At 49.4% G+C, this 71839-nt stretch overlaps 1 protein-coding gene and 1 long non-coding RNA gene across 2 annotated transcripts; one reads left to right on the top strand and one right to left on the bottom strand.

Annotated features, from left to right (window-relative positions):
* Positions 1-15918: 15918 nt before the first annotated feature.
* Positions 15919-59280, bottom strand: PPID (peptidylprolyl isomerase D). Its single transcript, XM_075347514.1, has 10 exons — positions 59098-59280; positions 54482-54622; positions 42768-42874; positions 40934-41122; positions 33684-33806; positions 33448-33554; positions 20431-20572; positions 20242-20328; positions 20121-20163; positions 15919-16739 (listed from the first exon to the last, which is right to left on the bottom strand). Exons 1-10 carry the CDS (start codon positions 59180-59182, stop codon positions 16651-16653), a joined length of 1113 nt encoding a protein of 370 aa, XP_075203629.1. The 5' UTR covers positions 59183-59280; the 3' UTR covers positions 15919-16650.
* On the top strand, positions 59256-69927 carry LOC142310044 (uncharacterized). Its single transcript, XR_012754071.1, has 2 exons — positions 59256-59374; positions 69093-69927. It is a non-coding gene; the product is annotated as an uncharacterized LOC142310044 (long non-coding RNA).
* The last annotated feature ends 1912 nt before the right edge of the window (positions 69928-71839 follow it).

Genomic DNA, 71839 nt, shown 5'->3' with positions numbered 1-71839 from the left:
CCCGGGAATTCCCTTTCGCTCCGACCCTGGAAGGTATTTCCTGTGTGTATGTTCTACTGTGTTTTTGTTCTGTTTATGTACATATTGCTGGTTGCATATTATAAACATCTTGCACCAAGAACTCGTCTCTGGTTGTCATTGCCCTAACGCAATCGAAATCCTCAGTACATACAATAGTATTACAACATGGACCCGCTCTTCTTCAAACGCTTTCCAAAAGTCAAACAAATCAGATGAGAATGCATGTGTGGATGTATGCCTCCTGAACACAAAGCGATAAACTGGCTAGGACTGCCTACCAGGGGGTGTATAAGCTCAGAGGGAGGAGCTACACTTTTAAGTGTAGTACTTTTGTGTGTCCTCCGGAGGCAGAAGCTAAACACCCATGGTCTGGGTCTCCCAAAGGAACGATAAAGAAAAAAATAGTACTAGAACAAGCAGCATAAGGCTATACCCAACCCAAGGGATTTATTAGTTGCCTATTGCCTGTCAATCATCATTGTGTGTTGCAGTAGGATGACCAGGAAGGTAAAAACTACATGAAATGTTAATTCCCAGGAGTCCATAGGCAGCACAGACTTTACACCCTATGTTAATTAAATGTACTATTACTGCAAGAACGTGTAGAGTCTCCTTACTCCCTTTTATTGTAGAGGATGTGGGAGTGTAATTAATTGTGTTTATTGCTAATTAACCTAATCTTCTGTTCCAGCTAGTTTTTAACCCATTCTGTGCTGCCTGTGGACTTTAGGAAATTAAAATTTCAAGTAAATACATTTTAGGCTGCAGATACATTAGCATATGGCATCTGATGCGACAGCATTGGATGTCATATGCTAATGACCCCCGGGCTCAGGCTCTGCTGCAAGCGTGAGCCAAGTGTCATGCGGCTGTGATCGGATCTTGCGATCGGGTCACAGCTGCGAAACTGAGGGTGGGTGCTGCAGACAGGGAGGGGTTATTCCCCCATCTCCTCCATTGTGAACCTGTGTGTATATCGCACTGCACTAGCATAACATCCGAGTGCAGTCCGATGTTTCTCTCGCACCCATATACTTGAATGGGTGCAAGTGATATGGCTCTTGCAGAAAATCACAGCATGCTGCGATTTTTTTTTTCCTCAGTCTGTTTAGGGCTCAGGAAAAACATGCTGATGTGAGCTGCAGCATTGTCTAACATGGGGCCGAGTGCAATGCAAGATATTCTTACATTGCACTCGTCCGATTTATACGCTCCTGTTAGCGTACCCTTAAGGGTGTGACTTACCCTCCACTCCCTGCAGATTGCCATATAAGCGCTTCTCCCTTGTGGTTAATACACCTTGTACTATATGAGGTGCCCTCCCTGGACATGTGTGCACCAGTGGAGAAAGGGTTAAAGTCCACGCTGTCATATAGACTAATTCGGATGAAGTTAAAGTGCTTTATTTTGCAACGTGTTTCGGAGAATATTTTCTCTTTCTGGAATTTTTTTTTTTCTCGTGAAGGAGAAAGTGTTCTCCAAATTGCATTGAAAATAAATCACTTGAACTTCATCCGAATCAGTCCATATGACAGCGCAGCGTTTATCCCATTCTCCACTGATCCATTCGTCTTTCCATGTGGGGCGGCTGCAGTAGTATGTTACATGTGTTTGAGACTCTTCACGACCCTATAAAGGTTTCTTTATCGCTTCATTGGGGGACACAGGAAACCATGGGTGTATGCTGCTGGGACTAGGAGGTGACACTATGCAAATAAAAAAGTTAACTCCTCCCACGTAGTATCCACCCACTGACTGGAGCTGAGATCAGTTTTTGCTTAGTGTCCGAGGAGGTTGGACACGCAGGGGCTACTCTCAGCCCTTCAGGTTTGTATTGTTGTGTTTTATTAATGTTTTTCCCTTTGTTTTTCAGACACAGCTCGTCGGGCGACAGGGTGTAATCGCTCACCCTGCTCTCCCACATAGAGACCGGTCGCACAGAAGTGGGGTCCGTCCGCCACTTCCGTTGTCTTCCGTGTCTGTCTGGCAGGACGCTACCCCCCTAACACTCTTAAGACTGTTTGGGGGGCATCCGCACAGAGGGACAGGCGGACGGTCCTTGCCCCCCTCCCCATACTCTCTCGCTCCCGAGCCTGATTGTGGGGTAGGAGGACGAAGACCGTACCCAGGATGGAGAGGTTCCCTTCCGGTCTCCCCTAGACTATGCCCGGGACGACCGTCGAGATGTCTTCGCTCGCCTTCAAGGATGGATCCAGGATCACCTCAAGACAAGCCAGGAACTCAGATAAGTAATCCAATCCCCCTCCTTCTTCCCCGTCCCGGGTTATGGGGAGGGATCCCGGGTATAGAAGCCCACAGTCTTCCACCTGGGTCAGGGGTTCCCTTATCCCCCCTAGATCCCCTCACCTTAGTCTCCGGCGGCCTGCCCTCAGAAATTTAGCCCCGGTTCCTTTGCGGCCCGGCGTTCCCTCCGGCGGCCTGGCCTTAGAAATTTAGCCCCCGGCTCCACTGCGGCCCGGCGCCCCCTCCGGCGGTCTGCCCTTAGAAATTTAACCCCCGGTTCCTCTGCGGCCCGGCGTCCCCTCCGGTGGCCTACTCTTAAAATTTAGGCCCCGGCTCCATTGCGGCCCAGCCTCTCCCCCCGCGGCCTACCCTTAAAACCTAGGCCCCTGCTCCTTGCGGCCCGGCGTCCCCTGCGGCCCGGCGTCTCCTCCGGCGGCATACCGTAAAAATTTTGTCCCCGGCTTCATTACGGCCCTCTGCATTCGCGCGCTCGCCTGACCACGCCCCCAGCCGGGAATTCAGCCCGCGCGGGCTTTTCAAATTCTTCTGGCTCCCCTGTGGAATCGCCGCCGCCCCCCTCTCTCCTGGCGCCTGACGTCACTTCCGGCGCCGAATCTCCCGGGGAACGCTGCTCCGGCCCGCACTTCCAGCCTCCCGGCTCGGTAAGTAACCCCACCGCCGCAGCTTCAGCGTCCCCCGCAGACAGCCAGTGCGTCCCAGGGCCCCTTCAGTCAGCGCTCCAGGCTGCCCAGCACCACTCGCCTCAGACTCCCGGTCCCGGCAAGATTGATAAAAAAAAAAAAAACCCTCAGCAGACCGCAAAACCGGCTCTCCTGTCATTACTCCAGGAGCACCTACACCGGATTCCTGGTGCAGTTCACTTGCAGTGAGCTGTCCCCCCTCTAACATACAGCGCATGGTTATAGAGCGACTTCAGTCCGGGAATATTAACAGCGCCCCCTTCCTCTACAGGTGGGTGCAAGATTTCACTCTCCTACACGCACTCCATTTCCAGGGGTATTCCAGCGTACTGGGGCCCTATCCACTTCCACCGTCTGTGTTTTTTCTTGTGCTCCTGCCTATTTTCCTGTCCCACTACCTAGTGTGTCAGCGTTCCTCACGTAGGGTCCCTATTCGTGGGTTAATGTTCCTCATGTCCTATCTGCGGTCATATACCCGCCTATCACAGGGTCATTGACCCGTCCACTGTTTTCAACCTCAGCCTGTTCACTATTTAGTGTGCCAGTGTCTCCATTTACCTGTCTACTATACAGTGTGCCAGTAGTACCATGTGTCTGTCCGCTACCCAGTGTGCCAGTGTTTCGCTTACAATGGTGTACACCTGTGTGCCCGTGGCCTTCACCTGTGCGCCAGTGTCTTCTGTGTGCCAGTGTCTTTCTCCCGCTTGTCCACTATCCAGTGTGTCAGCGTCTCTGTGCACTGGCCTACATCTCCGCACCAGCGTTTTCCTGTCCCTGTCCACTATCCAGTGTGCCAGTGTCTGTGTACCCCAATAACCAGGTTGACAGTCTCTGTGCCATGCCTGTCTGCCCCAATACACAGATGCCTTCGGGACCCTGCCAGCTATTCAGTTGGCCGGCGTTATTATGCGCATTTGTTTACTCTGGTGTACCAGTGTCCTCTCGAACCGGCTCTCTATCTAGTGCGCCAGTGTTTCTTTACGCACCTGTTTACACCACCGTACCAGTGTTGTGTGAACCCACCCACGGTTTGGGAGGTCAGGTCTCTAATCGCACCTGTCTGTTTCTGCAGAAAAAAAGGAATTTTGTGTATATAGACCATTTCATGCAGCATCCAGATTGACAGTTCCACAAGTCTGTTCACTTGCTTGTGTGCCAAGGTCTCTATATGTCGGTACACCTTCCAGGGTGCCAGTACCCTCTATCCAGAGTGTCTCTATGTACTTACCCACCATCCGGTGTGCTAGTGTTTCTTGAATGAACCCCCTATCTCGTGTACCTGTTGGCTATATGCACCTGTATACTACAGCGTGACAAGGATTTGATGAGCCGCATCAGCATTCACTCTCCAGTGTATCTCTACGCACCTACCCACCATGCGGTGTGCCACAGTTTTCTTGCATGTGACCTCTATCTTGTGTGTCAGCATTTCTATATGCACCTGTATACTACAGCGTGACAGTGTTTTGATGAGCCTGTCCATTAGCGTTTGGACCAGCACTTCTCCGAACCAGAGGCCAGATACAGCAACTGGCTTAAGTGCTTTGTTCAGCTTTCCGCTCATCTCTGACCGAGGCGAGAACTCCATCCATCTCTGTCCCATGAGGCGGCACGGGAACAGCTGTCACATTCAGTGCCAGTACTCCTGATCGATGATCCTGCCCGCTACCCAAGGGGCTAGCGTTTCTTCACACCAGAGGCTGGTTACCGTAACAGGTATGTGTTTTCTCTACTCTCGACCCAGGGAGTCGAACAGACTGAGTCACCTAGTGGGTCAGCTTTCTCCCTTATCTCCGACTGAAGCGAGGACTGGGCCTGCAGGGACCCCATGATGCGCCACGGTTGCAACTGTCAATAGGTTGCTCCCCAGTGACCCAGGACTCTCTCCTACTTCAAACCATCCAGTCAGGTGACCAGGAGGTAAGCCAGGGTCCTTTGGACCAGTTCTTTCTTCCTGCACCAGCTATTTACTCACTTCCCAGTGATCTGCATCCATACGTATGGAGTAACCTTGAGGTAAGGCTACACGCGACCATTTATCCGGAGGGTCGTGTGCTTCACTCCCGGCAGCAAGCACGGACCCCATGACGTGGCTCAGCAGCAGCTCTCTTCTGGTCACTTCCCAGTGACTCGAGACTTTCTCCTACCTCGCACATGCATATAAGGTAGCCACAAGGTAAGATTTCTTCTCCCTTGACCATACGTTGGCTCCGTCGTTTCTTGAAACAGCAGTCATTTTGGTTTCCAAAAGAGGTAAGCAGGGTACAACTCTGTCGGCTAACCAGTATGTTGTCCGTTTTTACTTCCTGCCACCCTCCTCGGGTGGTTCATAGTATTTTTTGGTATCCGCCTATTTTCTGGCTTAGACCAGCCTTGGCTGCGCCCTCCACTAGGGTTCCGGCCAGGTACTGTACATATCCAAATCCATAGGTCGTTACTTACGTTCTCTCTCTTTCAGATAGAGATCAGATTCCGCAGTCCCTTCTCAGTCAACAGATTAAGTTAAGAACCAGACACAGGAGCGTCCAATCATAGATTCCATGGAGGACCAGTCTCCCCAAGGGACTTCTAGTATCCTGATGGCCCAGTCATTGGGCTCACTCTTCTGGACAGGTTGTAGGTTCCAATGTTTGTCTTCTGTCCTTTTTCCGTAACAGAATCCTCCAGGGAGCCCTGATTACTCAGACCACTGGGTGTCTCCACCCAAACACTCGGCACTACAGCGAGTCGTCTTCACCAACACCTAGACATGACCTGATTCAGTTTCAGGCCAAGAGGGGTCTTCTTTTCCTCTGGCCCCGGGTCTGCCTCACTTCCCTCGTAGCCTTCTAGATGGCTCTTGGAGATATGCTAGATCTCTCTGTAGTCTCCGCCATACCAGATTCCACGTCCGCTTTCCACCGCTTGGTCGTAGCCGCTTGAGCACCCCTGCACTTTTCAAGCAGAGCTCCTACCAGACCATTTAGACTCCCAACTTCCAGGAATAGGCGTCCCTCCCCTGGCCGGCTAGCGTTTAAGCCAACGACTTAGTCCGAGCCTTTCTTGAGGTCCCCCTCAAAAGGGGCCTTCCTTCTCCCACTCCAGGTCATACATCCCAGGTCTTGTGCCTCTTTGTCTTCCTCAGGAGCCGTCCCCCATGGGGGTTCTCCTACCCATGATTCACTGCAATGATAACCCGGTACCCGACTACAGAGTTCGGGTCTCTCCCAGTCACGTTACTGTAGATGCTCGGATTCCCTTCTCCTGTCGGCCACGTCACAGCGGAAGTCGGTCCTGGGAATTCCTTTGACTCCTTAACCTTGTCATTTTTATCTGGACCTCACAGGTTCTCTGAGCCCCTTCCATACACAGGAAAATTATCTCCCGTATTATTTTCCCGCCCGCAGGCTGTTTATTCCACTAGGGTCACATCACTTCCTCGGGTGCTGTGAAACAAACGGGTCAAGTGCCCCTATGGCGGAATTCCCTTACACGCTTCTCGAGTATCCAGACTCCCTTGCAACCTTTTAGGTAGTCGGTTTCCCTTTTTAGTCATTCTGCGGCTATAAGGGCCCAAGGCTCCTTTGGCCTCCACCTTCTGGCTCCTACCTCTACCAGGTGCACTAGTTTTTTGCTCTCTTACAGTCTCAAACGTAGTACCAGGGTCTGTCGAGCCCGACCTATTGCTATCGGTCGCCTTAGATCCTTACCCTTCTTAGGTACAGACCTCAGAGGATGCAGTGTCTCCCTAATCGTCCTATCCCTAGCTCACGTATTTTACACTAGTTCTTAGTACTCGCTAGTACTCTTAACGCTTCTCCTATACTTCGGCCTCTGGCCGGGTAGCGTTTTCCTTACGGGAATCTTGTCTCTGCTAACCCTGTTTTCGGGTTTTTCTCTTCCCACCCTTGGGGACTGCTTTAGGACGTCCCATGGTTTCCTGTGTCCCCCAATGAAGCGATAAAGAAAAGTAGATTTTGGGTACTCACCGTAAAATCTCTTTCTTGGAGCCTTCATTGGGGGACACAGCACCCGCCCTTTTTCTAAGACTTCAATAGATCCGGAATTTTCTGGTATTCAAGTTTCTCCTCGTACTGCTTTTACACAAACTGATCTCCTCAGCTCCAGTCAGTGGGTGTATACTACGTGGGAGGAGTTACCTTTTTTATTTGCATAGTGTCACCTCCTAGTCCCAGCAGCATACACCCATGGTTTCCTGTGTCCCCCAATGAAGGCTTTAAGAAAGAGATTTTACGGTGAGTACCCAAAAAAGAGAATTTTGTTACTTACCGTAAATTCTTTTTCTTATAGTTCTGACATGGGAGACCCAGACCATGGGTGTATAGCTTCTGCCTCCGGAGGACACACAAAGTACTACACTAAAAGTGTAGCTCCTCCCTCCGAGCATATACACCCCCTGGATGACAAATCTAACCAGTTTAGTGCAAAAGCTGAAGGAGGACATCCACCCATAAGTAGAGATAGAGTAAAACCCGGAATAACCGGAACCTCTGTCTACAACAACAGCCGGCGAAAACACACTGAACAAGAAACTGCCAACCGGCAACAGGGAGGGTGCTGGGTCTCCCATGTCGGAACTATAAGAAAAAGAATTTACGGTAAGTAACAAAATTCTCTTTTTCTTCATCGTTCCTTATGGGAGACCCAGACCATGGGACGTCTCAAAGCAGTCCATGGGTGGGAAATAAACAGAACTAAGAAGTAGGAAAAACCTAACATCACAAATGGGCGACAGCCGCCTGAAGGATGCGTCTGCCCAAGCTTGCATCTGCCGAAGCATGAGCATGCACTTGGTAGTGCTTCGAAAAGGTGTGCAGACTAGACCAAGTGGCAGCCTGACAAACCTGCTGAGCCGTAGCCTGGTGCCTGAAAGCCCAGGAGGCACCGACAGCTCTGGTCGAGTGCGCCTTAATTCCTGGCGGTGGAGGCACCTGAGAACATTGGTAGGCATCGTATATGGCCGACCTAATCTAACGAGCTAGGGTCGGTTTAGAAGCCGAGAGACCCTTGCGCTGACCCGTGGTTAGCACAAAAAGAGAGGTGCACCGCCTAAGAGCGGCGGTGCGTGACATAGATCCGGGGCGCCCGCACCAAATCCAAAGTATGCAACGCTTTCTCAAAGCGATGCACAGGGGCCGGACAAAGGGAAGACAATGAAGTGTCCTGGTTAAGGTGGAAAGGAGACACCACCTTAGGGAGAAAGCCCGGAGTCGGACGGAGAACCACCCTGTCTTGGTGAAAAAAACCAAAAAGGGTGACTCCGAAGAGAGCACAGTCAAATCAGAGACTCTCCTGAGAGAAGTTATGGCCACCAGAAGACCACCTTCTGTGAAAGACGAAACAACGAAACCTCCCTAAGAGGCTCAAAGGGGGGTTTCTGTAAGGCCGTTAGGACCAGATTAAGGTCCCAGGGATCCAGAGGCCGCCGGTAAGGCGGAATGATGTGAGATGCGCTCTGCATGAAGGTGCGCACCTGGGCCAGTCGGGCGATACGCCGCTGGAACAACACTGACAGAGCCGAGACCTGTCCCTTGAGGGACAGTCCTAGCTGCAGACCGGACTGTAGAAAGGACAGGATGGTCGGCAAGGAAAACGGCCAAGGAGCATGGCCGGAAGAGCGACACCAGGACAGGAAAATTCTCCAAGTCCTGTGGTAAATCCTGGCCGAGGAAGACTTCCTAGCCTGAGTCATAGTGGAGATGACCTCGGAAGGAATGCCTGAAGCCGTAAGGATCCAAGGCTCAAGAGCCACGCCGTCAATCTGAGAGCCGCAGAATTCTGGCGGAAAACGGACCCTGTGTGAGAAGGTCTGGGCGGTCCGGGAGATGCCACGGCACCTCTACGGACAGACGGAGCAGGTCTGGGAACCAAGCTCGCCTGGGCCAGTCTGGGGCGATGAGTACGTCCCGACGGCCCTCCATTCTGATCTTGCGCAGGACTCTGGGCAAGAGAGCTAGAGAGGGAAACACGTAGGCCAGACGGAACTGGGACCAATCCTGAACCAGCACGTCCGCCGCCAAGGCCTGAGGATCGTGGGAGCGAGCCACGTAAACCGGAACCTTGTTGTTGTGCCGGGATGCCATTAGATCCACCTCCGGCGTGCCCCACCTGCGGCAGATTGACCGGAACACTGCCGGATGCAGGGCCCACTCGCCGCTGTCCACGGTTTGACGGCTGAGATAATCTGCCTCCCAGTCTTCTACGCCTGGGATGTGGACTGCGGATATGGTGGACTTGGAGTCTTCCGTCCACTGAAGGATGCGTTGAATTTCCAACAGGGTCAGGCGGCTGCGAGTCCCGCCCTGGTGATTGATGTAGGCAACTGCTGTCGCGTTGTCTGACTGGACTCGAATGTACTTGCCCGCCGACAGGTGGTGAAAAGCTACGAGAGCTGGGAGCACAGCTCTGATTTCCAGCACATTGATCGAGAGGGCTGATTCGGACGGAGTCCAAGTGCCCTGTACTCGATGGTGGAGAAAAACTGCTCCCCAGCCGGATAGACTGGCATCCGTGGTGAGAATCACCCATGACGGGGCCAGAAAAAAGCGTCCCTGGGAAAGAGAGAGGGGCCGAAGCCACCACTAAAGAGAGCTCCTGGTCTGTGGCGACAGAGCCACCAGCCTGTGCAAGGAAAAGGTCCGCTTGTCCCAACAGCGGAGAATGTCCAACTGCAGGGGACGCAGATGGAACTGGCAAAGGGAACCGCTTCCATTGACGCCACCATCTGACCCAGCACCTGCATGAGGTGCCTGATGGAATGACGGCGGAGCCTCAGCAGAGAGCGAACCGCCAGATGAAGGGACTGCTGTTTGACTAAGGGCAGCTTCACAAGTGCCAGCAGAGTCTTGAATTGCATCCCTAGGTACGTAAGTTCCTGGGTCGGGGTCAGAGTGGACGTGCAAGCGTGGCGAGGGTGAGCGAGACACTCCGCTGACAGTCTGCACTGGATGAAGCCTTGAATAGAAGGTCGTCCAGGTAAGGAATCACTGCCAACCCCTGGAGGTGCAGAACCGCAACCACTGCTGCCATGACCTTGGTGAATACACAAAGGGCCGAGGCTAACCCAAAGGGGCGAGCCACGAATTGGAAATGCTCCGCTCCGATTACAAAACGTAGCCAACGCTGGTGTGAAACTGCGATTGGCACATGCAGATAGACATCTCCAATATCAATGGATGCTAAGAAATCTCCTTGGGTCATTGACTGATCGCAGAGATTCCATGCAAAAATGCCGCACCTGAACATGCTTGTTGAGAAGCTTGAGATCCAGGTCGGAAGGCACCGTCCTCTTCGGGACTAGGAAGAGGTTTGAGTAGAAATCTCAGGACCGTTCCCAGTCGGGAACTGGTACAATTACTCCACTGGCCTGCAAGAATGCCACGGCCTCTGTTTGGCGGGCTGGAAAGAATTCCATTCTGCAGCCGTGGGAGATGGTAACCCACACCCACTGATCGAAGACGTGTTGAAACCACACGTCGCCCAAGTGGGAGAGCCTGCCACCGACCAAGGACGTTGGTGGCGCGGCCAGATAATCAAGAGGAGGCTGCCTTGGTGGCAGCAGCTCCTGCGGACTTCTGAGGACGCGGCTTCATGCGCCAGTTGGTTTACGAACCTCGGCTGAGTTATTGGACGAGGCCGAGGGCTTAGAGGACGACCAGTTAGAGGAACGAAAGGAGCGAAACCTCGACTGGTTCCTGCCCTGGACAGGTTTCCTGGGTTTGTGGCATGGAAGTACTCTTCCTGCCAAAAGCTTCCTTAATAATTTCATCCAGTTGTTCACCGAATAGACTGGTCCCAGCAAAAGGGAGCCCAGCAAGGAACTTCTTAAGAAGCATCTGCCTTCCACTCTCGAAGCCAGAGGAGCCTGCGGATAGCGAGGGAAGTAGCAGAGGCCACTGCAGTGCGGTGGCAGTCTCCAGCATGGCAGACATGGCATAGGATGAAAAGACTGAAGCCTGGTAGTTAAGGCAACCATTTCGGGCATAAAGTCCCTGGTGAGGGAATGCATTTCCTCCAGAGAAGCAGAGATGGCTTTGAGAGCCCGCACTGCTGCAAAAGATGGGGAGAACGAGGTCCCTGCCGCCTCACATATAGATTTGGCCAGAAGGTCAACCTGGCGGACAGTGGGATCCTTAGAGAGGTGCCGTCAGCCACTGATACAACTATCCGGGCTGAAAATCTAGACACCGGAGGGTCCACCCTTGGTGAATGAGCCTACTCCTTGACCACCTCTGGTGGAAGGGGGAAACAGTCATCAGAACCACGCTTTGGGAGCGTCTGTCAGGACAGGCTCTGGGCTTGGTCACAGTGGGCTGAAAAACTGGAGTGGTTAAGGAACACACTCCTTGTTCTCTTAAGGTATACTGATGCCTTTCTGCCAGAGGGGGATGCTCCCCTGATACAGGCGGATTGAGGTCCAGTACAAATATAATGGACGCAATCAAATCATTAGCATCTGCGTCACCTTCGGACAGATCAATGGGTACATGAAGTACTGTCCGAGCCCCTAGTAAAGACATCCTCCTCGTCCTGCGAGTCAGCTCGTGAATCAGAGCTGCGGGACGTGGAAGGACAGGGGACCCTGCGTCTCCTTTTTAGGAAGACTGGGTCTGAGGCCAGATGACGAGTCCTCTGTGAGCTTTGCTGAGCGAGCCGTAGCAGCAGAAGCGCCCTGAGAAGGGGGCTGATGCATGCTCAGCAAAGTCCGGGACAGCTGTCCCCTGGAGAGAGGGATTCTACCCAAACCGGGGGTTCAGCCACCAGCAGCTGGAGGGACCACTGATGAGCTTCCAGGCTGAGGGACCACTGATGAGCTTCCAGGCTGAGGGACCACTGTGTTAGAGCAAGCCTCACAATGTGGTTATGTGCTCGGTACAGGCAGTACGAGTCTACATGCAGTGCATATTAAGAACAGCCTTGCAGCCTTGCTCTGATGTGAGACATGCTGCAGAAGTGGGGGCTCTGTCCAGAATGAACCCCAGCAGAGTATATAAGCAGCTGCACAACCGGAGGTTGTGGCTTGCCAGACCGTTTAACATAGAGACATCTCTGTGCCCTCCAGATCCCCCAGCCCAGGCCCCCATTTGTCACAATGTGGTTTATGCAGACATTGAGAACGCTGATAAAATGGCGCCGGAGCGAGGAGAGGGGGCGGGGCCTACTCTGAGAGCAGGATCCGGAGGGCAAATGAGGTATACAGGGGAGGGAATCTTTCCTCAGTGAGGAGTGTCCGTTCCCTGTGCTGAACAGCCGCTGGGTGGAGCCGCACTGTCCCTCTGCATGACTGACATGCAGGGGCAGTGAAATCGAAACTAGGCCTCAGGCGAAGCCGGGGCCTAGATTTAAACATGCGGCCAGCGTGCAGGCACCGTCGGCGCGGTTCTCCAGTGAAAACTGGAGAACCGGCCGGAAATGTTAACACAGTCATATAACACACTCTCCCCAATATATAAAGTACAAGGGACCCCTGGAAAGACCACTTTCTGTGGTAATAATGTCTCAGTACTTAGCTTGTGAGACGCAGGTGCCAGGTCCCTGGGGGGTGAGCGCTCCGTCCGGCAGGATCCTGAAAGGGCTGCGGATGGAGACCGGTCTCCTGCAAAGCAGTGAGAACCGTGATGGCTCCCACTTCAAGCCAGAGCCTCAGGGGATGGTGAAGGAGCGCGGCATGTGAAGGCTCCAGCCTTGTAAAATCAACCTTAACAGCACCGCCGACACCGTGGGGTGAGAAGGGACATGCCGGGAGTCCAGACTGGACCCGCTTTTCTTCCAAATCTTTGAAATCAAAAATCAGAGAATGCATGTGTGTGTGTGTGATCCTCCTGAACACAAAGCATTGAACTGGTTAGATTTGTCATCCAGGGGGTGTATATGCTCGGAGGGAGGAGCTACACTTTTAGTGTAGTACTTTGTGTGTCCTCCGGAGGCAGAAGCTATACACCCATGGTCTGGGTCTCCCATAAGGAACGATGAAGAAATCTACTTATCGTCACACATAACGAGATCGCTGCTGAGTCATGGTTTCTGTGACGCAGTAGCGATCCCGTTATGTGTGACATCTACCAGCGATCAGGCCCCTGCTGTGAGATCACTAGTCGTTGCAGAATGGTCCAGGCTATTTTCTTCAAAGGCGATGTCCTGCTGGGCAGGACGCATTGCTGTGTTTGACACAGTGTGACAGGGTCACAGTGATTGCTGAGATAGTTATACAGGTCGCTACTGCGACCTGTATCATTACTGTGTCGTTGGTAAGATCTGACTGTGTGACATCTCACCTGCGACCTCCCAGCGACTTACCAGCGATCCCTATCGGGTCGCATCATTTTCGGGATCGCTGGTAAGTCGTCGTGTGTGACTGGGCCTTAAAAGGTGAGCCTTTCCTCTAATTATACCATTCTTTGATCTCAAGCTAAGACCCTATTGTTCCCTCTTGTTGTTCTTCTCTCCTAGTTTTTATCTCCCTGAAAATATGGAGGTTGATACACCTTGTACTAGATGATCTGCTGTCCTTGGATCTGTGGAGGTTTTCTTCCCTCTCCACCATCACATCTGCTCTGCCTTGAGATGTGAAGATTTTCTACCCTATCCACATCTGCCTTGTACAACATCAACAGCTCTATTGCTCTCACTAACACCAGAACAGGAGAGCTTTGAAAAAAATAGGTTACATAGTTACTTAGGTTGAAAAAAGACCTAGGTCCATCTAGTTCAACCTTCAAGGTTGACCATGCTAAACAGGCCAAATCATGGAATATGACAGCAGATCTGAGTAAAGAGTAGTTATTCAGTAATTTCTCTCTGTTTCAGAGATATTAACTTATAAAGTTTAGATTATGATAAAAACAATTTGGCATTACCAGAGATCTTTCATTGGAGGGGTGTACACACCCCTATAAAATTGTATCCTAAATAGTGTTGAGCGGACCCGAACTGTAAAAGTCTGGATCCACACGGTTTTAGGGTCCGACCTGGACCCAGGAATCCGGCTGCACGATCTGTGTTCGGGTTGTTGTTGGTTTTTGTTTTTTTTTTTCTTTCTCTCTCTCACATCCGGACTTCTTTCACAACCCGCGACGGAGCCGACGGACCCGGATTATGAGCAATCCGCTCAGCTCTAATCCTAAACTTTACAAGCCATTGTCTTTGCAACAGAGACTAGACATTACAAAATATAAACTACCTTCTACTCAGCTCTGCAGCTATTATTCCCTGATGTGGCCCATTTACGATGCTCAAACTAATGATAGGTCCCCTTTAATAGCAACCAACCGCTGTATACTATCAGACCTGTCAGAAGCAGCCGGACAGCTAGCCATATGAAGACTATCTAGCAGCAGCAATATATTAAACCAATTTACAAAGTTGCTCAATTTTATATTTTAGAGTACAAATGAAACCAAAAACTCAGTGCAAAGCTAGCCAAAGCCTTTAGGCTATGTCCACATGCAGTGTTTTTGCTGTGTTGGCAGTAAAAAAAAAACAAAAAAAAAAACTACATTCAAAACACGTTTTTCAGGAGATTAGGCCCGTTTCACACATCCGTCACACTCCAGTACAGTGTAATACAGTAGAATAGCATGGCGGCACGCTCCGGTCACATGCTGTCATGTGACCGGAAGTTGCCGTGATACCATTGTACTGTATTACACTGTACTGGAGTGTGCCGGATCCGGCAAAATACCGGCTGTGTGAAACAGCCCTTACATATGTGCTTTGTCTACATTACGTGCTTAAGAGTTAGTTTAACTAACCAATAATTCTACTGCATGGATTTGTATTTTTTTTTTCTCCACTTTCCCCATTGGTTTTTATGGGTGAAAAAAAAATTGCAAAAATGTTTAAAGAATTTACAAAACACAACAATACTCAAATTTAGTCGGGGGGAATAATGTGCATGACATTTCTGAAATATCATTCCTTTTGCTAGTACTGTAAAAAGCAGCTTTTAATTTGCAGAAAAAATGCTGAGGGGGAAAAAAAAAAAAAAAAAATAAACCAGTGTGTGAATGTGGCTGAAGGATCAACAATCCTAAGCCATCTACATGAGCATGCAGGGTATAGAAAGTGGAATATTTTGAAACCTTTATCTCTGACCCATTGACATCTTCCAGAAAAATCTACTTTTTTTCCCCTATTTTTAAATACTTAAAAGGGGTTTTCCTTCACCCCCCCCCTTGCCATACACCATAGGTCTTCTAAACAATACCTTTTGTACTGGGTTGGTTTGCAGATTCATCTTCATCCTTTATGTCTGATACTTCCTTTTCCAGTACAAAAGTCAGACAAAACTAAAGGAAATTATCACTGGATTCCTGATGATGGGTGTTGACAGTTTAGAGTAAATCACAATTAATCTCACACAAGCTGAGCTGATCGTTTCATTCTGCAGTAACAGAAGGGGCTGACACCTAGTGAAGTGCTGAGATCTGCATTTTAAAAGCACAGTATGTAATCCAATCACTGACATGGACAGCTGAAAAGTGCTGAAATTTGTATAGCACACACAGTGGCAGGGCTGTTCTGGCAATTGCCAGTTGAGCTGGTGCCTATCCTGGGCAACTCTGACACCTGGTATGTCCCAAGATCTTCAGCATTGTAAACTGGAGAAGGGAGAGGGCGTGCTATCTGCTGACAAACAGGTTGCTGCAATGCATGATGGACTTTGCTGTATTAGCCCTCAGCCAGGGGAGGCGGAGACATGGATGTAAACATCAGGGCTGCTGGGAGACACCAAGTGATACTATCTGCATAACAGAAGGTTTGTATTGCTGTAATGAGAGTACGGATACATTCATTGGCACATAATTGATGACTAAAAAAATAAAATGAGTTACCGTAGTGGATAAATACTTTAAGATGATAAGATCTCTACGCCCATATAGATGGTTTGGAAAGATTGATCCTTCTGACATCACTGACTGATGTGAAACACTTATAAAAGACATTAAACCAATTTAGTCTATCGAGTTTATGAAAGACATAACAATCAGCCTTTATTACATGGGATTGCTGCTCCTCTTGCAACACACAGAAAATAAGTTGTCCAACTGGTAGAAAAGGGGTACACAGCTTGTTTCAGTGCCAAAGAAGACTGATACGGCTTCCTGCAGACCCGACAATGGCAGGCTCCTGGGGCATCGGCTAGAGCTCATGACAATGAATTCCATAGAAAGACACTTGCCTGGGTTATGCTCAGCTGTAGCCCTAGTGCAAAGCTAACCATACACAAATTGTCTGGCCATCTAACTTGTCTCCGGGGCCTCCCAATCCTTTTGTGACAGAAGGATTTCAACTCACGGATCTTACTCTCAAGGTTATAAGCAGCCATCAGTTTAGCAGCAGATTATAAACCCCATTGTGGAGAATATTTGTGTATTTGATGATTGGAAGAGATAGTCATCTGCCTAGAGCCGGTGTGTATGGGCAGCTTTACAGAGAAATACAGTTAACACCGCTTTTACTGCTAGAGCCCAAAAGACGCCTACCTACAAAAAGGAAAGATACACTGCACATCCCACTAGTTGCATAGTTCATGCAGTGTAACAGGAGACAAAATAAAAAACCTGTAAACATTCAAAATACTTAGGTGAAATGCCGCACCCGGGTTCAAAAACTACTTTTTTTTTTGGTTTATTATCAGACAGCAGTTTGACGGTACACTACATGCCCGCTCCATTGTAAACAATTACGCAAACATCTTTGCATACACGGCTTTCTCCTTTTCCTTCTGTTCTTTAATCCTCTGCTTGACCCGAAGAATCTCACTGCTGATAGCTGGGTACAAAATGTAAATGAAAAGACGTGAGCACAGGACATACACTGGTTAGGAGACATTGCTGTAATCGGCAGTATGAGGATAGACCGCACATTATGTGAAAGCTATGCCCACCTGCTGGGTAGTGGGGGGTGGTCTCCCATACAGGCTTGTGCCAGTAAGCAGAAATACAAGTCCCTAAACAGAGTATCAAGTTCTTAATGTAACAAATGGGAACATTATGTTACTTCAAGCCACAAATTCCATTTATCACCTAGCCACAAGATCGGCAATAATGTATCAGGGATCCAAGTTGTCCATTCCTCCTCGCAGAGCTCAGCTGTTCTCTCAGTGGAAATCCTACACTCCTGTTTTTTTTTTTTACAATTCCCAAGGTGAGCAGGAATCCGTTCTAATGCTTGGGATGTTCTGGCATTTATAAATGTATTAGATAGAATCAACCACCAGGATTTTGCTATATGAAGTGAAGGCAGTACCCTACTGGCTCTAAGGTGCTGAATCCAGGCATACCTGTTGTAGAAGGATCTGATGCCTGGTTGATTTAAATATCTTTAAACAAAGTTGCAGAAAAGCATGGTACTTTGATGTGTGCAACATGGCCAGGTCTTTGTGGGTCAGGCCCTCTTGTTTGTTCGCTGCGCCACCATTGCTGTTGTTGGCAGTGCGTGCGCATTGCCACAATACTCAGGTCTTCATTAAAATGGGGCCAGAGTCTGCGCATGCACGTACCACTATCTCCGGGGCCTTTTTATTGAACACACTGCGGTGAAGACTGAGAAGCATCGGCATGTGTGCAGATGTAAAAAAATTATATAAATAAATTATGCACACGCTGATGCTTCTTATAGTCTTCACCACAGTGATCAATAAAATGGCGCCGAAAAGGGGGCATACCGTGAAGACCAGACCCATGTTGCACACAAAGTGTTTTTCTGCAACTTTGATTAAAGGTATTTAATCAGCCAAGCATCAGATCTTTCTATAACAAGTATGCCTGCATACTGCATCTTTGTATATAGCAAAATCCTGGTGGCTGGTTTTCCCAACTATACTGTAAGTAGGTGATGTCTTTTGTAGTAAAATTCCTTTAGAGCGTAACCCTAATTTTAACTTTTAGTCCATACATCAATAGTTCATGTGAAAATAAGCCACTATGTAATATATCTTATCAGAGGAATCTGCTTTTATACCAAATATCCTTGTTTTCTGTGTCTGGGACAGTCGAGACTGACAAAATCACTGGACGAAGAAGAGAGCCAAGGGTGCTCACAGATGGTGAAGAAAAAAAATGTCTTCTGAGAAACTTTGGTATCTCCCAATAAAGTTCTACCACCTCTCCACATAAAATTGTTATTGTTATAAAATCACTTCGAAAAGATGTAAAATACTTGGTCACCAAGTTTCCAGGCCTCTCAGAGGCAAAATTGAAGGAAGGTGTGCTAATTGGTCCAGACATTAGAAGGCTTATCACAAGTTTATCAATACCATGACACATCCTTAAAAAGAAGGGTGGATTGCATTTAAAGAGGTCATAGAGAAATTTTTAGGCAATAACAAAAATCCTCACTACAAGAAGATTGTCAGACAAATGCAGAAAGCATTTCAAGCTTTAGGTTGCCTGAAGAGTTTGAAAGTGCATTTACTCCATTCCCACCTTGACAACTTTCCTGAAAATTTGGGAGCTGTGAGTGAAGAGCAAGGTGAACGATTCCACCAGGACATTAAAGAGATGGAAAGAAGATACCAGGGAAGATGGAGCATTACAATGATGGCAGACTACTGTTGGACGTGTCAGAGAGACATTACAGATGCTACTCACAAGCGTAAATGTACCAAGAGGAGCCTCACAGAGAAGAATCAATTTTAGTGTGTTTGCGAGCTCATTCCAGTTAAAAAAAAAAATTCATGAAAAATTTGTAATAAAATTTTTTATAAGTCTATTTTCATTTATTTTGAGGTATTACCTTATTTAACAGTTACCTAAATTATCAGAAAATGTGATGTCCTATGATAAAATGGAGGTCATTTTCTGATTCAGCGCACCCAAAAAACTAAGATCACATGGAATAACCAAAACAGCTTTTGGGGGAAAAAAAAAAATAATGTTTTGCAGACTTGTGTAATCTGTCGTCACTTACCGGAAACTGAGCAACAAACCCAATTATTTTTCCCTTAGGTGTCAATCTAATAGCATTAGTTTTGTTTTGTTTTTTTTAACATTCGACTCTTAGCAGTAGATTAGTTAAAAGTGAATGGAACCAAGTACAAAGTCTGTCTTCCGTGTTACATCTATTTTATACAAATCTCTATAAACTTTAAATCGGCAGAGTCTGGTCTACAGAGCTGATGGAATAACATGCTCGGAAGCTCACGGCCCAGAGATACAGATTAATTTTTAGTGGGCAAGTTCCCCCTTGCATAATTACTCCCACAACCCGTTTCTATTATAAAGAACTCTATGAACATGTGAACTTAAAAATTAATATTTATTCTACTGCACCGCAAAAGGAAGTGTCGGGCGACCTAAGCTGGTGTACACTTCCGCCCACTAACACCGGCCGATTCCGCCAACTCTCTCCACTCTGCCCACTATCTCCAGGCAGTCACGCCCAGTCACTTCCCAGTCCCCGCTGATGCAAGGATGCCACTATAGATTACTTTTGATGCATTTCCACAGTGGAAAAGCACTAAAAAGAAGGTGTGAGAATTTTCTGCATCTAATGCAAGTCTATGAGGCAAATCTGTACCTACAAGAGTTGTAGGAAAGTAGCCTAAGGGTCCATCTGCTGTCTGAGAAATAAGTCGACCAGCACTAAGACATGTCACGTGAATGTAACTTAATGCTTGTAATCATGTACAGTCTTACAGCTACTATAAATGTGAATATCAAAAAAAAAAAAAAAAAAAGAGAACCTGTCAGCTACTCACCTGCGCAGCGGTCTTGACCCAATGCCTCCTTTAATATCACTGTCCTTGTTGCTTCGTGTGGATGATCAGTCCTAAGTCATCCACAGTGTCCTCCTGCGCACGCACACTTCTCTCTGCCGTGCTGTGGGCAGAGCAAGCTACTGTAATGCGCAGGCACGTGGAAAGCTTAACGCCCATGCACTACAAGACTTTGATCTGACCTCAGCCGGACAGAGAAGTGCACTTGTGCAGGAGTACAATGAAGGATACTGTGTGGATGACTTAGGACGCGTCATCCACATGAAACAAGGAAAGAGGACGGCAATCGTAAGAAGAGAGGAGGTGCCGAGTCAAAGATGCCCACAGGACTAGACCACCCTGCAGGTCAGTAGGCGACATGTTCTCTTTAGGAATATGACAGTACGCCACACTAAACTAGAGGAACCCCAACAGTCCTATACAAATCCATTTACCTTTGTCCTCAGGCGCCAATTCATGAGCCTTTTTAAGATCCTCCTATTAAAAAAAACAAACATAATTCAAACAAAGTTATTATTTTAGTTATTAATTTATAAGTTCACGTAAACTCTTTACCAGTGCCTGCTCATAGTCCTTCAACCCCTGCCAGCCTTGAGCCCGCCTGTAAAGTGCTTTTGTATTAGATGCATCAATTTCAAGAGCCTATAACAAAAAAATAAATAAATTAATGAAAGAAAAAAAAAAAATACTTGGAAACCGTTATGTAATTCTGAAGCTTTGTAGAACATCTGAACTGCCACTTACCTCATGGCAACTCTCGATTGCAGCTCTGAAGTCAGACACTTTCAGCTTACAAGCGGCGATATTCAGATTGCAGCTTACAGCAATAGGATTTAACTTTGCAATGTTGTCATCTCCGGTGACATCTTTACAGCTTTCTACATATCTGGAAATTTTCAAAAAGCAAATCACAGTTACATAGTTTGAAAAAGAGACCTAGGTCCATCTACAGTCAGGGCCAGAAATATTTGGACAGTGACACAAGTTTTGTTATTTTAGCTGTTTACAAAAACATGTTCAGAAATATATATATATATATATATATATATATATATATATATATATATATATATATATATATATATATATATATATATATATATATATATATATATATATATATATATATATATATATATATATATAATATGGGCTGAAAGTGCACACTCCCAGCTGCAATATGAGAGTTTTCACATCCAAATCGGAGAAAGGGTTTAGGAATCATAGCTCTGTAATGCATAGCCTCCTCTTTTTCAAGGGACCAAAAGTAATTGGGCAAGGGACTCTAAGGGCTGCAATTAACTCTGAAGGCGTCTCCCTCGTTAACCTGTAATCAATGAAGTAGTTAAAAGGTCTGGGGTTGATTACAGGTGTGTGGTTTTGCATTTGGAAGCTGTTGCTGTGACCAGACAACATGCAGTCTAAGGAACTCTCAATTGAGGTGAAGCAGAACATCCTGAGGCTGAAAAAAAAAGAAAAAATCCATCAGAGAGATAGACATGCTTGGAGTAGCAAAGAAGGGAATTTTGTTTACTTACCGTAAATTCCTTTTCTTCTAGCTCCTATTGGGAGACCCAGACAATTGGGTGTATAGCTTCTGCCTCCGGAGGCCACACAAAGTATTACACTTTAAAAAGTGTAACCCCTCCCCTCTGCCTATACACCCTCCCGTGCATCACGGGCTCCTCAGTTTTGGTGCAAAAGCAGGAAGGAGGAAACTTATAAATTGGTCTAAGGTAAATTCAATCCGAAGGATGTTCGGAGAACTGAAAACCATGAACCCAGAACAATTCAACATGAACAACATGTGTACACAAAAGAACAACAGCCCGAAGGGAACAGGGGCGGGTGCTGGGTCTCCCAATAGGAGCTAGAAGAAAAGGAATTTACGGTAAGTAAACAAAATTCCCTTCTTCTTTGTCGCTCCATTGGGAGACCCAGACAATTGGGACGTCCAAAAGCAGTCCCTGGGTGGGTAAAAGAATACCTCGGTAATAGAGCCGTAACACGGCCCCTTCCTACAGGTGGGCAACCGCCGCCTGAAGGACTCGCCTACCTAGGCTGGCATCTGCCGAAGCGTAGGTATGCACCTGATAGTGTTTCGTCAAAGTGTGCAGACTCGACCAGGTAGCCGCCTGACACACCTGCTGAGCCGTAGCCTGGTGCCGCAATGCCCAGGACGCACCCACGGCTCTGGTAGAATGGGCTTTCAGCCCTGAAGGAACCGGAAGCCCAGAAGAACGGTAGGCTTCAAGAATTGGTTCCTTGATCCACCGAGCCAAGGTTGACTTGGAAGCCTGCGACCCTTTACGCTGGCCAGCGACAATGACAAAGAGCGCATCCGAGCGGCGCAGGGGCGCCGTACGAGAAATGTAGAGTCTGAGTGCTCTCACAAGATCTAACAAGTGCAAATCCTTTTCACATTGGTGAACTGGATGAGGGCAAAAAGAAGGTAAGGCGATATCCTGATTGAGATGAAAAGGGGATACCACCTTAGGGAGAAATTCCGGAACCGGACGCAGAACCACCTTGTCCTGGTGAAACACCAAGAAAGGGGCTTTGCATGACAGTGCAGCTAGCTCAGACACTCTCCGAAGTGATGTGACTGCCACTAGGATGACCACCTTCTGCGAGAGGCGTGAAAGAGAAATATCTCTCATTGGCTCGAAAGGTGGTTTCTGAAGAGCCGTTAGCACCCTGTTCAGATCCCAGGGTTCTAGCGGACGCTTGTAAGGAGGGACTATGTGGCAAACCCCCTGCAGGAACGTGCGTACCTGCGGGAGCCTGGCTAGACGCTTTTGAAAAAACACAGAGAGCGCCGAGACTTGTCCCTTAAGAGAGCCGAGAGACAAACCCTTTTCCATTCCAGATTGAAGGAAGGACAGAAAAGTGGGCAAGGCAAATGGCCAGGGAGTAAAACCCTGATCAGAGCACCAGGATAAGAAGATCCTCCACGTCCTGTGGTAGATCTTGGCGGACGTTGGTTTCCTGGCCTGTCTCATAGTGGCAATGACCTCTTGAGATAACCCTGAAGACGCTAGGATCCAGGACTCAATGGCCACACAGTCAGGTTGAGGGCCGCAGAATTCAGATGAAAAAATGGCCCTTGAGACAGCAAGTCTGGTCGGTCTGGTAGTGCCCACGGTTGACCCACCGTGAGATGCCACAGATCCGGGTACCACGACCTCCTCGGCCAGTCTGGGGCGATGAGGATGGCGCGGCGGCAGTCGGACCTGATCTTGCGTAACACTCTGGGCAGCAGTGCCAGAGGAGGAAATACATAAGGCAGTCGAAACTGCGACCAATCCTGAACTAATGCGTCTGCCGCCAGAGCTCTGTGATCTTGAGACCGTGCCATGAATGCCGGTACCTTGTTGTTGTGCCGGGACGCCATTAGGTCGACGTCCGGCTTCCCCCAGCGGCAACAGATCTCTTGAAACACGTCCGGGTGAAGAGACCATTCCCCTGCGTCCATGCCCTGGCGACTGAGAAAGTCTGCTTCCCAGTTTTCTACGCCCGGGATGTGAACTGCGGAGATGGTGGAGGCTGTGCCTTCCACCCACAGCAGAATCCGCCGAACTTCCTGGAAGGCCTGCCGACTGCGAGTGCCGCCTTGGTGGTTGATGTATGCCACCGCCGTGGCGTTGTCCGACTGAATTCGGATCTGCCTGCCTTCCAGCCACGGCTGGAACGCCTTTAGGGCTAGATACACTGCCCTTATCTCCAGAACATTGATCTGAAGGGAGGACTCTGGCTGAGTCCAGGTACCCTGAGCCCTGTGGTGGAGGAAGACCGCTCCCCACCCTGACAGACTCGCGTCCGTCGTGACCACAGCCCAGGATGGGGGCAGGAATGATTTCCCCTTCGACAAAGAAGTGGGAAGAAGCCACCACTGAAGGGAGGCCTTGGCTGCCCGAGAAAGGGAGACGTTCCTGTCGAGGGACGTCGACTTCCTGTCCCATTTGCGGAGAATGTCCCATTGAAGTGGACGCAGATGAAACTGCGCAAATGGAACTGCCTCCATTGCTGCCACCATCTTCCCTAGGAAGTGCATGAGGCGCCTCAAGGGGTGCGACTGGGCTCAAAGGAGAGATTGCACCCCTGTCCGTAGTGAACGCTGTTTGTCCAGCGGAAGTTTCACTATCGCTGAGAGAGTATGAAACTCCATCCCGAGATATGTCAGCGATTGGGTCGGTGTCAATTTTGACTTTGGGAAATTGATGATCCACCCGAATCTCTGGAGAGTCTCCAGAGCAATGTTCAGGCTGTGTTGGCATGCCACCAGAGAGGGGGCCTTGACAAGAAGATCGTCTAAGTAAGGGATCACCGAGTGTCCCTGAGAGTGTAGGACTGCTACCACTGTTGCCATGACCTTGGTGAAGACCCGTGGGGCTGTCGCCAGGCCGAAAGGCAGTGCCACGAACTGAAGGTGTTCGTCCCCGATAGCGAAACGCAGGAAGCGCTGATGATCTGGTGCAAATCGGCACGTGGAGATAAGCATCCCTGATGTCGATTGATGCTAGGAAGTGTCCTTGGGACATCGAGGCGATGACGGAGCGGAGAGATTCCATCCGGAACAGCCTGGTTTTCACGTGTCTGTTGAGCAGTTTGAGGTCCAGAACGGGACGGAAAGATCCGTCCTTTTTTGGCACCACAAACAAGTTGGAGTAAAAACCGTGACCCCATTGCTGAAGGGGAACAGGGATAACCACTCCTTCTGCCTTCAGAGTGCTCACCGCCTGAAGAAGAGCATCGGCTCGCTCGGGGGGCGGAGATGTTCTGAAGAAACGAGTCGGAGGACGAGAGCTGAACTCTATCCTGTAACCGTGAGACAGAATGTCCTTCACCCATCGGTCTTGGACATGTGGCAACCAGGCGTCGCAAAAGCGGGAGAGCCTGCCACCAACCGAGGATGCGGTTTGGGGAGGCCGAAAGTCATGAGGAGGCCGCTTTGGGAGCGGTTCCTCCGGCGGTCTTTTTAGGACGTGACTTAGACCGCCATGAATCAGAGTTCCTCTGACCCTTCTGTGGCCTGTTGGACGAGGAGAATTGAGACCTGGCTGAGGGCCGAAAGGACCGAAACCTCGATTGTACCTTCCGTTGTTGAGGTCTGTTTGGTTTGGACTGGGGTAAGGACGAGTCCTTTCCCTTGGATTGTTTAATGATTTCATGCAATTGCTCGCCAAACAGGCGGTCGCCAGAAAATGGCAAACCGGTTAAGAACTTTTTGGAAGCAGAGTCTGCCTTCCATTCACGTAGCCACATGGCCCTGCGGACTGCCACTGAATTGGCGGATGCTACCGCCGTACGGCTCGCAGAGTCCAGGACAGCATTCATGGCGTAGGACGCAAACGCCGACGCCTGAGAGGTTAAGGACACAACCTGCGGAGTGACGCACTCCGTGTACGTTTGGGAAACCTAAAATGGAATTTCTCCTGCTGAGAAGCTGACTCCTCAATCGGAGGGGCTGGAGGAGAAAGATCTAACACCTGATTGATGGACGCTATAAGGTCGTTTACTATGGCGTCCCCTTCAGGAGTATCAAGATTGAGAGCGGCGTCAGGATCAGAGCCCTGATCTGCCACCTCCGCTTCATCCTCCAGAGAGTCCTCATGCTGAGACCCTGAACAGTGTGATGAAGTCGAGGGAAGCTCCCAGCGAGCCCGCTTAGCCGGTCTGGGACTGCGGTCTGTGTCGGAGTCCTCACCGTGGGACCTATGATTCGCCCCAGGAGCACTTTGCTGCGCCGACCGAGGGGGGGCTGAGAGCAATGATTCAACAGTGCCCGGGACCTGTGTTACCGGTCTGGACTGCAAAGCTTCTAGTATCTTAGCAGACCATCTATCCATAGACTCAGAAAGTTTGTCAGCGAATACTGCAAACTCCGTCCCTGTCACCTGGACAGTGGCAGCAGGTGGTTCCACCTGGGCCGAGGGTCCCACCAGTGGCTGAGGGTCCGGCTGAGCGAGTGTCACAGGGGCCGAGCATTGCACACAATGAGGGTAGGTGGAACCTGCAGGTAGCATAGCCGCACATGAGGTACAGGTTGCAAAGTAAGCCTGTGCCTTGGCACCCTTGCTTTTTGCGGACGACATGCTGTTGTCTCCTCTTAGAGCAATCAGTGAGGGTATATAGCCAAAAGCAAATAGTGCGGCCGTACAGAGTAAATGTATACAATATAAGCATATAAATATACACTTCGGCACCCAGGGGGGCCAGCACCTAGTAACAGGTGCAGCTTACCGACCGCCCTCAGCGGTTGTGTGACCACCAGATTCCCTGCCTGGGCCTCCCAGAGCTGTGGAGCTCGGTGTTGTCTCCCCTCTGAAGTTCTCCAGCGTCAGAAGTGCTGATAGGAATGGCTGCCAGCGTTCTGAGAGGAGGAGGGAGCCGTGGGCGTGCCTCAGAAAGTGCGGGAATCTGGTGCCCCACGGTGCTCAGTGAGGGGGGAGGAGGATACTAAGTATGCTCCAGCCCTCAGCGCTGACGTCCAGTGCAGCGTCCCGCCCTTACCCCTGACTGGCAGGCCCGGGGGCGGGAGTATGCGGTACTAGGCCGCAAAAGCCGGGGACTAAAGTTATAAGCGCGGCCGGCAAACAAGCGCGGTCAGCGCGGGTAGTCCCGGCGCACAAATACACCCAGCAGCTGCTGCAGCGTCCATTACACAGGCGCTCTATGCGCCGTCCCCAAGGGGACACAGAGTACCTCAGGGGAGCAGGGCCTGTCCCTGACGATACCCGGTCTCCTGTCCAGCAGATTCCCCCAGGGGCTGCGGAGGGAGCACGGTCCCAGTGCATGGTGACCGGTTAGGATCCCACTTCACCCAGAGCCCTTAAGGGATGGGGAAAGAAAACAGCATGTGGCTCCTGCCTATGTACCCGCAATGGGTACCTCAACCTTAACAGCACCGCCGACCAGAGAGGGGTGAGAAGGGAGCATGCCGGGGGCCCTGTTATGGGCCCTCTTTTCTTCCATCCGATATAGTCAGCAGCTGCTGCTGACTAAATTGTGGAGCTTGCGTGCATGTGTGCCTCCTTCAACACAAAGCATAAAAACTGAGGAGCCCGTGATGCACGGGGGGGGTGTATAGGCAGAGGGGAGGGGTTTACACTTAAGTGTAATACTTTGTGTGGCCTCCGGAGGCAGAAGCTATACACCCAATTGTCTGGGTCTCCCAATGGAGCGACAAAGAAAATGGCTGCCGGAGCTCTCAGGGGAGGAGGGAGCCGTGGGCGGCGACTAGTAAAGTGTGGGAATCTGGTGCCCCACAGTGATCAGTGAGGAGGGGGGAGGAAACCTAAAGTATGCTCCAGCCCTCACTGCCGACGTCAGGTCGACCGTCCCGCCCTTACCCCTGACTGGCAGGCCCGGGGGCGGGAGTTATGGTACTAGGCCGCATGAAGCCGGGGACTAAATTTAATACCGCGGCCGACAAACAGGCGCGGTCGGCGCGGAAGTCCCGGTCGTCACAAAACCAGCAGCAGCTGCAGCGTCTGTGAAACAAGCGCTCCATGCACCGTCCCCATGGGGACACAGAGTACCTTTAGATGCAGGGCCCTGTCCCTGATGATACAAAGTCTCCTGTCCGGCAGATTCCCACAGGGGCTGCGGAGGGAGCCCGGTCCCAGTGAATGGATGACCGGTTAGGATCCCACTTCTCCCAGAGCCTCTAAGGGATGGTGAAGGAAAACGGCATGTGGCTCCAGCCTCTGTACCCGCAATGGGTACCTCAACCTTAACAGCACCGCCGACTTAGTGGGGTGAGAAGGGAGCATGCCGGGGGCCCTGTGGGGGCCCTCTTTTCTTCCAACCGATAAAATCAGCAGCTGCTGCTGACTAAAATGGGAGCATGAGTGGATGTGTGCCTCCTTCCACACAAAGCATAAAACTGAGGAGCCCGTGATGCACGGGAGGGTGTATAGGCAGAGGGGAGGGGTTACACTTTTTAAAGTGTAATACTTTGTGTGGCCTCCGGAGGCAGAAGCTATACACCCAATTGTCTGGGTCTCCTAATGGAGCGACAAAGAAGAAGGGAATTTTGTTACTTACCGTAAATTCCTTTTCTTCTAGCTCTTATTGGGAGACCCAGACGATTGGGGTATAGCTACTGCCCTCTGGAGGCCACACAAAGCACTACATTAAAAGTGCAAGGCCCCTCCCCCTCTGGCTATACCCCCCCCGTGGTATCACGGGTTCTCCAGTTTTAGTGCCAAAGCAAGAAGGAGGAAGCCAATAACTGGTTTAAACAAATTAACTCCGAATAACATCGGAGAACTGAAAAACCGTTCAACATGAACAACATGTGTACCCGCAAACAACAAAAAAACATCCCGAAGGACAACAGGGCGGGTGCTGGGTCTCCCAATAAGAGCTAGAAGAAAAGGAATTTACGGTAAGTAACAAAATTCCCTTCTTCTTCAGCGCTCTATTGGGAGACCCAGACGATTGGGACGTCCAAAAGCTGTCCCTGGGTGGGTAAATAAATACCTCATGTTAGAGCTGCAAAACAGCCCTCCCCTACGGGGGTGTCACTGCCGCCTGCAGGACTCTTCTACCTAAGCTGGCATCCGCCGAAGCATAGGTATGCACCTGATAATGCTTGGTGAAAGTGTGCAGACTGGACCAGGTAGCTGCCTGGCACACCTGTTGAGCCGAAGCCTGGTGACGTAATGCCCAGGACGCACCCACGGCTCTGGTTGAGTGGGCTTTTAGCCCTGAAGGAACCGGAAGCCCCGCAGAACGGTAGGCCTCTAGAATTGGTTCTTTGATCCATCGAGCCAGGGTGGCTTTAGAAGCCTGCAACCCCTTGCGCGGACCAGCGACAAGGACGAAAAGTGCATCGGCACGGCGTATGGGCGCCGTGCGGGAAATGTAGATTCTGAGTGCTCTCACCAGATCTAGCAAACGTAAGTCCTTTTCATACCGGTGAACCGGATGAGGGCAAAAAGAAGGCAAGGAAATATCCTGATTAAGATGAAAAGAGCATACGACCTTAGGAAGAAACTCCGGAATGGGGCGCAGCACAACCTTGTCCTGGTGGAACACCAGGAAGGGAGCCTTGGATGACAGAGCTGCCAGCTCAGACACTCGCCGAAGCGATGTGATCGCAACAAGAAACGCCACTTTCTGCGACAGCCGAGAAAAGGATACACCGTGAGGCACTAGAGGGACCAGCACAGAAAAATCGCTTACCGCCCGCTTAAAAAAGCGGGTGTGTGGTCGCCAGATAGCCCCTAGTCCAGGTCTCCCAGAGCCGTGCGTCCTTCCTCCAGCCAGGCATGCATGTAATGGCTGCCGGCGTCTCGAGAGAGGAAGGGGGGCGGGCCCTGGGCGTTCCTGGCCAAGAGCGGGAAGCCTGCTTCCCTCTGTGCCAAGTGAGAGGGCTGGAGCATGTAAATCAGGCTCCAGCCCTCGTCGCTGCTAGCGAACAGCGTCTCTCCCCTACCCTGAATGACAGGGTGGGGGCGGGAACGAATCGGAGCTGCCGGCGTCCTAGGCCCAAAAAGCCGGGGACTAAATTTATAACCGCCGCCGCCGTAAAAGCGCGGACGGCGGATCCCCGGCGCACCACAAGTCACAGCAGCGCCGCCCGGTCCAGAGGGGGTCGGCGCTGCGTTCCCATACACAAAAAAGTCCCCCAGTAATCTGTAGGGACACCAACTCCACGTTGCGGTCCCCGGCGCACTACAACACCCAGCCAGCCCGGAGTGTGTCTGTGCCTGCCGGGGACACAGAGTACCTGTATGATGCAGGGCCTGTCCCTGATCGTACTCCTGCTCCGTCTCCATCGGGTTCTAATGGGTCTGTGGATGGAGCCCGGCATCAGAGCTGAGAGGCCGGCAGGATCCCACTTCCACAGAGCCCTACCAGGGGATGTGGAAGGAAAACAGCATGACAGGCTCCAGCCCTGTACCAGCAATAGGTACCTCAACCTTACAACACCATCCAGGGGTGAGAAGGGAGCATGCTGGGAACACTATATGTGTCCTCTTTTCTTCCATCCGAAATAGTCAGCAGCTACTGCTGACTAAAATCTGTGGAGCTATGCATGGAATGTCTGACCTCCTTCGCACACAAAGCTAAAACTGGAGAACCCGTGATACCACGGGGGGGGTATAGCCAGAGGGGGAGGGGCCTTGCACTTTTAATGTAGTGCTTTGTGTGGCCTCCAGAGGGCAGTAGCTATACCCCAATCGTCTGGGTCTCCCAATAGAGCGCTGAAGAAATCAACAGTCGGGTACATTCTGAGAAAAAAGGAATTGACTGGTGAGCTTGGGAACTCAAAAAGGCCTGGGCGTCCACGGATGACAACAGTGGTGGATAATCGCCGCATACTTTCTTTGGTGAAGAAGAACCCGTTCACAACATCAACTGAAGTCCAGAACCCTCTCAGTGAAGTAGGTGTATCTGTCTCTAAGTCAACTGTAAAGAGAAGACTCCATGAAAGTAAATACAAAGGGTTCACATCTAGATGCAAACCATTCATCAATTCCAAAAATAGACAGGCCAGAGTTACATTTGCTGAAAAACACCTCATGAAGCTAGCTCAGTTCTGGAAAAGTATTCTATGGACAGATGAGACAAAGATCAACCTGTACCAGAATGATGGGAAGAAAAAAGTTTGGAGAAGAAAGGGAACGGCACATGATCCAAGGCACACCACATCCTCTGTAAAACATGGTGGAGGCAACGTGATGGCATGGGCATGCATGGCTTTCAATGGCACTGGGTCACTAGTGTTTATTGATGACATAACAGCAGACAAGAGTAGCCGGATGAATTCTGAAGTGTACCGGAATATACTTTCAGCCCAGATTCAGCCAAATGCCGCAAAGTTGATCGGACGGTGCTTCATAGTACAGATGGACAATGACCCCAAGCATACAGCCAAAGCTACCCAGGAGATCATGAGTACAAAAAAAGTGGAACATTCTGCAATGGCCAAGTCAATCACCAGATCTTAACCCAATTGAGCATGCATTTCACTTGCTCAAATCCAGACTTAAGACGGAAAGACCCACAAACAAGCAAGACCTGAAGGCTGCGGCTGTAAAGGCCTGGCAAAGCATTAAGAAGGAGGAAACCCAGCGTTTGGTGATGTCCATGGGTTCCAGACTTAAGGCAGAGATTGCCTCCAAAGGATTCGCAACAAAATATTGAAAATAAAAATATTTTGTTTGGGTTTGGTTTATTTGTCCAATTACTTTTGACCTCCTAAAATGTGGAGTGTTTGTAAAGAAATGTGTACAATTCCTACAATTTCTATCAGATATTTTTGTTCAAACCTTCAAATTAAACGTTACAATCTGCACTTGAATTCTGTTGTAGAGATTTCATTTCAAATCCAATGTGGTGGCATGCAGAGCCCAACTCACGAAAATTGTGTCACTGTCCAAATATTTCTGGACCTAACTGTAGTTTAACCTTCATCCATCAATTATACATTTCGTCATAAAGTCATTTACAGGTTTTGTAAGATTGCATTATCAAGATCAGTTTTTAATATCCTACATAGTTTGGTGTCATCAGCAAAGACTGACACTTTACTATCAATCCCATCCACAAGGTCATTAATAAAGAAATTAAAAAGAATTGGTCCTAGCACAGATCCCTGCGATACCCATTGCTGACTATAGCCCAGTAAGTAATCACATTAAGGCCATGTTCACACGCTGCGGATCTACTGCGGATTTGCTGCAGAAAATGTTTCTAATATTTCTGCATTCAATCCCCAGCAAAACCTATGGGTATAAAAAAAAAAAAAAAAAAAAAAAAAAATTGGGCGCTCACTGCGGTTTTTTTTTTTTATACCTGTGGATTTACCCGCGGATTTTCCACTGCGGAATTAATGAGCATGTCACTTTTCCGCAGGTACCTGCGGTTTTTGCCATAGATAAATGGTGAAAAAAAAAAAAAAAACGCAGGTACCAACCCACTGAAAAATAGCGGCAATACCGCGGGTGCGTTATTACAGCGGTTTTTGCCGCGGGTGTGGTATTCTGCCACAGAGTGAGGATTTATCTTAAGAAAAAAATCCATTTTCTAGTGCGCACATAGCCTAACAGTTCTATCTATTCAAACTTAGATCTTATAGGACGTTGTAAATAGCACACAGCCCAACAATACCATGGACTAGAATGAGACATATTGCTATAAGGCCACATTCGCACATTGAGTATTTAGTGAGTTTTTACATCAGTATTTATAAGCCAAAACCACGAGTGGAACAGTCAGATGAAAAGTGTAATAGAAACACGTCACCATTTTGGTACTTTAAACCCACTCCTGGTCTTGGCTTAGTAATATGGAGGTAAATAAACTCACTACATACTCAACATGTGCATGTGGCCTAAGGGTGATTGCTTATTGTGGTAGATCCTAATACTTGATGAAGTGGCTTCTATTCTAGTTGTGAGCTGTGAAAATTGGTGCAAGCAAAAAGTATTCTGCTTATTCATTGGCTACAATGTGAAAATTTTACCTGTAATCATTTTTGATCATTTCGCTCCAAACAGATTGGCGAATCAGTTAAAGGGAATCTGTCATACCCCAACACTGCAAAGCCAGCTACTGAAATGCTTATATACAGGACTTGTCCCCTATACAAATCACAGCTGTAAGTTTCAGAATTGTAGTTGCTGAAAAATCCCATTTTCCACCACGTCAGTGGGGGCATGGTCTGATCGTGGGCCTGATAGTCTGTGACTGCTACTCACTATACCTGGAAGTGTAGCATGTGAGTAGTTTCAAAGGAGAAGTCACAGATATGAGCGCCCGTAGGCCCCTTCAGTGTCAGTGCCAAAGCACAGGACAGGTATGCGAGTTTAGGGAGTACTTGTTTTTGATCAAGCTCAGGAGAAGTACTAGATATGCAAATTGGAAGGCATAATGCGCCAAACCATTGGCCACCCAAGGGTGCACTAAATTGCCATCATTTGTAAATGGAATAATAGTGAATTTTTCAGCAACTACACCACTAAGGCTAGGTTCACATTTCCGTTAAATTGTATCAGTCACAATCCGTGGGTCTGGTAAACAATGGAATCCATTTAGCGGATTCCGTTGTGTCCCATAGACTTGTATTAGTGGCGGATTGCGACTGATGACCTTGCGTTGCATCCGCTGCGCGGCGGTCAGTCGTTTTTGGACTGACCGCCGGGCGGAAAAAATGCAGAATGTAACGTTTTTCGTGCCGTCAAAATTAACGCACCGCGCAGGAATCCGTCGCAATCAGTCAAGCTTGTAAAGTTTGTCTATGGTGCTAGATTCCGTCGTAATCCGTCTTACGACGGAATCCAGCGCTGGATTCCGTCATGCTCTACTGAGCATGCCCAGCATGTTTGGCACACCCACTGGGCTGTCCCAGACACAAACGGATCATAACTGATCCGTCAAAAAACGGACGCACAGTGGATGTAATGGATGCGACGGATCAGTTTTTTCACAGGATTCCTGTGAAAGTAATCCTGTGAAAAACACATCTGTTGCGTCAGTTGACATCTAAAAAAAAAAAGACTGATCCGTCGGCGACGGACCTGACGGATTTAAAACAACGGAAATGTGAACCTAGCCTTAAACGTATGTTACTGGTATGAACTATTTTTTTATAAGCTTTGAATCCCAAAAATGTTTAAGTAGCAGATAATCCAGCTTGAGGGGGTGACAGACTCCGTATAAGTTGAAAATCAAATGTTAAACCAATGACTGCTACAAAGAAGCCATGTAATGACTTAGTGCTACATTGTACACAGATTCCTGTACCTTAGAGCCTTGTTGTACTTTTTGATTGCCATTTCCCAGTTTTGAGATTTGAATAAATTATTCCCGATATTCTTGACATCTTCTGCTATGTTGACGATCTTTTCAACCTGTCAAACAAGATAAGCAGAGCGTTGGCTTTGTACAAGAATTACAAGAGTGTTGAGAAAAGCCTTGGTCCTTTCTATTTCATACATCAGAAAGCTCTAAAGTAGGAGACAAATGTAGACAGTGCTTACATCATTTAGTTCTACATCAGAGTCTTCAGGGAAGTCAGGATGGGTGTCTCCTGAGCCATCCACGGGAGGCATGACCCACTCATCCCCATCCTTCAGCTCTCCACAGTCTGCTACTACACACAGCTGCACAGAAAAGAAAAGCATGTTAGAAACATACGAACAATGCATTGCACGATAATCAGAACACACACTATGCAGCATACAAGGTTTATTTTTTGCAATGGTCTCTACATCAGGCATATATCCCATGAGAACATATACCTGCCGTGTGTACGGACCCCCAAAACACTGAGTGCCAATGTGCTGCCTGCACCTCCTCTTTATAAAAACAGTTCAGCTGAAATTATGCTCACACAACTTTAGGTGAGGGAAAAAAAAAAATAAATAAATAAAATAAAATTATTAAGACATAAAGACAAAATGTAATCATCCCACCCAAATTAAAAAGGAAGGGGTCATAAAAAAATAAAATTTCAATAACTGAAAAACTGTAAAGTATTAATGTTATGTTTTAATATTATTTGAGCAAAATATAAAAAACAAATTTCTTTATCGCTTCATTGGGGGACACAGGAAACCATGGGTGTATGCTGCTGGGGCTAGGAGGTGACACTATGCAAATAAGAAAGTTGACTCCTCCCACGTAGTATACACCCACTGACTGGAGCTGAGGAGATCAGTTTTTGCTTAGTGTCCGAGGAGGTTGGACACGCAGGGGCTGCTCTCAGCCCCCTCAGGTTTGTATTGTTGTGTTTTATTAATATTTTCCCTTTGTTTTTCAGACACAGCTCATCGGGCGACAGGGTGTAATCGCTCACCCTGCTCTCCCACATAGAGACCGGTCGCACAGAAGTGGGGTCCGTCCGCCACTTCTGTTGTCTTCCGTGTCTGTCTGGCAGGACCCTACCCCCCTAACACTTCCAAGCGGTTTGGGGGGCATCCGCACAGAGGGACAGGCGGATGGTCCTTGCCCCTCTCCCCAAACTCTCTCGCTCCCGAGCCGATTGTGGGGTAGGAAGACGAAGACAGTACCTAGGATGGAGAGGTACCCTTCCGGTCTTCCCTATCCCCGGGACGACCGTCGAGATGTCTTCCCTTGCCTTCCAGGACGGATCCAGGATCAGGACAAGCCGGGACCTCAGTGGTAAGTACTCTGCTCCCCCGTCCCGGGTTATGAGGGGGAGGGATCCCGTCTATATAATCCCCGCAGCCCCCTCGACATTTGGGTCAGGGGGTCCCATATCTCCCTTAGCGCCCCACCCCAGGCCACCCGTAGCTCCTGTAGTGCGGCCTCTCTGCGTCCCTCCGATCGGCCCCCCTGCCGTGGCGTCCACTACCCGGCGTCCCCCCCTTCCCCGGCGGCCTGTCGTTAAACTTTATCCCCCGGCCCCATTGCGGCCCGCAGCTCCATAGAAGCACGGCGTCCCTCTCCGGCGGACTACCTTCAAAATTTTAGCCCCTGGCTCTGCGGTCCCCTCAGTATCTGCGCGCCCTCCAGCCCGCGTCCCCAGCCGGTATTCTGTCCGCGCGCGCGGGGGTTTTTTTTTTTCAAATCTCCCGCCTCTTTTCTCTTCGCGCGGCCTCAGTCCTCCTCCGGCGTCTGACGTCATTTCCGGGCGCCAACCCTCGGCGCACGTCATCCCTGCACCTGCTCCGGCCCTCCCCGCCGGGTAAACTGCGCTGCCGCCGCCGCGAAATCTGACATCCTCCGCCCGGGTAGGTTGACTCTGCAGCTGCCGCACCCGTGCTTCCGCCCGGGTGAGCGCTGCTCGCGCCGCCGCCAGGCCCGCTTCACCGGCCGGGTAAGCGTTCCTAGCACCGCTGCGCTCCTCCAGGCCGTCTGTACCGCCACCGCCGCAGGTCCTCCCCGCAGGCAGTGCTGGACCCTGCGCTCCCCACTAGCAGCGATTAGGCCACTGCTCCCCTGACCCCGGGGTCTGTCAGCGTTCTCGCAGCATTCAGTGCGCTACATCTGAGCCCTCCAACAGGTCCCTAACCCCCCTCAGGGCTCATTCTCCAGGGTACTGTTCTACCTGAACTACAGTCATGTTGGTGAGGGAACAGGCCTTTTTCACTAGGATACCGCCTTGTGAAGCAGCCGTATGCCGTACAATTTTATTGTCTTCTGTCTGTGTTGTACACACATCCTCCTAGCCCAGATGTGGTCCTGATTTCTGGGTGTTCATTGTTTTTTTGCCATTCTGTCTCCCAGATATTTACCGCCTATAGCACTAATTACTAATCCTAGGTGTCCAGCGGTATTATGCGCCTGTGGCACAAATTACGGACGTCTCTACAGCATTCTAAATCTTCCCCAGGCTATTGTCCTTACTTCCGGTTATCCGTCAGGTTACGGATAGATTATAGCGCTCTACCCAGCAATCAGAAGTTCACATCTCGCTACACACGTTGTTACACGGCGGTCCATGACTTGGCCTTCCGTGATCGTTCCAGTGTCTCCGTGAACCGGTCAGTTTCTTTCCAGTGTGTCCCATGCTTACGCCCTGTGTATTCAAGTATCTGTTCTCTGTCCCATGTGTCAGTGTCTCTGCGTGCCACCTGACGGTTATAGTGCACAAGTGACACCAGTGTGCCTGTGTTTCTTTATGTACTAGTCTTCATCGGCGTACTAGTCTCCTACTGTCCACTATCCAGCGGACCAGCGTGTCTCTTGGCACTGACCTGCTACTGTGTGCCAACGTCCCCCTGTACCTGTTCACTTCCCAGTGTGCCACTGTCTGCGTCAATCCTGATGTTCCATTACCCAGGTGCTTTGGGGAACCTGCCCGCTGTTCCGTGGGCCAGCGTTTCCACATACATTTGTTTGCTTTAGCGTATCAGGGTTTTCACAAGCCCTTACATTACTCAGTGTAACAGGGTTTCTATACGCACCTGTCTACTCCATTGTAACAGCGTTGTGTGAACCTTTCCACTGTTCAGGGGTTTAGGTCTCTATGTGCACCTGTCAGTTTCAGTGTGCTAAAGGGTTTTTCTCTATCAGCCCGTCCGCCATTCTGATTGAGGGTTCCATAGACCTGTCCACTTGCCTGTGTACCAGTGTCTCTATATGTCGGACCATCTCCCAGGGTGCCAGTATCCACTATCCAGTGTTTGCTCTATCCACCTACCCTCCATCCGGGGTGCTAGTATTCCTAAGACGTACCCTCTATATATGTTGTGTGCAGCGTTTCTATATCCCCCTGTCTACTACAGCGTGAGTGATTTGGGGAACCTGCCCTCTTACCTATGGGCCAGCACTTATCAGCACCAGAAGCCGGATACTGCAGCAGGCTTGAGTGCCCTGTTCAGCCTTCCGCTCATCTTCGACTTAGGCAAGAGCTCCATCCACCACTGCCACATGAGGCGGCCCGCCAGCAGCTGTCGCATTCAGTGCCAGGATTCAAGATCACTGATCCTGCCCACTATCCAAGGGACTAGCGTTTCTCCTGACCAGAAGCTGGGTACCATAACAGGTACGTGTTGCCCTACTCACTACCCAGCAAGTCAAACGTAATACCTCACCTGGCGGGTCAGGTATCTCCTTCATCTTTGACGGAGACGAGGACTGTGGTCTCAGGTACGGCAGCAACTGTCACATTCAGTGCCAGTATTAAAGGTCGATGATCCGGTCCGCTATCCAAGAGACCAGCGTTCTCTAGACCAGATGCTGGATACCGTAACAGGTAAGGGTTGCCCGCTTACGACCCAGCGAGTCAGACGTGCTACCTCACCTGGCGGCTCAGGTATTTCCTCCTTCTTCGACTGACGCGAGGACTGCGGTCTCCATGGATCCCTAACATGGTACGGCAGCAACTGTCATCAGGTCGCTTCCCAGTGACCAGTGAGTCTTCTCCTGCTTCAGACCACTCATTCAGGTAACCTGAAAGTAAGCCAGGATACCCTGGCCAGTTCTCTCTTCAAGCGATCTGCAGATTTTTCCTACCTCGCACCATACGGGTAACGTGATATTGAGGTAAGGCAACACGCGACCTTCTAATTGGGGGGTCTTGTGATTCACTCCCTGCAGCAACCACGGACCCTTTGACGCAGCACAGCAGCAGTAGCTCTCATTTGGTCGCCTCCCAGTGGCCTGGGACCTTCTCTGACCTCGCACCATTCCTCTTAGGTAGCCACATGGTAAGGTTTTTCCTCTCTTGACCGTACACTGGCTGCATCGCTTCTTGACGCAGCAGTCATTTGGGTCTTCAAATGAGGTAAGCAAGGTGCAGCTCTGTCCACTATCCAGTAGGTTGTCCGTTCTACTTCCTACCACCGTCCCCGGATGGTTCGTGGTAATTATGGTATCTGCCTATTCCTTGGTCTAGAACTGCCTTGGCCGCACCCCCCACTAGGGTTCCGACCAGGCACTGTAAAGGTTTAAAACCATATATCGTTACTTACATTTTCTCTCTTTCAGATAGAGATCAGATTTCCTTATTCCCTTCACGGTCAACAGGTGAAGTTAAGAACCAGACACAGGATCGTCTAACCAGTATTGATTCCACGGAGGACCAGCTTCACCAAGGGACTTCTAGTATCCTGACTGCCCAGTCCTTGGGCCCACTCTTCTGGACAAGCTGTAAGGTTTCATATAACTGTCTGTCTACTTTCCACAGCAGAATTCTTCAGGGAGCCCTGAATGCTCATACCACTGGGTGTTTCCACCCGAACACTCAACACTACAGCGACTGGTCCACGCCTGATCTGCCAATCTCAGTTAACACCTAGACATGACCTGCTTCCTTTTCAGGCCAAGAGGGGTCTTCTTTTCCCCTGCCCCGGGTCTCCCTCTGTATTCCCCCCTATCGTAGTCATTCGGGTTGGCTCTTGGGGACATGCTAGTTCTCTCCGATGCACATGACATACCAAATTCCGCGACCACTCGCCACCGCTTGGTCTCAGACGCTTGTGCATTCCTGCAAGTTCCTGCCAGACCATTTATACTCTCATATTCTCACTCATTTCCTTCCATTCGTCGTCACTCCTTGTTGTGACGTGATGACGCGTTCTATAATAAGAATTTTTCATTCATTCCTCCGTCATATCTTCCTTGCCACCTTCCAGGGATAGGCGTCACTCCCCTGGTCAGCTAGCGCTTCAGCCGACGACATAATCCGACCCCTTTCTCGGAGTCCCCTTCTAAAGGGTTCTTCCTTCTTCGACAGGTCTTGTGCCTTTTGTCATTCACAGGAGCCCTCTTCCATGGAGGTTCTCCTTCCCATAATTCACCGCAATGGTCACCCAGTACCCGATTCCAGGGTTCGAGTTTCCCAGTCACATCATTATAGATGCTAGGACTCCCTTCACGTCGTAGTGAGATTTGGTTCTTGGAATTCCTTGGTTCCTTAACCTTGTCATTTTTCCCCGAACCTCACAGGTTCTCTTGACCACTTACATACACAGGGGAACTATTTCCCATATTATTTTTCCCGCCTGCAGGCTGTTTCTTCCACTAGAGTAAGATCACTTCTCTCAGGTGCTGTGGAATCAACAGGTCAGGTCCCCCTATGGCGGAATCCCCTTCCACTTTTCTCAAATGCCTCGAATCCCTTGCTCCCTCTCAGGTGGTCGGTTTTCTGTTTAGTCATCCTGCGGCAATAATGGGCAAAGGTTCCTTTGGCCTCCGCTTACCTGGCACCTACCTCTACCAGGTGCCCCAGTCCGTCGCTCATTCTTCCTCTCTCAAACGTAGTATCAGGGCCTGTCGGGCCTTTTCTTCTTACCCTGACCTATCCCTGTCAGTCGCCTTAGTTCCTTAGCTTCTTATGTACAGGCCTCAGAGGATGCAGTTTCTCACTGATCATCCTATTACCCATGCATTTTACACTAGTTCTTAGTGCTCCCTAAGTACTCTAACTCCTCTCCTGTACTTCGGCCCCTGGCCGGGTAGGAGTTCCTTTCGGGGTCTAGGTCCAGGTTCCGGTCAAGTAATCTGGTCTCTCCTAACCCTGTTTTCGGGTTTTTTCTCTTCCCACCCTTGGGGACTGCTTTAGGACGTCCCATGGTTTCCTGTGTCCCCCAATGAAGCGATAAAGAAAAGTAGATTTTGGGTACTCACCGTAAAATCTCTTTCTTGGAGCCTTCACTGGGGGACACAGCACCCGCCCTTTTCTAAGACTTCAATGGATCCGGAATGTGCTAGTTTTCAAGCTTCTCCTCGTACTGCTTTTACACAAACTGATCTCCTCAGCTCCAGTCAGTGGGTGTATACTACGTGGGAGGAGTCAACTTTCTTATTTGCATAGTGTCACCTCCTAGCCCCAGCAGCATACACCCATGGTTTCCTGTGTCCCCCAATGAAGGCGCCAAGAAAGAGATTTTACGGTGAGTACCCAAAATCTACTTATTTTAAAAGTTTGATATTTTCCACTCTTAAACACTAGGGGGAGCAGCTGCTGAAATCCTACTGTAGAAATATATCTCACATTGCAACTGCAGTAAAAGTGGGCAGAATCTGATCTCTTGTGTGTGATGTCACCTCCCTCCCTTTCAATCTGGGTGTTTTCAAAAGGATAAGAGAGAATGAAGTTTAGGATCACAGTGAGGAGCCATTTTGTTGGTGACCGCAAAGTGATCCTAATATGTCTAAAGTGTCACCAAGGACCGCTGGCATAGCCACTGTATAAAACGCCCCAATGTATAATGCGCTCCATTCTACACCGCGCCCCCAGCTGTATTCCGCGCTCCTTGGTATTCTGCGCTCCGCTGTATACTGTGCTCCTCAGTATATCGTGCTCTGCTGTATATTATGCTCCGCTGTATACTGTGCCCCATTGAGCTGCTAGGAGTGGAGGCCCAAGATGAGCACACGAGAGGGGGTGGGGTTGGGGGGGGGCGAGAAAGGGTAGCGGTAAGGGTTGAGTGGTGGAGGCGGCCCTGGTACTCACACATCCTGCCTGGGTGACAAGGGGAAAGTGCAGCTGAGCTCCACAAAGATGGAGGTTATCTCCGCCCAGGGGGCATCCAGATCACAGCAGAAGCGGCCTGTGTATTACGTATAGTCGCAGCCCAACAACTGACTCTTATGCACAGGGGCTGCCGTATTTGAAGTAACTGCCGTTACACAAAGCAAATCCAAGATGGCAGCCTTTAGTGTTTCAGTAAAACTAGAATTAAATAAAAACTAAATAAACAGTGAATTTAATTTTGCATTAAAAATACTTGATTTCATAATTACTATTACAAAAAAAAAAAAAAAAAAACACAACACCTTCCCTTTAAGTGACTGTACCCCCCCACAGGACACTTACTTTAGCAGGGTTCTCCCCTTTAACTTCCACAGCTTCCAGCAGTTTCACAGTGCCAAATCCTTTCAGAACTTGACCGAACACCACGTGTTTCCCATCTAGATGGGGTGTGGGGACCGTTGTGATGAAGAACTGAGAACCGTTTGTATTGGGGCCGGCATTGGCCATACTGAGCAGGCCTTCCTTGTCATGCTGCATGGAGCAAAATAGGATTAGAACATTATGTAACATCTCACTAACCAAAGGCCTCTATGGAAAATCTCAGAAAGTACTATTTTTTTTTATTTTATCAGAAAGATGGAAAAAAAAATAAATGTCTACGACAAATTCCCCAGCAATTTAAATAGCAAGTCAATTTAATTTTAATTTCAGAAATGAATAGTACACGTGAAAATAAGCAGCTTTATAATATATCTCATCAGACAAATCTGCTTCTTTCTCTGCCAGAATTGATCAGTCATTATCAAAATTTTCATCTCTGAGGTAAAATCTGTATTCAGCGAAGACTTTCCCATTACTGAGATAGGAGATGGCAGTTAGTGCTGATGATATCCTATGATGATGAGAAGAGCTATATGCAGAGCTTTGCCTCCTTCCTCGTCTATCTACATGGAATCTCATCAGCACCAACTGCCATCCCCTATCTCAGTAATGGGAAAGTCTTCACTGAATACAGATTTCACCTCAGAATCAGAATTTTGATAATCACTGATCAATTATGGCAGAGAAAGAAGTAGATGTGTCTGATAGAAATAGATAACTGTAATATATCTTATGTGTACTATGGATTTATGAAAAGAAAATTCAAACTACGGGTACACTTCAAGACCTTAACCAAGAATCTGCAAAAACATTAGTGCATGCCCTCATCATCTCCCGCCTCGACTACTGCAACCTCCTGCTCTCTGGCCTCCCTTCCAACACTCTTGCACCCCTCCAATCTATCCTAAACTCTGCAGCCCGCTTAATCCACCTCTCCCCTTGCTACTCCCCAGCCTCGCCACTCTGCCAATCCCTTCACTGGCTTCCCATCGCCCAACGACTCCAGTTCAAAACATTAACGATGACATACAAAGCCATGCACAACCTGTCTCCTCCCTACATCTGTGACCTAGTCTCCCGGTACCTACCTGCACGCAACCTTAGATCCTCACAAGATCTCCTTCTCTGCTCCTCTCTTATCTCCTCTACCCACAATCGTGTACAAGATTTCTCCCGTGCATCCCCCATACTCTGGAACGCTCTACCTCAGCACATCAGACTCTCCACTACCGTGGAAAGCTTCAAGAGGAACCTCAAGACCCACCTCTTCCAACAAGCCTACAACCTACAATAGCCCTCAGCCCAGTAGACCACTGCGCAACCAGCTCTGTCCTCACCTATTGTACCATCACCCATTCCCTGTAGACTGTGAGCCCTCGCGGGCAGGGTCCTCTCTCCTCCTATACCAGTCTGTCTTGTACTGTTAATGATTGTTGTACGTATACCCTCTTTCACTTGTAAAGCGCCATGGAATAAATGGCGCTATAATAATAAATAATAATAATAATAATTATATTCTTCATACTGTGCAGACCGTGGGGCTGCAGCCCCTTTACCCACAATAGTTACGTCTGATACCTCTCAGCGTGACACAATATACCCTAGTTTACGTGCCCCGATTCTTTGGCACTGCTGAATGTCCCCAATTTCATTGTAGACAGAACTGTTTACCAGACTGACATGGACATGACATCTTTCCAAGCATCAGGCTCTGATCATCACAGTGAGCCTTGTGTATGTGACATGGATGACGTATTTATAGAAGACAAGCCCCTTTTATAAGGACATGACATACCTTGTAATGGAAGTTTTCATCCTCAAATTTCTCTCCGTAGATACTTTCACCACCAGTTCCATTTTGGTTTGAAAAGTCTCCGCCCTGGATCATAAACTTCTTAATAACTAAGAAAACAAAATATGGTACAGAACATAAAAGACTGTACACAGATAATGATCTCCCTTAAAAGGGGTACACCTTCAGAATAATTTAGAAAATAAAGAAATATTACTTGACCCATTTCCCTTCTCTGTTCCATCGCATATAGGCTGCAGCAGTGATGGTGCATCGATAGCGCTGAGCTATACACGGAGATCAGCAGCTCTGCCGGGGCAGAGGACAGCAGCTGCTGGCTTCAATGGAACCGGATTTTTAATCAAACTTTATATAAATAGTACTAATCCTTGCCTAATTGTCCCAGCATTTATTAGCACACAAACAGATCTTTTGAAAAGAAGTCTAAAGATTGTTTGAGATGCAAATGAGGGCTGTGACTAGTAGCAAGGGTATTTGTTCCCTGGTTAGTCAGCCCAATTAGCATGTTGAAAAAACTGTGGCTATAAAAAGTGCATATAGGGTCTTACCAGGATAACAACAGTTAAGGTCCAGTCACACATAACGAGATCGTTACTATGTCACAGTTTCCAGATCGTTAAGTCGTTGGTGAGATGTCACACAGTCATTTTCCCAACGACTTTAGTAACGATGCAGCGACCTGTATAACGATCTCGTTAGTTGTTGGGACCCTGTCACACAGCAGCTCTGTAACAATTCCGACCTCGAATAGGGGCGTAGTGTTTGACGCTGTAAGCCACATAGGCGTGCATATGCATTGCCTTTTCCACACCCCTCCGCTCCGACTGGTGGCCAATACTGCGTTCTGATTAGGCGGCCGGCCTAGAAGGCAATTTTGTATCACTACATCCTTTGTCCCTTTTTGAGCCTTGCTTTGAGGATAGAACCTGCGACTCCTCCCGGATTCATTCGTACTTTGTTCCCGGTTGCTTACTTGCTTTTCGGATGGAAGCTGCATCTGCACCCGGATTCATCCCTCCTTCGTTCCCGAGTGTTTGCTTACTGTTCTCAGCGACAACCAATCAGTGCAGAGGGGGCGCGGAAAAGGTGACGCAACTACACGCCTACGTGTCACACTTTAAGTTCTCATCTAGGTCGTTAACGAGATCGTTGGTAGGTGTCAAACATACAGATCCATCCTGCCCAGCAGGACTCCAACGAGCAAAAAAATGGCCCAGGACATTCAGCAACGACCAATGATCTCACAGCAGGGGGCGGATCGTTGGTACGTGTCAAACATAAGGAGACCACTGGTGAAGTCGTTGTTACGTCACAGAAACTGTGACAGAGCAAAGATGTCGTTAGCGATCTCGTTATATGTGAAGTGGCCTTAAGGGTTAATGAAATCATTTTTGGTGGATTTATGAAGGAGAGGGGTTATCTCCGAAACACAGAATAAACCACCCTGCATTGCTCTTATTTGGAATTAACTCTTTATTGGCACAGCAGCGTGGACATTTTTCCACTTTTTATCCTTTTTTCCCCCCATGCATTTAGCATGCTAGCGCGCCCCTGTGGGTGTGCCAACTGTACAACAGCCAGCGCAGCTTTGAACCCGTCAGTTTTCAGCTTCTTTAAAGGGAACCTGTCAGCAGATTTGGGGCCTATGAGCTGCGGCCACCACCAGTGGGCTCTTATATATTGTATTCTAAAGAGCTGTATATAACAGCCCAGGCCGCTGTGTAGAATGTAAAAAAACACTTTATAATACTCACCTAGGTGGGCGCGTCCTACGTCATGCACAGAGGCCGGTATTGAGGTGCACGGGACTTCAATGCCGGCGAGTGTGGATGACGTAGGACACGTTATGCACCCAGACTTCAGAAAAAGGACTAAGATGGCTGAAAAAGGAGACGCCGGTCCTGGAGAACAGCGCCACCCAGCTGACCAGTCTGCACCACACCGAACCCCTAGGTGAGTATTATAAAGTCCTTTTTATGTTCTACACAGCAGCCTGGGCTCTTATATACAGCGTGTTAGATTGCTGTATATAAGAGCCCACTGGTGGTGGCCGCAGGTTATAGTCACCAAATCTGGTGACAGGTTCCCTTTAACACCGGGTGTATGTGTCCCGTCTACAAATAGGAGTAGTGTGCATGAGCAGAAGTGTGGACGACTTCCAGTCATGAGCAGAAAGCGACTTTGAAGTCAGAGTACATACACTCTGTGTCAAAAGGAGCTCAATACTAACAGGTACAAAGCCGATCACATGTGCAGCTTTGTATCGCGTGGCCATGACGCTGGGCACTGTAAAGTAGATTATCATGGCCACAGGGATGGGTTAACATGCCAAGTGGGCCAACTAGCTGGGAACTAACGCCCCTGCGACTAGTCACAGCCCTGATTAGCATCTCATAAAGGATCTTTAGAAATAGTATTTCTAAAGATCCTTTATGTGGCCACTATATGCTGGGACTGTTAGGTGCACTGGGACCTCACAGGTTCCCTCTAATATGACAGATGCAATTGAAATGTAGCGTTTCAGGTTGGACACAGATATCCTGCGAAATGTTTAGGAATTACAACCATTTCTCTACAAAGCCTCCTCACTTCAGGGGCTAAAAAGTGATTGGATAAAGTAACTTTACCATAAATAAAATGCTCATTTTTATCCTTTGTAGAGAATCCTTTGCAAACAATGACTGCCTGAAGTCTGGAAGCCATGGACGTCACCATTCCTGGTTTCCTTGTTTGTGATACTTTGTCGGTCTTTACTGCAGCAGACTTCAGTTGTTGCTTGTTTGTGGGTCTTTCTGCCTTACGTTTTGTCTTAAGCATGTGAAATATAGCTCAATGGCGTTGAAATCTGGTGATTGACTCTGCCATAGCAGAAAATGTCACTTCTTTCCCTTAAAAGGTTTTTTCACCAAATTTTCACCCCTCTTTGTCATAAGTCATAGTTCTTCTAAACAATACAATACCTTTTTGTAATATACTTCTATGGGATGTATAGCTTCTATGAGCACATTTCAGCAGGGATTACATAGTATGGTGGCTCAGTGGTTAGCACTCCAGTCTTGCAGTGCTGGGGTCCTGGGTTCAAATCCCACCAAGGACACCATCTGCAATGAGTTTGTATGTTCTCCCCGTGTTTGCATGGGTTTCCTCGGGGTTCTCCGGTTTCCTCCCACACTCCAAAAGACATACAGATTGGGGCTCACAATCTAGAGTCCCTATGGGGACAGTATTGCCAATGTATGTAAAGCGCTGTGAAATTAATAGCGCTATATAAATGAATAAAATTATTATTAAAATTATTAATTATAGTACTGGATTGTTCTGCAGATTCTTCTTCCTCCTCTTATGACTGATATTTCTTTTCCGGCATAGAAATCAGATAAAACGAAAGGCAGTTGTCACTGGGCTTCTGATAGTGGGTGTGAACATTTTGGAGTGAATCACAATTCTTGCTCATGCAAGCTGAGTTGAGTTTCTTTCAGCAGTAACAGCAGAGGCTGACACCTAGTGAAGTGCTGCGATCTGCATTTCAAAAGCAAAGGGTTTAGGTAAGCAAATCACTGATCTGGACAGTTGAAAAAAAGCTTAAAATTTGCTAACAAATAGTGACAGGGCCATACTGGCCAACTGGCAATTGCCAGATGGGCTAGTACCTACCCAGGGCTGCCTGTTCTGACACTTTTTTATCTCAATATCTTCAGCAGCACAGGATGGAGAATAGAGGGGGCGAACCAAGTGCTGTTTTACAAGCTGCAGCAATGCATGATGGACTTTGTAGTATTAGCACACAGTAAGCCAGGGAAGAGGAAAATATCGACGTAAACATCAAAGCTGCTGCTGGCAGACACCAAGTGATGTAGTGGATAGAGTCTTTAAACTCCTGGGTTGATTTTGCAGGATGTTTTGGGTCACTGACCATTTGTACTGTGAAGTGCTGTCTAATCAACTCTGCTGCATTTGGTTGAATCTGAGTAGACAGTAGAGCCCTGTACACTTCAAAATTCATCCAGCTGCTTCTGTCTTCAGTCACATCATCAATAAACACTGTTGACATAGAGAAATGAAGGAAAGCGATCCAGCTGAGTGACCAGGTGATTTATTCAGTGCAGTACAGACATGGCATAGTAGCATTTCTGAGGTGCGGTGAGGTCAGACGTGGGTGAGCTGGATTCCATCACACTGTTGACATAAAGCCATAGGAAGGAATCAATGCCCGGCCATTACACTGCCTCCACCATGTGTTACAGAGGATGTGGTATGCTTTAGATCAGGAGCTGTTCCAAGCAGTCTCCATAATTTCTTCTTCCCAACATTCTGGTAAAAGTTGATCTTAGTTTCAACTGTCAAAAGAATACTTCCCAGAACTGGGACAGCTTACGTAGGTGTTTTTGGTAATGTCTAGTCTGGCCGGCTACAAGAAACCGGGTTTCAGACTGCTGTCCTTAATCATTGCATGTAAAGAAGGGAATTTTGTTACTTACCGTAAATTCCTTTTCTTCTAGCTCTTATTGGGAGACCCAGACGATTGGGGTATAGCTACTGCCTCCGGAGGCCACACAAAGCACTACACTAAAAAGTGCAAGGCCCCTCCCCTTCTGGCTATACCCCCCCGTGGTATCACGGGTTCTCCAGTTTTAGTGCCAAAGCAAGAAGGAGGAAAGCCAATAACTGGTTTAAACAAATTAACTCCGAGTAACATCGGAGAACTGAAAAACCGTTCAACATGAACAACATGTGTACCCGCAAACAACAAAAACATCCCGAAGGACAACAGGGCGGGTGCTGGGTCTCCCAATAAGAGCTAGAAGAAAAGGAATTTACGGTAAGTAACAAAATTCCCTTCTTCTTCAGCGCTCTATTGGGAGACCCAGACGATTGGGACGTCCAAAAGCTGTCCCTGGGTGGGTAAAGAAATACCTCATGTTAGGGCTGCAAAACAGCCCTCCCCTACGGGGGTGTCACTGCCGCCTGCAGGACTCTTCTACCTAAGCTGGCATCCGCCGAAGCATAGGTATGCACCTGATAATGCTTGGTGAAAGTGTGCAGACTGGACCAGGTAGCTGCCTGGTACACTTGTTGAGCCGAAGCCTGGTGTCGTAATGCCCAGGACGCACCCACGGCTCTGGTTGAGTGGGCTTTTAGCCCTGAAGGAACCGGAAGCCCCGCAGAACGGTAGGCCTCTAGAATTGGTTCTTTGATCCATCGAGCCAGGGTGGCTTTAGAAGCCTGCAACCCCTTGCGCGGACCAGCGACAAGGACAAAAAGTGCATCGGAACGGCGCATGGGCGCCGTGCGGGAAATGTAGAGTCTGAGTGCTCTCACCAGATCTAACAAACGTAAGTCCTTTTCATACCGGTGAACCGGATGAGGACAAAAGGAAGGCAAGGATATATCCTGATTAAGATGAAATGAGGATACGACCTTAGGGAGAAACTCCGGAATGGGGCGCAGCACTACCTTGTCCTGGTGGAACACCAGGAAGGGAGCCTTGGATGACAGAGCTGCCAGCTCAGACACTCGCCGAAGCGATGTGATCGCAACGAGAAACGCCACCTTCTGTGACAGGCGAGAAAGGAAACTTCCTTCAGAGGCTCGAAAGGCGGCTTCTGGAGAGCAACTAATACCCTGTTGAGATCCCATGGATCTAACGGCCGCTTGTACGGGGGTACGATATGACAGACCCCCTGTAGGAACGTGCGCACCTTAGAAAGACGTGCTAGACGCTTCTGAAAAAAAACACGGATAGTGCCGAGACTTCCCCCTTAAGGAAGCCGAGCGACAAGCCCTTTTCTAACCCCGATTGCAGGAAGGAAAGAAAAGTAGGCAATGCAAATGGCCAGGGAGACACTCCCTGAGCCGAGCACCAGGTTAAGAAAATCTTCCACGTTCTGTGGTAGATCTTAGCAGAGGTGGACTTCCTAGCCTGTTTCATGGTGGCAACGACCCCTTGGGATAATCCTGAAGACGCTAGGATCCAGGACTCAATGGCCACACAGTCAGGTTCAGGGCCGCAGAATTCCGATGGAAAAACGGCCCTTGGGACAGTAAGTCTGGCCAGCCTGGTAGTGACCACGGTCGGCCGACCGTGAGATGCCACAGATCCGGGTACCACGATCTCCTCGGCCAGTCTGGGGCGACGAGTATGACGCGGCTGCAATCGGATCTGATTTTTTGCGCAGTACTCTGGGCAAGAGTGCCAGAGGTGGAAACACATATGTGAGCCGGAACTGCGACCAATCTTGCACTAAGGCGTCTGCCGCCAGAGCTCTGTGATCGCGCGATCGTGCCATAAATGCCGGGACCTTGTTGTTGTGCCGAGACGCCATTAGGTCGACGTCCGGCACCCCCCAGCGGCGACAGATTTCCTGAAACACGTCCGGGTGAAGGGACCATTCCCCTGCGTCCATACCCTGGCGACTGAGGAAGTCTGCTTCCCAGTTTTCTACGCCCGGGATGTGAACTGCGGATATGGTGGATGCTGTGTCCTCCACCCACATGAGGATTCGCCGGACTTCCTGGAAGGCTTGCCGACTGCGCGTCCCTCCTTGGTGGTTGATGTATGCCACCGCTGTGGAGTTGTCCGACTGGATTCGGATCTGCTCTCTTTCTAGCCACTGCTGGAAAGCTAGTAGGGTAAGATACCCTGCCCCGATTTCCAGAACATTGATCTGAAGGGTGGACTCCTGCTGAGTCCACGTCCCCTGAGCCCTGTGGCGGAGACAAACTGCTCCCCACCCTGACAGACTCGTATCTGTCGTGACCACTGCCCAGGATGGGGGTAGGAAGGATCTTCACTGTGACAATGAGGTGGGAATAAGCCACCATTGCAGAGAGTCCTTGGCCGTCTGGGAAAGGGAGACTTTCCTGTCCAGGGAGGTTGACTGCCCGTCCCATTGGCGGAGAATGTCCCCTTGCAGTTGGCGCAGATGAAACTGCGCAAAGGGAACTGCCTCCATGGCTGCCACCATCTTCACTAGGAAGTGCATGAGGCGCCTTAAGGGGTGCGACTGGCCTTGAAGGAGAGACTGCACCTCTGTTTGCAGTGAACGCTGCTTGTTCAGCGGAAGCTTCACTATCGCTGATAGAGTGTGAACTCCATGCCGAGATACGTTAGTGATTGAGTCGGTGACCGATTTGACCTTGCCAAATTGATGATCCACCCGAAAGTCTGGAGAGTCTCCAGCGTAACATTCAGGCTGCGTTGTCATGCCTCGAGGGAGGGTGCTTTGACGAGTAGATCGTCCAAGTAAGGGATCACCGGGTGTCCCTGAGAGTGCAAGACTGCTACCACTGCTGCCATGACCTTGGTGAACACCCGTGGGGCTGTCGCCAGACCGAATGGCAGAGCTACGAACTGAAGATGGTCGTCTCCTATCACAAAACGTAGAAAACGTTGGTGCTCCGTAGCAATTGGCACGTGGAGATAGGCATCTTTGATGTCTGTTGAGGCAAGGAAGTCTCCTCGAGACATTGAGGTAATGACGGATCGGAGGGATTCCATCCGGAACCGCCTGGCGTTCGCATGCTTATTGAGCAGTTTTAGGTCCAGAACAGGACGGAAGGAGCCGTCCTTTTTTGGAGCCACAAAGAGATTGGAGTACAAACCCTCGCCCTCGTTCCTGAGGGGGGACAGGGATCACCACTCCTTCTGCTCTTAGAGCGTCCACCGCCTGCAGCAGGGCATCTGCTCGGTGGGGAGGTGGGGCCGTTCTGAAGAATGGAGTCGGAGGACGAGAACAGAACACTGTCCTGTGCACGTGAGCACAATGTCCGTCACCCACCGGTCTGTGACCTGTGGCAGCTAAATGTCGCCAAAGGCGGGGGAGTCTGCCATCAACCGCGGATGCGGAGAGAGAGAGAGAGCTGAGAGTCATGAGGAGACCGCCTTGGTAGCGGTTCCTCCGGCTGCCTTCCTTGGGCGTGATTGAGCCCGGCCGGAATCTGAGCCCGTCTGAGGTTTTGTAGCCCTTTTGCACGAGGACAATTGGGACCTGCCCGAGCTTGGGAAGGACCGAAACCTCGACTGTACTTTTAGGACAGCATTAATAGGGTAAGTCGCAGTGCAGACATTGCGGAGTTACGGACGCCTCTGCGGTACAGATGTACATGTGCTCAAGGCCAGCTGCGCAAGAACAGCTGAAAAGGTTAGGTTGCCTATACGGCTGTGAATGCCGGAGCAACCGACACGCCGATAGCCTCCTAGACAGATTTCAACCAGAGTCCATCTGTCTGTGAATGGCATCTTTAAGTGAAGCCCCATCTCCAGAGCAACTATGGCTCTAGACGCAAGCCTGGAGATTGGAGAATCCACCTTTGGACCCTGGGTCCAGCGCTTGACCACGTCAGGGGAAAAGGGATAACGTGTATCTTAAAAACGTTTGGAGAAGACGCTTATCTGGTAAGCGTGGTGTTTCTGGACTGCTTCTCTGAAGTCAGCGTGGCCAGAAAAATACTCAATATCCGTTTGAGATACTGAAAAGGGACTTCTCCTGCTGTGAAGCTGACTCCTCCACTGGGGGAGCTGAGGGAGAAAGATCCAACCTTCCATTGATGGACGCTATAGGATCATTCCGTATGGCGTTACCATCCGGTGTATCCGGATTGATAGCGATGTCAGGATCAAAGTCCTGGAGAGCTGCCTTATCATACAGAGAGTCCTCCTGGGACCCCCCCGTTCCAAATGAGGTTGGTCAGGAAGATTGCCCATGGCCTGTCTGGACTGCAAGTCTCTATCTTATGACAATATATCTGTCGAAACTGCAACTCCGTCCCTGTCCTTGGACAGGGATGACAGGTGGTTTCTTTGGCCACGACTAGTAGAGACCCCGGCAGACGAAGTGCTAGAGACCCCGGCAGACGAAGTGCTACAGGGGAGCATGCACACAATGGGACGGTGTCATGAACAGCATCCCATGTAGTAAAAACAGCACTGAAAATCTGTGTTGCTTTTTTGCCGCTGCCGACTAGCCATCTAGAAGTATATAGCCAAGATTGGTGACCGTACAGTGCAATGTATAGCATACAAGCATAAAGTACAAATGAACACTGCAGCACAAGCAATACAAGCAGCATAGAAGCCTGTGCCCTGGCACCTCTGCTCTTCTGCTGCTGTAGACTAGTCATCTAGGGGAATATAGCCCAGAAGAGTGACCATACAGTGCAATGTATAGCATACAAGCACAAGTACAAATGCACACTGCAGCCCATGCAATACAAGCAGCATAGAAAAAAACCTGTGCCCCAGCACCCTTGGTTTTCTGCTGCTGTAGTCTAGCCATTCCAGGAGAATATAGCTAAGACTAGCGACTGTACAGTGCAGTGTATAGCATACAAGCATAAACACAAATGAACACTTCAGTACGTGCAATACAAGCAGCCTAGAAAGCCTGTGCCTTAGCACACCTGCTTTCCTGCTGCTGATGTGTCGCTCTCCAAGCGGGCATATAGCGACCTATGCAGTTAAAATACACATGTACACACTGCAGTATATATTGGGGTCAGCACTATGTGTGCCGCTTACCGCCCGCCTATAAGCGGGTGTATGGTCGCCACCGTCCTGCCTGGTTGCCGAAAGTCCGAGCTCGGACTGCAGTAATGGCTGCCGGCGTCTTCCCCAGCTCGTGTGAGGAGGGGCGGGCCGTGGGCGTGCCCCAAGTCAGAGCGGGAATCCGGCGTCCGACAGTGTGCAGTGAGAGGGCTGGAGCATGTAAATAAGGCTCAGCCCTCGGCGCTGCTGATTGCTCAGCGTCTGTCCCCTTCCCTGAGTGACAGGGAGGGGGCGGGAACGAAGCGGCACTAGGCCGCAGAAGCCGGGGACTGGATTTATAAGCGCCGCCGCCGTAAAAGCGTGGTCGGCGCCCAGTCCCCGGCGAACTACAAGTCCCAGCCGCGCCGCCGCTCCCGGAGCGTCCGGCGCGGTAGTTCCCAATACACAAAGTCACTCAGCAAAGCTGCAGTGACTGTAACCCTTTACTGTCCCCGGCGCACTAGCACACCCAGCAAGTCTGGAGTGTGCTGTGCCTGTGTGTACGGGGACACAGAGTACCTGTAATGGTGCAGGGCCATGTCCCTGAACGGTACTCCAGCTCCGTATCCAGCAGGTTCAAATGGGTCTGTGGATGGAGCCCGGCGTCAGAGCTTTGAGGCCGGCAGGATCCCACTTCCTCAGAGCCCCCCAGGGGGATGTGGAAGGAAAGCAGCATGTGGGCTCCAGCCTCCGTACCAGCAATAGGTACCTCAACCTTACAACACCATCAACGGGTGAGAAGGGAGCATGCTGGGGGCCCTATATGGGCCCTCTTTTCTTCCATCCGAAATAGTCAGCAGCTACTGCTGACTAAAATCTGTGGAGCTATGCATGGATGTCTGACCTCCTTCGCACAAAGCTTGAAAACTGGAGAACCCGTGATACCACGGGGGGGTATAGCCAGAAGGGGAGGGGCCTTGCACTTTTTAGTGTAGTGCTTTGTGTGGCCTCCGGAGGCAGTAGCTATACCCCAATCGTCTGGGTCTCCCAATAGAGCGCTGAAGAAAAAAACATTAATAAGAGTCTTATGTCATATCTTGCCAAACACATTTAATCATAGTCCTTTCCCAAATATCGTTGCTGCTGCAGGTACAATGTTGTTCGTCGTTCCTGCGGCAGCACACATCGCTATGTGTGACACCGCAGAAACGACGAACATCTCCTTACCTGCGTCCACCGGCAATAAGGAAGGAGGTGGGCGGCATGTTCCGGCTGCTCATCTCCGCCCCTCCTTTGCTATTGGACGGCTGCCGTGTGACGTCGCTGTGATGCTGCACAAACTGCCCCCCTTAGAAAGGAGGCGGATCGCCGGCCAGAGCGACGTCGCAGGGAAGGTAAGTCCGTGTGACGGGCGTTAGCGATGTTGTGCGCCACGGGCAGCGATTTGCCTGTGATGCACAACCGACGGGGGCAGGTACACTCGCTAGCGATATTGATACCGATACCGCAGCGTGTAAAGTACCCTTTACTCTAATTAGGATGTTAACCTTCAAATTAAAGCCAAAAGTCTGCACTTTAATCCCATATTGATTATATAACTGTATCTTGAATGTGTTTTGGTGAAAAGCTAAAATGGCAAAACATTTCTAGACCCAACTGTACTTCTTTCCCTCTCCCAGAATTTATCCAGTGTGAAAAACAGCCGAAATCCTCCTTGCTCTGACAAGAGAGACTCATCTCACTGAGAAATCATGTGTCAAAGCCCACTATACTCTATGAAGAAAGAACCAGTAGAGAGGAAAAAGGAGAGAGACTCTGAAAGATTGTGCTGAGCTTTCTAACAAGTCTTTTACCTCACCCAAAACTGCTGTATGATTTCATAAATGCTGTTGCAGTTTCTCTGTGTGCTAAACAGGAATGAAGAGCAGGAATCTCTGTGTATAGACAGATAATTGCAGCTCAGAGTGGAAAACTGGTGAAAATGAAGGAAACGAGTCATGTAATGGCAATTCTTGATGTAGACACAGAGCCCTTCAGTGATTAGCTGCAGCAGGTAATATAGCAGCACCAAAGACACCAAGGCAGGTTCTTTTACAACCAACTGAGCCGGCAGGAAAGTGTCCCGAAAGGGGAAAACCCCTTTATAATCTGAAGTGTGGGAAATGAAACGGCACGGCTGTATCAGAGACTTAGCATTATAGCAATCGGTGACAAGTTGACTTGAACCACTTACTTCTATGAAAGGGGCATCCTTTAAAGTGAAGAGGCTTCCCGGTGGTCTTTCCTAATCCTTTTTCACCTGTACACAGTGCTCGGAAATTTTCAGCAGTTTTTGGAACGACATCAGCGAATAGTTCCATCACAATTCGGCCAACTAAAATGAAACATAAAAAGCAAGACAATCAGGGGTAAAAAAGTGATCAGAGGTTATCTGCCCTACACTGTAATCAGAAAGCCGAAACGGCAAGAGTACAAAGCAAACAATGAAGATCCTGACGCTAAAAGTGCAGCTACATGGAGGAGGCAGCAGCTGTCCACAAAGCTGACAGCGTAAGCAGTGCATCGAGGAACAAGTGAGAGCGCTCTGTAAGGCCTCTTTCACACGCACGTGCCTCCGGTACGTGTTTGGGAGTTTTCTCACGTACCGGAGACACGTACACACGTAGACCTATGTATTCCTATTGTTTTGGACACATGTATTTTTGCACGGAACGTGTGTCTGTTCCGTACTTGCGTGTATCCATGTGTTTCTCATGCAGACATGTCCGTTTTCTCTCCGGCATCATGGGTGTCACACGTAATGCAAACTGACAACACGGATGTGTTCCGTGTGACACGCACCGGAGAAAAGACGTGTGTGAGAAAAAAAAACAAAAAACTGTACTCCCCTTCTCCTGCCCTCCTGTCTCTGCCGCTGCTGTCACTTGCTGCCGACTGCCGCTCATTTTGAAACAGCAGAAAAAAAGTCTTCAAATTTGCCTTATATTACATCATATCCCATGGCCCAAGAACCACCAACACCGAAAGTTGCACATAGAAAAACTTTAATTGGTTGGGTCAAGCATATAAATATTACATGGGATATAAAAAATTGTGACAAGTAAAAAGGTTAAATGACACATAAGAGCGAATAAAGAACCCCATGTGGGGCTGCATGGATCAACTTAGGTGCACACAAAAGGGTGTACTCCCAGCAGGGCCAGTGTAAGTGCCTTTTACAAAAAACATATGTTCACCTAATCAAGAACTCTAAGCACATTCCAGATAAATGCACAGGAATATATTCCCAGCAGAGCCAGTGTAAGTGCCTATACAAAAGATAAATTCACAGTAAGTGACAGAATAACACTTAAGTAAATGACAATAGGCATGTTACTCACACACATCATCCGGTGAACAGGGATATGTTCCCAGCAAGGTCAGTGTAAATGCCATTGCAATAAACAAGTTCACAGTAAGTGACAGTGTAACACTTTAGTACATGAGCATAGGCACATTACCCAGACATCTAGTCCAATGGACAGGGGTATATTCCCAGCAGGGCCAGTGTAAGTGCCTATACCATAAAAATGTTCACAGCAAATGACAGAACAACACTTTAGTAAATAACAATAGGCACATACCACAAACACATAGTCCAAAGGACAGGGAAGTATTCCCAGCAAGATCAATATAAGTGCCTTTCCAGGTTCACAGTAATGACAGGATAACACTTAGTAAATGATCATAGGCACATTACCCAAGCACATAGCCCGGTGGAAATTCCACCAATTATAGCACTCACATGCAGTCACACAAGGGGAAAAAAGTCCCAATACGTATTTCGTGGTGACTTCCTCAGGGGACCATGAAGTCACCACGAAATACGTATTGGGACTTTTTTTCCCCTTGTGTGACTGCATGTGAGTGCTATAATTGGTGGAATTTCCACCGGGCTATGTGCTTGGGTAATGTGCCTATGATCATTTACTAAGTGTTATCCTGTCATTACTGTGAACCTGGAAAGGCACTTATATTGATCTTGCTGGGAATACTTCCCTGTCCTTTGGACTATGTGTTTGCGGTATGTGCCTATTGTTATTTACTAAAGTGTTATTCTGTCATTTGCTGTGAACATTTTTATGGTATAGGCACTTACACTGGCCCTGCTGGGAATATACCCCTGTCCATTGGACTAGATGTCTGGGTAATGTGCCTATGCTCATGTACTAAAGTGTTACACTGTCACTTACTGTGAACTTGTTTATTGCAATGGCATTTACACTGGCCTTGCTGGGAACATATCCCTGTTCACCGGACGATGTGTGTGGGTAACATTCCTATTGTCATTTACTTAAGTGTTATTCTGTCACTTACTGTGAATTTATCTTTTGTATAGGCACTTACACTGGCTCTGCTGGGAATATATTCCTGTGCATTTATCTGGAATGTGCTTAGAGTTCTTGATTAGGTGAACCTGCGTTTTGTAAAAGGCACCTACACTGGCCCTGTTGGGAGTACACCCTTTTGTGTGCACCTAAGTTGATCCATGCAGCCCCACATGGGGTTCTTTATTCGCTCTTATGTGTCATTTAACCTTTCTACTTGTCACAATGTTTTATATCCCATGTAATATTTATATGCTTGACCCAACCAATTAAAGTTTTTCTATGTGCAACTTTCGGTGTTGGTGGTTCTTGGGCCATGGGATATGATGTAATATAAGGCAAATTTAAAGACTTTTTCTGCTGTTTCAATATGTTCCTGAAGTTGTTGCCTTTTACCTTATATAAGTCTGTTTTAACTGTCCTGGTTGTTGCCGACTGCCGCTCATTGAATATTCACTTCACGGCACCCGGAAGCAGCAGCAGCGGAGAGTCGGCAGGGCTGGAGACCGAAGATCAGCATCACGGACAGCACCGCCAGGGAGAGGTGAGCAGAACATTCCATTCTCCCGTGTGTTATCACGGATAACACATGGAGAACACACGTGTGCCATAAACACGGCTCACCAAGGGGAAAACACACCTCTGACACGTCCGTGAAAGCGTGCGTGGTTTTTCACGGACATGCGAGAGGCCTTAGAAAGCTTATCCCGTGGACCATACCAGGATAAATATATTCGTCAATGGGTAGGAAATAGCAGCTGATCAAGGGAACAAAGGATCCAGGATGGTGAAATCCCATATAAACCCAGCCTTCCTGCTGGGCGGCCATACACTTTACATGGCCAGGTGAAATCCCATATAAACCCAGCCTTCCTGCTGGACGGCCATACACTATACATGGCCAGGTGAAATCCCATATAAACCCAGCCTTCCTGCTGGGCGGCCATACACTATACATGGCCAGGTGAAATCCCATATAAACCCAGCCTTCCTGCTGGGCGGCCATACACTATACATGGCCAGGTGAAATCCCATATAAACCCAGCCTTCCTGCTGGGCGGCCATACACTATACATGGCCAGGTGAAATCCCATATAAACCCAGCCTTCCTGCTGGGCGGCCATACACTATACATGGCCAGGTGAAATCCCATATAAACCCAGCCTTCCTGCTGGGCGGCCATACACTATACATGGCCAGGTGAAATCCCATATAAACCCAGCCTTCCTGCTGGGCGGCCATACACTATACATGGCCAGGTGAAATCCCATATAAACCCAGCCTTCCTGCTGGGCGGCCATACACTATACATGGCCAGGTGAAATCCCATATAAACCCAGCCTTCCTGCTGGGCGGCCATACACTATACATGGCCAGGTGAAATCCCATATAAACCCAGCCTTCCTGCTGGGCGGCCATACACTATACATGGCCAGTAACAGAACAGACAGTGAAGTCACTGCAAAGGAACCAAAATAGGGGCGTGTGGACTACGAGAGCCCGTGTGGCCATCCATACACATCACTCATCCCTGCTGTCCAGTGACTACTTTCCTCACTAAGTCATACTAGGTATTATGCTGCCAGTTATACAGCCGCTCCATCCATCACACATAATCATCTCCCACCAGTTATACAGCTGCTCGCTCCATTCATCACACATCACCCCCCATAGCCCCACAGTTACAGACTCTCCATCTAAAATCACCCCCCCCAGTTACACAGCTGCTCCATCCATCACATCATCCTCCATATCCTCCGTTATACAACCGCTCCATCCATCACACAACATCCTCTATATCCCCCTAGTTATATAGCAGCTCTATTCATCACACAATCATCCCCCATATCTCCCAGTTATACATCCGCTCCATCCATCACACACATAATCATCCCCCATATCCCCTTGGTTATACATCCACTCCATCACACATATAATCATCCCCCATATCCCCCCAGTTATACATCCACTCCATCAATCACACATATAATCATCCACTCCATCAATCACACATACGGTATATTCATCCCCCATATCACCCCCAGTTATACATCCACTCCATCAATCACACATATTCATCCCCTATATCCCCAAAGTTATTCATCCATCACACATATAATCATCCCCCATACTCCCAGTTATACGTCCACTCCATCCATCACACATATCATCATCCCCCATATCCCCCCCCCCAGTTATTCATCCAGCACACATATCGTCCTCCATATCCCCCCAGTTATGCATCCACTCCATCACATATATAATCATCCCCCATATCCCCCCGTCATTCATCCATCACACATATAATCATCCCCCATATCCCCCGAGTTACTCATCCATCACACATATAATCATCCCCCATATCCCCCCATTACTCATCCATCACACATATAATCATCGTCCATATCTCCCCACTTACACAGCCGTTATTCTTCCCGCTCCATTCATTCCTGTGCTGCCAGGTCTCTATCCCACCACTCACCCTGTTCGCCTCCCACCTCCACATCAAAAAACACCCGCGGGTTGCCCGGGAGGGCCGGCCTGCTGTTGGGCGCCGGGTGAGACATGTTCTCCGTGTGAACAATTTCCTATAACTGTCCGCCGGCTTCTCGCACGTGAGCACACTTCCGCTGCGGCGGGGGCGGGACTTCCGCTGCTGTAGGACACGCCCCCGTAGTTCTGGATCGTTCTTGAGCGTTGGGGACCGTGCGGTAATTGTGCGTCACGTGATCGTTCGCGCCGCTGGAAGGAGCTGCCGTGTAAGTGGCGCTGTACCGGTGATGAGCGGCCGTTACACACGGCGGGGAGAGCTGCACAGGCCGGGGCCCTCTGTGTACAGCCGCAGTGGGTGGAGGGGGCCACGGCCACGCGTGAGGCACACGTAATGGCGGAGATACTGGTACCAGCAGCATTCACCCTTAGTGATGCAGTCAGTTTAAGGTCTATATTCCTACAGAAGTCTTTCTTCCTCTGTAGCCACTGTACAACTGGGATTGGAGAGTGGGAGGAACAAGGCCAAGTGCTGAGAAAGGGGAGACCAGGCCGCTCCACACAGTGTGTGTGTACGGGACTAGTGTCATTAATGCTGGGGGGCCCTGGGGTGCTGCTGGGCCGTGGAGGGGGGCCCTGGGGTGCTGCTGGGCCGTGGAGGAGGGCCCTGGGGTGCTGCTGGGCCGTGGAGGAGGGCCCTGGGGTGCTGCTGGGCCGTGGAGGAGGGCCCTGGGGTGTTGCTGGGCTGGGGGGAGGGCCCTGGGGTGCAGCTGGGTGGGGGGGAGGGCCCTAGGTCCCGGGGAGGAGGGCCCTGGAGTGCAGGTGGGTGGGGAGGAGGGCCCTGGAGTGCAGGTGGGGGGAGGGCCCTAGGGTGCAGCTGGGTGGGGGGGGAGGGCCCTAGGTCCCGGGGAGGAGGGCCCTGGGGTGCAGGTGGGGGGGGAGGGCCCTAGGTCCCGGGGAGGAGGGCCCTGGGGTGCAGGTGGGGGGGGAGGACCCTAGGTCCCGGGGAGGAGGGCCCTGGGGTGCAGGTGGGGGGGAGGACCCTAGGTCCTGGGGAGGAGGGCCCTGGGGTGCAGCTGGGTGGGGGGGAGGGCCCAAGGTCCTGGGGAGGAGGGCCCAGGGGTGGGGGGGGGGAGGGCCCTAGGTCCCGGGGAGGAGGGCCGTTGGGGGGAGGGCCCTAGGTCCCGGGGAGGAGGGCCGTTGGGGGGAGGGCCCTAGGTCCCGGGGAGGAGGGCCGTTGGGGGGAGGGCCCTAGGTCCCGGGGAGGAGGGCCGTTGGGGGGAGGGCCCTAGGTCCCGGGGAGGAGGGCCGTTGGGGGGAGGGCCCTAGGTCCCGGGGAGGAGGGCCGTTGGGGGGAGGGCCCTAGGTCCCGGGGAGGAGGGCCGTTGGGGGGAGGGCCCTAGGTCCCGGGGAGGAGGGCCGTTGGGGGGAGGGCCCTAGGTCCCGGGGAGGAGGGCCGTTGGGGGGGAGGGCCCTAGGTCCCGGGGAGGAGGGCCGTTGGGGGGGAGGGCCCTAGGTCCCGGGGAGGAGGGCCGTAGGGGGGAGGGCCCTGGGGTGTGGGTGGGGGGGGACCCTAGGTCCTGGGGAGGAGGGCCCTGGGGTGCAGCTGGGTGGGGGGGGAGGATCCTAGGTCCTGGGGAGGAGGGCCCTGGGGTGCAGCTGGGTGGGGGGGAGGGCCCTAGGTCCCGGGGGGGAGGGCCCTAGGTCCCGGGGGGGAGGGCCCTAGGTCCCGGGGGGGAGGGCCCTAGGTCCCGGGGAGGAGGGCCCGGGGGGAGGGCCCTAGGTCCCGGGGGGGAGGGCCCGGGGGGAGGGCCCTAGGTCCCGGGGGGGAGGGCCGTGGGGGGGAGGAGGGCCCTAGGTCCCGGGGAGGAGGGCCGTGGGGTGCAGGTGGGTGGGGGGAGGGCCCTGGGGTGCTGCTGGGCGGGGGGGAGGGCCCTGTGGGGATGGGGGGGAGGGCCCTGGGGTGCAGCTGGGTAGGGGGGGGCCTGGGGTGCTGCGGAGTTGGGGGGAGGGCCCTTTGGTGCTGAGGGGAGGGCCCTGGTTAATGCTTTAAAGGGAACCTGTCACCAGATTTTTCATGTGTGAAGTAGGACCACCTGCAGCAGTGCCTGTGCTGTATTCCATAGTGGTGTATATTTACACACACAACCTCTTTATAGTCTGCCATGTATGTAAATCCAGTCGGTCCAGTCCTTGCGGAGGATCTATCCCTCCTCTCAGCCGCTAATTACCATCCTTTTCCTCTGATTGAGGTGGATGATAGCTCCTGCGTCATCCACATATCCGGGTGAAATCTCGCGCCTGTGCGAACACACTGTTGGCTTGCGCATGCGCCACTTTGCTGTGCCCTAATGCGGGCAGAGCCTTAATCATAAGTGTGCATATGCGAACTGGCGTTGGGTCACTCAGGCATGGTTTTTCCTTGCAGTGTCATCATCCATATAGCCATGGAAAATCTGGCGCCTGCACAGACACCTCGCTGGATCCTGCATGTTGCGCTTCCCTACTGTGCGTAGCGCCTAAACATAAGTGCACATACGTGAACTGGCGATGTCTGCGCAGGCACCAGATTTTTCCCCAGCTTTATGGATGATGGAGGAGGCGTCATCTACGTGAATTGGAGGAAAAAGACCGGTCAGCGGCTGAGTGGGATAGATGCCGTTCAAATTTACATATAGTGCTAGAGAATCTCAAGTGGTCTTTGGTTGGGGTACAGGATTAGTCAGGGGATATTATACCCCTTCATGGATCCCAGCACAGGCGCTGCTGAAGATCGTCGTCCTAGCTCAAACACGAAAAATCTAGTGACTGATTCAGTTTAAAATTCAGGGAAAAAAATCCCTTGCTTTTTGTCACCGCATTGATTCCGGGAAGTTTTTATTTCTTTGTCAGTGCAGCTGGGCCCGGGCTGTGTTCGACAAGATGTAAGGCCTTGTGCGCACACTGCGTTTTTACCCACAGATTTGCTGCAGAAATTTGAGAAATGTTTGTAACCTTTCTACAGACATTTCCCACCCAGCAAAACCTATAGGAAAAAAAAATAGCTGTGCGCACACTGCGTTTTTATTCTCAAGAACATTCTTTCTGCAGAATTTCTGAGAAAATGTGCATGTCACTTATTTTCCGCAGGTACCTGTGGTTTTTGGTATAGATAATGGTAAAAACCGCGGAGACCAACTTACGGAAAATCCGCGGCATAAACGCGGGTGCAGGATTCTTTCAGGGGGTCTGTTTTTTTTTTCTCTAGAAAAATGCACTTTCTAGTGCGCACATAGCCTAAGCCTTAAGCTGGGTTCACACTAAACGACAGCGACAACGACGTCGCTGTTACGTCACCATTTTCGGTGACGTAACAGCGACCTTGTAAGTCGCTGTTATGATCGCTGCTTAGCTGTCAAACACAGCAGAAGCAGCGATCATAACGTCGCTGTGCTACATGTTCAGAGAGCAGGGAGCCGTGCTTAGCGCTGGCTCCTTGCTCTCCTAGGTACAGTACACATCGGGTTAATTAACCCGATGTGTGCTGCAGCTACATGTCACAGTGCAGGGAGCCGCGCGCACTGCTTAGCGCTGGCTCCTTGCTCTCTTTGCTACAGTATACATCGGGTTAATTACCCGATGCATACTGCAGCCACATGTCACAGTGCAGGAGCCGGTGCTGGCAGCAAGAGCGGAGGCTGGTAACCAGCGTAAACATCGGGTAACCAGGGAAAGGACTTCCCTTGGTTACCCGATGTTTACGCTGGTTACAGCTTACCGCAGCTGCCAGTGCCGGCTCCTGCTCGCTTCATTTCGTCGCTCTCTCGCTGTCACACACAGCGATGTGTGTGTCACAGCGGGAGAGTGACGACCAAAAAATGAAGCTGGACATTCAGCAACGACCGGCGACCTCACAGCAGGGGCCAGGTCGTTGCTGGATGTCACACACAGCGACAGCGACGGGACGTCGCTGCAACGTCACAGAAAATGGTGACGTAGCAGCGACGTCGTTGTCGTTGTCGCTGTGTGTGACACCAGCTTTATTGTTACTGATTGAGGTACATACACCAGCAACCACAAAGTCTGGTGGATTTTTTTCCCTTTTTTTTAAACATTCATGGTGTTTTTGTTCTGGTTAAATATTGTATTTTGAATGTTTATCCTTTTTTAATTTAGAAAAAATTTGACCAAAGTTTGAAAATTGCTTAAAAAAAATTACAATTTGTCAAATGTCTGATTAATTTTATTAAGTTCAAAGCATATTTGCCTAAATGTACCAAGATCACAAAGCATAACAAGTACCAACTATTAAAATCACAGGGCTTGGAGATTTTCCAGAGTTACTGGACATGCAGGGCCTGGGGGGACGTGGAGGTATTGGGCGCTCCTGATTCTAGAAGAGACTCCTCCATGCCAGAAGCCTTATTGCCGTCACTGTAGTAAAATGCTTGCACAGCTTGGAGTTTCATCACAAAATTTCATCACTTTTCAAAGCATTTTATATCAGAATACTGGCAAAATTGCTTTCATGATCTATGAAACACAGTTGGAAAGCCGCAGTGCTTCTGGTTTGCATCTCCGTGAGTTTGTGTACGGTGCCCACAATGAGTTTACTCGCACTTTTGACGCTGAGTATTTTCACTGCATCAAAAACACAGCATTTTACAGTACAAGCAAAGTGAATGGGATTTATGAAAAGCTCATGTCCTCTGTGCTTCTTCTCACGCTGTGTGAACTCCTCTGTGTTGTGTTTCCAATCCGCAGCATGTCCATTTCTCTTGTGGGTACGCTGAGTTTTCTGTACAGATTATTTTTTTTCCCCATAGTCTTGCATTGGATGCATAAATTCTGCAGGTAAAAAATGCACAAGCTCTGCACAAAATCAATGGGTCTGCGCACACATCAGTGATTTCTCACTGACATGTTTCCATGCGGCGCATATGCGTGTCCTTGTGTTCCGCTTAGGCTAGTTTCACACTTGCGTTGAGCGGCATTGCGTTGTGTGACGGATGCGTTGCATATAATGGCACAACGGATCGTACAAAACAGAAAGCTTTTTTTTTTCTTTACAGTTTTACCGGCAGCAGACTATTGTGAACGATCAGCAGATCACCTCACATGCCGGCGGCCGGGCACTCAGCTGAGCGCTCTCACATGCCGGCGGCCGGGCACTCAGCTGAGTGTCCGGCCACCGAGAGACAAAATAAAGTTTCTGTGATATTTTTTTTTTTTTTTTTTTTTTTTTAAAGAGCATGCGCAGTGAAAAATAGAGGATTCCGACGCTCAAAAAACTTTACATGCTGCGTTCCTTCCGCCCGGCGGAAGCAACAGTGTCGGCCAGCGGAAGCAACGCGGGTACTTTTTTGGCACAATCCGGCATCCATACAAGTGTATGGGAAACAGCGGAATCCGTTAACGGATTCCGCTGTTTTCCAAAAGGGCAGATTGTGACGGAAGGAAAAAACCGCAAGTGTTGAAAGTACCCTTAGAGACAAGTCTGTTTTTATGTCACACAGACCACACAGTAGTGTGATCCGTATGACATGTACCAGAAAAAACACGTATCTTCGATATAAAATTATTTTTATGCTCGCCTGTCTCCAGCGCTGCTGTCTCTGCTTCCAGGCCGACTAATTATGCTCATGAATATTCACTGTACCGCGACCCGGAAGTAACAGCAGTGTCCTTTAAATGAACTCCTTGAGGGTTGTATTATCCAAAATGGCTGTATTTTTCATACTACAAAATGCACCAGGCCATAAGATGCACCTAGGTTTTAGAGGAGGAAAATAGGGAGAAAAAATTTTGAAGCAAAAACAAAATGTGGTCATTCCGCACTGCTATGGGGGGGGGAACCTGCTCCTGATGCTTATGAGGGTAATGTGGTGCATCCTCATGTATATTTTCCCCCATCTTTGGCCCATCCTGGTATATACCATATTTTTCAGATTATAAGACGCACTTTTGCTCACTAAAATTTGGGAGGAAAATGAGGGGTGCATTTTAAGATCCAAATGCAGTTTACCGGGGGGAGGGGGGGGTGAAGGTGAAGAGGGGTCACAGAAGGCAGGGGCAATGTTATGCGACTGGCGGCGGTGCTCTATGCTGTGGCGGGCGGTGAAACACGAACCATTTTGAAGATGTCGGCAGTGAGTGCTTCAAATAATGGCGGCCACAGTCGGCGCGTGGCAGATGGAGCTCTCGGCTCAATCTTTGCAGGTGCCACCGCCATTTCTTTGAAGCCCACACTGCCGACATCTTCAAAATGGCTCGTACCTCAGCAGCACCGGCACAGGGGGCAGTCCCTGGGCCCCCCTCTGCACCGCCCGCAGCATCGTCGTACTCCAGCACATCCCCTGCCTCCTGTGACCCACCGCCACCATTGCTGCCCCAGTCCCTGGTAATAGGCCACTGGATTGTAAGACGGGCTCTGTAATTCTTTTTTATTTATTTACTTTTTTCTTTCAATTCTGGGTGCGTCTCATAAACGAAAAATGCGGAATGCCCCTATCCTGGGCTCCTTCCTGATTTTTATGTAATTATTGTGTGTGTGTTCGTTCCCCATCCTGGTAAATCGGTTCTGCTCACCTTCCCTCCACTCCTCAGGCGCTCTGTGTCCTCTTCTGCTGCTGGTAACTGACTTTGGCATGTAAGTGACAAGCAGCGCATTACATTACTGCCATGGCAGGAGCAGTAAATATTCATATCTCTATTAAAGGGAAATGAATATTCACTGCTCCCCACACCCATAACCCCACCCATCTCTCTGCACCAGCGATGGTAAATATCTGTAGTCATTTACTATCAATGACCTATGTGGCAAAAAGTGGGTGGGATTATGTGTTTTGAGGAGCAGTGAATATTAATTTCCTTTTCACTGGGGAAGTAAGTATTCACTGCTCCTGCCACTGTCAGCTTCTTGCAGCGACAACCCTGATTCTGCCTCTTTTGACCCCTCCACTGTTGCTACGTGCCCCTCCACTCAATCAGCGCTGCACCCGCATTTTCTTCCAAAATCTTGGGGGGATAAAACTAAATCTTATCGCCTGAAAAATACAGTAAGCAACTGGTTTGATTTAGTTATATTTCAACATCTCTTGAGCGCAGCAAATTTGGCCGTGTTTGCAGTCTAATTTACTGTCATTTTACGTTTGATAGTCATGCTCCTTCACTTCCATAGCATTCTGTGTGCCAAACAGTAGATTGCAACCACATGTGGGGGAATTTCACACCCCACATTATTTGGAGTCATGGCTGAAAGTGTTGGCACCCTTGAAATTGTTCCAGAAAATGAAGAATTTTTCCTAGAAAATTTATTGCAATTAGGCTGGTTTCATATGAGCGTTTTTCTGCCGGATCCGGCACAAAAGTGATGCAGTTCACTGGCATCGCGGCAAGCTCCGGTCAAAAGCTGTCACATGACCGCATGTAACCGGAGCTTGCCACGATGCCTGTGAACTGCATTGAACTGTACCACATTTGTGCCGGATGCGGCAGAAAAACGCTGATGTGAAACCAGCCTTACACATGTTTATTTCATTTTTATGTATTGGAACAACACACAAAAAAAACAGAGAAACAAAAAGGCAAATTGGACATAATTTCACACACATTATTTTTTTCCAAATGGTGTGCAACCAAATATTAAGTTGAGGATGCCAACAATTTTGTTCTGCCCACTTTTGAGGTTTTGTGGGAAATTGGACAATTGTCTTTTTTTTTTTTTTTTTGTGTTGTTCCAACACACACAAAGGAAATATACATGTGTAATATACATGTGTAACATGTTACCCCTCTATAAATCACTTGTAAGACCACATCTGGAATACGGGATCCAGTTTTGGGCTCCACATTTTAAAAAGGACATTCAGAAGTTAGAGTCAGTTCAAAGGCGGGCAACTAGACTATTAGGCTAAGTTCACATTTCCGTTGATTTGTATCAGTCACATGCGTCGCTTGACGCATGTGACTGATGCGCTGTTCAACGCTGTACAACGGATGACAAAGAACAGAATTCTTTGTCGGATTCCGTTGTGTGCGGGGGGCGGAGTTCGGGGGCAGAGCCGAGCGGGGGGCGGGGCCAGGCGCTGAGGATGTCAGTGGAAGTGCTGCGGTCTGCATGGCTGGGGACAGGTGAGTGTATCTGTGAGTGAGTGTGTGTATGTGCATGTATGTATGTATGTATGTATGTATGTATGTATGTATGTATGTATGTATGTGTGTACATGCAAAGTGCGGGAGGGGGCGGAGCCGAGCGGGGGGCGGGGCCAGGCGCTGAGGATGTCAGTGGAAGTGCTGCGGTCTGCATGGCTGGGGACAGGTGAGTGTATCTGTGAGTGAGTGTATGTATGTATGTATGTATGTGTGTGCACATGCAAAGTGCGGGAGGGGGCGGAGCCGAGCAGGGGGCGGGGCCAGACGAGGGTGTCAGTGCTTGTCTGCATGGCTGGGGACAGGTGTGTGTGTGTGTGTGTGTGTGTACATACATGTGCGGAGTGCGGGAGGGGGCGGAGCCGAGCGGGGGGCGGGGCCAGACGAGGGTGTCAGTGCTTGTCTGCATGGCTGGGGACAGGTGTGTGTGTGTGTGTGTGCGTGTACACACATGTGCGGAGTGCGGGAGGGGGCGGGGCCGAGCGGGGAAGTGTCGGCCTCCCTGCACATGTAACCAGCCTAAATATCGGGTAACAGCAAAGCACCCGATGTTTACCTTGGTTACCCGATATTTACCTTGGTTACGTGCCTACACCGCTTAGCGCTGGCTCCTTGCACCGTAACCAGGGTAAATATCGGGTAACCAACCAAAGCTGGTGACGTGTGCAGGGAGCCAGAGAGCATGCGCAGCGAAATCCGACGGATCTCGCTGCTCAAAAAACGTTACATGCTGCGTTCCTCCCGCCCGGCGGTCAGTCGTTCCACGACTGATCAGTCGGGCGGAGGGTGCAACGCAGCATCATCAGTCACAATCCGCTGCTCATACAAGTCTATGGGAGCAGCGGAATCCGCTAAACGGATTCCGCTGTTTACAAGAGCAGCGGATTGTGACTGATAGATTTTAGCGGAAATGTGAACTTAGCCTTACAAGGAATGGAAGGCCTCCCATATGATGGCAGGTTGAAAAAGTTAGATATGTTTAGCTTAGAAAAAAGACGTCTCAGAGGAGATCTCATTTATATGTATAAATACATGTGTGGTCAATATAAAGGACTGGCACATGACTTATTTCTTCCAAAAACAATACTAAGGACCAGGGGGCACTCACTGCGAGTGGAAGAAAAGCGATTCCGACACCTAAATAGGAAAGGGTTCTTTACAGTTAGAGCGGTCAGACTGTGGAATACACTACCACAAGAGGTAGTAATGGCAGATACTATAACAGCTTTTAAAAAAGGGCTGGATGATTTCCTCAGTACACAAAACATTGTTGGTTATAAATGACTTAGTGACTAAATGTAGAACTGGTGGAGGAAGGTTGAACTAGATGGACCTAGGTCTTTTTTCAACCTAAGTAACTATGTAACTATGTAATTGCAATAATTTTCTGGGAGAAATGCTTCATTTTCTGGAAACCTCTCGAGTGCCAACACTTTCGGCCAAGACTATATGCTTGGAGCTCTTTCAAAGGCAATATCAGTAATGCCTTTACATGACCGGTCCATTCATCTCTTGCTGAGAAATCAGTGTTTGAAATTATATGCAAATGAGACTGATGGACTATTGTAGATGTGAAGCGTCTGTCACGTGAATGTTATTTTTCTCCATGCACTGCCTCCTCCTGCTTATCAGACAGCCTTTATACTGTGTGATGTTAGGTAATGGAGTTATCAAACAGGAGGTGCTGTGTGGGGCAATAGAGCTGGAGTGACAGGTGTCAGATCTACAGCCTCATTTGCACATCAATTTAAACTCTGAATTTTTCACTTGGATGAAGGAGAAGGGAAAATGAAAAATGCCCTGTTGGGAAAGAGTCAAAATTAAATTTTTATTGACATTATTTATTTTTTGAAATAGTTCAACTGATATCCTGGCTGCAGAGGTGAAAATGGAGTCATTGGATAACCCAGAACCAAATCTGGATACATCATCACAAGCTATTGTCTCTCTGCAAGAAGTGGTAGAAGTACCAGAGCCGGGTACTTCTCCAACAGCCATAGATCACCCAAAAGTCAACAGAAGGCGATCCCGTAGAAAAAAACCTGCTTCTTTGATGGGGTCTGGTACTCCAAAAGCCACCCGAACCCAAATGGATGCCAGGGTCCTCGAGTGCCTCAACAGAAGTCCCGATGAAAATCCTGAGACCTTTTTGAAGAGTTTAGTCCCACACCTATACCGGGTCCCACAAGATCTCCAAATTCGTACCCAAATTGCGATCTTAAGCGTAATTGAGGCTGCCATACCCCCCAATGACCCTGGAGAAATATTTTGGGCAATAGACAATTGCCGAATGCAATCCCAGCAAAGATCCTATATGCCTTTCCCTCTCCCCAACTCCTCAACCCGGAGGAGACATACCCCAGATCCAGCACTACAGGGCAATGGAGTATGAATCTCCCCACAATGTTTTTGCAGGATCGTCCACAATTTAGGCATCTTGTTTTATGGCCCTCCTGCTTTACTATCCTTCAACCTCAAGGCAGCATTCATGAAGCTTGGGATTCTGGTGGTCAACCTTCTCCCAAAGATATACAAGCCTTGAGGGATTTTTTTTTTTTGAAAACTTATTGTTTTTATCTACCATGTTGGTGTTTTTATGTTATATATGGCATGTATCTTTCTTTTTTTCACTTTGACAATATCCCTATAAAAAATATATAATTTTGGTTAATTATTAAAAAAAATAAAACAATTGAAGTGTTTTTTGTTTTGTTTTTTTTATTGATAAGAGTGGAGCTACGTTTTTGTTGGTGTTCTGTATATGTTTAATGTATGCAAATAGCCTCTTTTGAAAGGTAAAGGATTGGAACTCCAGTATCACTTGTTGGAAGTAGCAATCCTAAAAGTCAATATAGACCCTTTCACGGACATTGCCACATGTCTGTGGATCAGAAGCACAACCAGAAACTGCATTTGAAGACACATGATTTATGTTTTCCCCCTCATTAGCGCAAAACAGGGCACCTGCTTGGGCTAGGTGAGAGTCGTCTGCCAGGTATTGTAAGGGTAAACGTTCTCCTTATGGGAGAATACAAGGTCAGTGTAAAGGGGTTTTATATTTATACACTGTGAATAATTATTGGGCAAGTGAGTATTTGGGCCAAGTAATTTTTACACATTTTCAACTCTGCTTTGTATAAGCTTTAATGCTTATTATGAGAAGCAGATCAGGTGATGTGTATTTATATAATGAGGTAGGGTGTTGTCTTGGGGTCTAAACACACTACCGTGTTTTTCCAAAAATAAGACCTCCCCCAAAAACAAGCCCTAGCAGGGATTTTCAGCATTTTCGGAGCAAGGCTTAAATATAAGCCCTTACCCTCGAAAATAAGCCCTAGTCACGGTTCAATAATGAGGTGTCCGTGCAGCTAAAACAGTTAGATACTGCAGGACACTAAATTATAGACAGCGGACACTCCGCAATCACCACACCGAGCAAAGGACCTGCAGTGCACACACCACATCCAGCGACACAGATTTCTTCTCGCTAGCAGAATTCTGAGAGTCTGTGCGGTGGAGTGCAAGGACCTACCGCAATATTAGTTTACAGGACCTGTGGACACATAAAAAAAATACAGGAGAGTGTATCCACCCCCAGGAACAGGAAACCTTTCTGAAAATAAAAGGGATGGCACCTCTCCAAAGCCCCAGTGTGGTTTCCTGTTCCTGCAAGTGGATATTGAAAAATATGTACCTAGAAAGGTTTCTCCAGAGGAATGGGTCTCGTTGGGCCAGGAGATCTCCGATATTCAGATGTCACAGGGTCTGCACTGGTCTCATGCTGTGGTTTCCTTCTCCCACTCCTGGCGTCGCACTGGGAGGTTCCCTGGGCGACCATTAGGTGGCCAGGAACAAGGGTTGCTGAGCAGGGTTCCCGGCCGGGGCTCTATCCTCCGTGTGGCGTCCTGAGCAGTAACTGCGCTGCCTCTTCTGGGTTCAGAAGGCGGAGCCACATGCGCCATCACGCACTGGAAAGAGCACACAGCCATGTGCACAGGCCTCACTCCCACTTCCGGGGCAGGGCTCACGGGGACGGAAGTGACGAAGTGCCACGGACCATTGTGGGAACTGGGGGTGAAGTGGTCCTCAAAGATGGAAGCTCCCACAACACCCAGCAAATCTACAAAATACCCCCGACCTGCTCCTACCGCGGTAGCCATCCTGAGCCCTGACAACTAAGTGTGATCTCCCCATGACACGTACTGACTCTTCCCAAACCCCCCCCACCACTCTTGTTTGTGGGTGGTTTTTTCCTTTCTTGTCCCGAAACCCCGATAGGCCAAAAGGCAGTAGCAAAGACTAAAGGGGGCTTTACACGGTAGCGATATCGCTAGCAATTTGTAGCGATATCGAGCGTGTAAGTACCCGCCCCCGTCGCGCATGCGATTGTTTGTGTCACACGCACTTACCTGGTCAGCAACGTCGCTGTGAGGGCTGAACAATCCCTCCTTCAAGGGGAAGGGACGTTCGGCATCACAGCGACGTCACTAAGCGGCCGGCCAATCAAAGCGGAGGGGCGGAGCTGAGCGTGATGTAAACATCCCGCCCACCTCTTCCTTCCGCATTGTGGCCGGCGGCAGGTAAGGAGACGTTCCTTGCTCCTG

Source organism: Anomaloglossus baeobatrachus, chromosome 1 (genome assembly GCF_048569485.1).
Source record: "Anomaloglossus baeobatrachus isolate aAnoBae1 chromosome 1, aAnoBae1.hap1, whole genome shotgun sequence".
Classification (NCBI taxonomy): Eukaryota; Metazoa; Chordata; class Amphibia; order Anura; family Aromobatidae; genus Anomaloglossus; species Anomaloglossus baeobatrachus.
Note: the sequence above shows the minus strand (reverse complement) of the source record. Positions and strands in the feature narration are given on the sequence as shown.

Coding starts and splice junctions, on each gene's coding strand:
- PPID (XM_075347514.1), bottom strand. CDS start 59,182: ATGTCTCACCCGGCGCCCAACAGCAGGCCGGCCCTCCCGGGCAACCCG. Junction 42,875..54,481: donor AGGATGCCCCTTTCATAGAA/GTAAGTGGTTCA, acceptor TTGTTTTCTTAG/TTATTAAGAAGTTTATGATC. Junction 41,123..42,767: donor ATGAAAACTTCCATTACAAG/GTATGTCATGTC, acceptor TGCTCCATGCAG/CATGACAAGGAAGGCCTGCT.